Source organism: Plectropomus leopardus, chromosome 12 (genome assembly GCF_008729295.1).
Source record: "Plectropomus leopardus isolate mb chromosome 12, YSFRI_Pleo_2.0, whole genome shotgun sequence".
Classification (NCBI taxonomy): Eukaryota; Metazoa; Chordata; class Actinopteri; order Perciformes; family Serranidae; genus Plectropomus; species Plectropomus leopardus.
The window spans coordinates 3318821-3390909 of record NC_056474.1 but is presented as its reverse complement, the minus strand read 5'-3'; the positions used below and the strand labels follow the sequence as shown (position 1 = coordinate 3390909).

The following is a 72089-nucleotide window of genomic DNA, read 5'->3' as shown; positions in this document are numbered from 1 at the left end:
TTTTACAGTGTGAGAAAATTACTCATCTCTGTGGTTCACTCGGTTCAGGTGTGTTTGGTCGTGTTAAGTGTGAGTGGGTGGATGGTTGTTGCTCAAAGCTTGTCTTCTGTTTCATCTTAACCCATTGAAACCTGGCTCAACATCTCTTTTTTTGTGCTGTGTTCAGACACCTTCAGTAGTATTTAAACCTCCGAAACCTGAGAAAATTGGTTTGATTTCTTTGAAAACATGAAAGAATGCAAAATAATAAGATATTGTCACAATTTTAATTAGGGGGTGAGTAATTAAGTAATACATATATATATATATGTATATATATGTTTAAAAAAAGATAATTTATAGGGCTGTGCGTCCTCACTGATCTCACGTTTTTATTTGATTATGATTATCATGTCAATGATTTGATTCTGGTACACATAGCATCCTCAGTTTTCTATATTAATGTAAGTGACTTCTTTTTCATCAATAGTACAAGCAGTCCGATAAGTATGAATTTCCCTTTTTATTTTATTTACAAATCAAAATGAATTATTACAATTCCAAAATCAAAACGAATGCTTCTGCGTCCTTCAGAGTTGCTGCTTCTGGCAACTGTCTTCTGCTCTGACAAAGGAAACTGAAAGTCCCTGAATGAGGTAAACATCACAAATATGACCTGAGTCTAAACACAGCAGTCAACGGGAGTTTTTACAACAGTAAATACTAAAATGGCATCAACCTTTTAAGTAGTTTATATAGTGCAGTGTACAGCTTCATAAAAGAAAATATTTTAATGTTAAAATATGTGTTTAAACAATATATTAATCATTGCTACCAGGAAGTTCATTTGAACTTCATTGTCCAGCTGCAGCTGGAAAATCAACGAGCTGTGTTATGTGGCTATAATCAGTTATGTGCTGTCACTGTATCAACGCAGAATCATTCACATAGCGATGCATCTTAGAAACGATTAATTTCAACACCCCTAGTTATTAAAGATCGTCACTAATTGTGTCAACAGTCCCTGTTAAGGGTAAAACAGGGTACTGAATTAATGTCATCCAACAGAGCTGTTGTCGAAAGCCTAATTTATTTGTTTTGTCTTATACGTTTTCTCTAGTTAAAACTGTATCTCCAGAGAGCAAAGTGTGCTTATTATGAGTGTCTTCAAACTGAGTGTGTGTCTGCATGGGGCCCTGCAGGGCAGTCAAGTCCTTCTCTGTTGAAACCCTGTAAACCTCCCCAGGGGTCCTGACTCATCCTCTCATCACAGTATTAGGTCTCTGTGGGTGCACAAAGGCCCATGGGTGCTCACTTTCAGTCATGAAAGGCAGGGGAGACTCAGTGCTCCAGAGGTGTTTATCTGCCTCATGATGTTTGCACAGGAAATACAGCACATCTGCACTTAGAGGTGATGAGGCGAGCTGTCCTTTATGAAAGGAAAAATGATGACATTTAGACCTCACCTGACTATACAGTGACAGTTTTTGTTGTTTTTTTCAGGCCACATACTCCTGGGTTTGTGTTGACCAATGGATGAGGATGAAATCATGTGAGTGTGCCTCGCCGTGCCATGGACTTGTAGCTGGGCAAAATCTCACCTCAATGGACTGGGGGCCTCGTCTGCACGTGTTTGACCTTCTGTCATCAACCTGAGGAGGCTGCACTCAGACCAGGAAGGAAAAACCACGATTCTATGACTCAAATATTGCAGGTAAGAAGATTTTATCAACGCTGAGCTGTTTTCTGACTTTGCTGCAGCAGGGTGTGACTGTGTGCATGTTTTTGCCGTCGTGTACACTGTTTAAACACAGTTTGGTTTGCTGTTCTGTCTCGGTGTGTGTGAGTTATGCAGACATGAGATCATGCCAAACAGTGACTGTGCTTTCCTCAGAGTGGGGGGACAAGCTCAGTGTGTCTGAATGGGAGCTATTCACCTTTTCTGTAATGCTGAGGAGCAAATACCGAGGATGATGTCATTTTGGGGCCAGACTGTTTGTTTTTTGTGTGTTTGAGTTAAAGATATTATGGCAGGATGATGGAGAAAATAAGATGTTTTTTTTTACATCTTGCAAGGTGGATGTGGTTAACCATTTCCTGTTTCATCAGGCTTGTGTTTGTGATTCTGAGGGACGATCTGTCACGTCCCTGATCTGTTTACTTTCTATTTGTGGGACACAGTCACAGAAAAACAATTCTTAGCTAATGGTGTAGAGTAGGAGGAAGTCACACTGGCTGGCTTTTGATAGAAACCACTCTGTTGCTCAGGCACAAACAGACCCACGCACAGGATGCCGTCCAGCCAGACACTCCCAAACAGGTGTCGTCCGTGACCCTCAGTACAAAGAGAAATAATAATCGTGTTTGAGAGAATGAGGCAAAGTGAGAGGAGCAGATGATGTGAGTGTGTACAGTATGCATGCCTGTGGATGTAGGAACTGAGCCAACATGCCTTTGTGTGTGAGTGGGTGCACTCAGTGACACTTTGTATATGCTTTTGTTTGTGAAACACCACGCGAATGAGCGAATGCTGCTGCCAGCCCACTTGTTCACTTATCAGAGGCAGACCATCAGTGTTGAGGTCTGTAAATGGCTCTATAATTGGAGCAGGTGGAGTGGCAGGCCTGTTAGAGATGCTTATCTCACAGTGCTGTTAAGGTCAGGCCTCCTTCCTCTGCCAGAGGGGATACGCTACTTCACAAAGGTCTGATGTGTGACTACGACATTGCATTTGTAGTTTCACCAATAAAAGATTTGTTAGCCCTTAGGGCCCGCTTTAATATTACACACACTCTGCGCACAAAATTCACTTTTCAAAATCAAGTTTTAAAAATATACATTTATATTATTTTTTACTTTCATAGAAAATAATGTATGATTTACATTTAACCAACATCAGTCCTAATCACAACTGTCAAATATTCATTATTTTTCAGAATTTTTTTCTGTCCCGGACGTTTTTATGAATTTTTATAAGGTAGCGTGCTGCACAGGATGTGATCTATTTTTTGTTTGCATAACCTGAAATGATAACATCACTGTTATGCTTTCTTGTGTGTGGTGTGATCCACTGCAAACACCATGCAGCACATGCTTGTTTGATAGATTTAACCCAAAGTGCAAAATGCAGTTGCAAAATCTTTATGCTTTCAATCACATATTGTAGCTTTGTGTTGGCACCTTTGATTTGTTTGATTAATTCCAAACACTGTGTTTATAAACAATATGTTTTCATTCAGTGTTCGTACCTAAACCACATACCACTCATACCTACTAAAAGTAATGGACTATAATTATAATTATATAACCAACATAAGTATGAGACCAGGCTGTGATTGTGCTGCAGGCTGTCTGCTGTCATACGCCAGTAGGGCTGCAAATTTGTGAGACATCATACAAACCCTTTGCATAACTTTTCATAAAATATCTAACGTACTGTTGTATGAGAATACTTTGTGGCACATCATTAAATTTGAGTTGACATAGAATAACTTTTCGGAAATTGACAATAGGTGGTGTTTTTGCAGAGTGGAAAATTATGACGAGTTAAAGTGTGAAAATCAAGTGAATGAGTCCTGTAAGGTTTACTAATCCGCCATTCACACTGGAAGTTTTTTAAGATGCAGTTCCTGGAAATCGTAACGACTGGTAAAACAGTAAAGAGAAGTTTAGGTCTCACTGTTTATTATGTGGCCTGAAGGTTTGTGTCCCTGCATTTGTCAAAAATACTGAAAAGGGGAACTTCCATTATAGCGTGTGTGCTCCAACGGTGAATTTGAGTTACTTGTTACTCTGGATTTGAATAAAAACGTGAAAAAGGGGAAGACTGAAGTATGAGGATTGAGAGACTAAAAAGAAAGTGGAGAGGAAGCTCCCAGAATAGCAGCAGCGAGCAGTGAGTGTGCTTTTTGTGGAGAGTGTCTCTGAATGCTTGGAGGGCCTCGGGGGCCCAGACTGACAGAGGAGAAGTCGGAGGAAAGGGAGCCTCTGGGAGTTAACGTGTATGAGTGTGTGTGGGTGTGAGTGAGCGAGGACAGTGTTATTTTAACCCTGATCTTACATCCGGCTGTCACCTCCTCCACCCCCTGCTACTCCAGTCTGCCGACTCCTCAATCAGTCCACCTGCAGTTGTCGGCGGCCTCACTGTCGTTTTCACTTCCTCTCCAGCTCCTCTCACCTTCAGCTGCTGGTTTTTCTCAGTAATCCTTTCTCTTTATTGTATTCCTCCACACAGATACCCAGGTATTGCATTACCAGCCCCCCTGAGGACTGGCACGCCGTTTGTCCCTTCCTGGTGTATTGTATGTTCATCGTGTTGTTAACGCGTCAGATTTCCTGATTAACTGACCCTGTAATAGATCACCTTGCGACACTGGCAACAAACAGCCACAGGCTAGAAGACTAGCTTTTTCCAAAGTTTTAATTTCAAGCTGTGCTTTTACTTCTGAAAGATAAAGTGATGACCATTCTCACATGGGGTTAGTCTTGTTGGCACAGTCGTGTATTATTACTTTTACCTGTTGAACACGTCTAACACCTCTTACTCACAAACAGCGAGAGAGAAAACTGTGTTGGATGAAAAGTTGTGTGAAAGTTGCATGAGCAGTGTCACAGCGTCAGAAGGGGATGACATTTTTCTCACACTGCCATTGTGAATTCTCCTGCTGCAAATGACTTAAGTTATTTATTCATAATGTAATTATGAAAAAATGTAATTTTCTTAAGTTTTAATCATTTTCTGAAACTTGTGAATGAGTCTCTCTTTATCCATGTTCGACTTTTCTATTGAGCTTTTTTGAACGCTTTAAGAGGCTCGCACTTCTTGTCATATAATAATGGACAGAAATATGAGCATAACACCCAGGCTGACAAACACCAGAATTTGTCTTTTGTGCATGCATGGTACAAATGATAAATGATGAGCGGCCTTTTTACAAAAGTTCAGGGTTCACGTACAGTTTAACACAATGCTGCACAGTTGCATTTCTGGGTATACAGGCTGTGTTTGCTTGATAATGTTGAGAAACAAACCATGATGGAGACAGATGAGTCTCACTGATAGCTGCTGTGTATCAAGGTTGTTTGAGCAACGAGTTCCTGTGTGTGTCTGAGGGAAAAAAATGCTTTCAGTTCAGTTTGTTGTTGTTTTTTTCTTGATAATCTAGTATGTGCATGTTTTTTTGGGTCGTAAAAGTTTGCTTCAGTTTGTTGACAAGCTGTTGTTTCATTCCTTATCTTTTTTAGTCTCTCTTTCTCTGTTTCACACACTCATGCACACTCAGGGCCACAGGGTAAAGTGTGTATTGTTGTCACTCTTATCTGTTGTTACTCTGCTCAATCACTCACTCCTCCTGGGTTGAAGGGACCGGAAGAGCAGCTTACACATTGACCAGGCGCGCACACACACACACACACGTATGCAAACGTATGCAGACATAAAGACATACCTGTACATTGGTGTAGACAGTGATGATGCAATTCTGCAGTCTTTCTTGCAGGTCTGCGACAGAGCCTACCTGCTAAAAAACTTCTTTCTGTACATACAAAGAAAAGACAAAACTGTTTTTCAGTTCTAGGTTGATGCATTTAAAGTTTGAATGCCCCTACATTTCATGGTGACATGTTTTAGTCATGCTTTAGTTTGATTTGTATATTTTAAGTATTTGCAAAGTTTTGCGATTGGACTGGAAGTTTTAAATGTGAAAAATTACTTTGGATTTTTAATTCACCTGTGACGCAGTTGCCATTCACATGTCATGGGCCTTATGTTCTTAACATTGCCTTTCTGAGGCACTGATGAGTGTGTGGATATCAATCATTAAGCTGGCATTTCACTTTTTCTCACTGCCAAGCTGAAGGATAAACAAACCACTTCTGCATACAGATATCAGTCTGAGGGAGGGATGGCTGTTTTTTTTCCAAAAATAGCAGCGATTACATCCTTGGAAGTCAGAGACAGACATTACAGCCAATTATTAACATCGAACCTGCCATCAGTTTGAGCAGCAATCTGCAGCCTTTTCACAGCTCTGCTCAATAACTTTATTTATTTACTATCTATGCCTATTTACTTAAATATTCTAAAAATGCTAAAAGTCCAATATGTTTGTGCTTCTTTGAAACTATAGCTTAAACTTAGTGGACTAGTCCAAAAGAAAGAAAACACTTTAACAGTCAAGAACCTAATTAACCTGATTTAACCTGATTTTATCTATAAGGCTAAATAATATCTGAAATAAATATTGCATTATATTATAAGAGTCATTTGAATTTTTTAATCAAAATTTTCAATAACTAAATTGTGTTTTAAATGCGGCTGAAATGTGTGGTACTTTGTTTTGTGCATTATGAACATTGCACATTTTAGTACACAACAAGTACACAAGTCAGTCTCCTCGGACACTTTTAGGATCAGATACTGTGAAATAAGGCAAAGTCATCATTTAAAAAGTGTCCTTAAAAAAAATCAATTGATTTGGGCTTCATTTGTTGCACCTGCCCTAAAAATAAACATGAATGAAAACTGATTTTTAACTTTGTCTTCTTGCTGCCGGAGGCTGCCCCCATGTGGCCAGATGCAGAAATGATAAGAGCTAATAGTTCAGATACGTCAGAAACAGAGTTTTATCGGTTTCACTTTTCTCATTCAGCCAGAATTATTATTTTTTATCCTGTTTTGTATATTGCAGGTGGGAATTGTCAACTACGAAAGAGTTCAATGATTAGCAGCAAAATTGATTGTGACAGTTTAGCCTGTATTTTCTCCTTATGTCAAATATGGTAAAAATAATGTCATCAAGTGTAAAATAGTAAAAATTTAAAATTCCAAGGTAAAAGCCCAGAATGACAATGAAAATGAATAATATAATGCATGTTTTTATACTTTGATGGCTGTGGGGTCAAAAAGCAGTTTGAATGGTTTTAAATGGAGAATTCTTTGCACTTAACACTATGAATGTAACAGTTTTGTTTACACAATGTATTTTAGACTAATTGTAGGAGCTGAGATGGAAATTCAAAGATTAAACAAAAATACACAGTCCTGCCAAAATGTATGCTATATGCATGAACACAGCCAAAATGATAACAAAAAAAAAAAAAAAAGAATGGAAAGTGTGTAAAATGCGCCAAACAGACCCTAAAGGTTAAGCACATAATCTTGAGTTTTGGGAATCACTGAGTGACATTTTTCACCATATTGTGGCATTGTAAAGACTAAACAATCAATAAACTGTGAAAATAATCAGCAGATTAATGACAATTAAAGTTATTTTTGGTTGCAGCCCTGCATAACGTCTAAACTGATGGAGGTGCTCTGATTCTAGGACAGCAGGGTTAGCATGTGAGCTGAGGGTGTGAATGAGTCAGTATGTTCCATGTCACTTCAATGTCACCACACACACACACACACACACACACACACACACACACACACACACACACACACACACACACACACACACACACACACACACACACACAAAGCCCCTGGCATGATGCATGACCAGGCACCCAGATGGCAGTGAAACACTGAGAGCTTTAGCTTCTGATGATTTGCATATCTCATCACCTGTGACCTTGGCACCGACGAACACACACGCAGATTATGTGAGACAGCGGGACCCTCTTCCCGGCCTCCTGTCCCCTAATCCTGTGCTCGGCTTGCCTGCATGGCCCGGTGTTGCCCCGCAGGCTTTAGATCACCCTCTTAAATCCCACCTGTTTAGCCTGGAGGGACATGGGAAAGCCAACACCACACACGAGCACGTGCCCCTTTGACACTTCCTAGAAAGACAGCATGAGAGCGGAGGATTATGTAGCATGGAGGTCTATCACGCTGTCACATTCACACAAACACACACATGTATCTTCTCCGTCATCCCCCTCACACATGCCTCTGTCCACAGTGGATTTGTTCAGCGTGCCTGTGCGCCTACGATTCGGCCGAAGTGGAAATCTTTCTGGGAACAGTGATGAGAGAGGATTTGTTTAGGATAATATTTCACCTGACAACTCGGTATGAAATTTTGTGTTGTCTACAGTGAATGGAAGTCATTAGGGTGTTGGTGCCGTATCATGATTGATCTGAACTGAGCTGCTGGGAGAAAAGCCACCTTTAGTCACAGTCTTTTCCAACCCAGTGGCCAGAAAAATGTTGGCAAACCACATTCGTACATTATTATCTGATCGATACGTTCAAACTTAACAATTCAACAATGCTGTGGTTAATGTGTAGTTAGTATTAGGTAGGGGTGTTATGGCTTTTAAATAGTATCACAATATTTATAGGCTGTATCGGGATACGCGATACATATCTTGATATTTTGAAATTTGACTCCAGAAGTATATGATTACATCTTTTGACCTAGTGCCAAAAAAGTAAACACAAATCCCAATAATTTCTACTATGGAATTGCGATACATATTGAATCGATGCCCAAGTATCATGATGAAGTATCATGATGATGGACTAATAGCAAATTAATTCACATGTTATTTGCAGCTGTAATTTATAGATTCGGCTTAAAGTTTTGGGAACATGTGTTCTGAGATATTCCTAGTTATGGATTGAAGTGTCATAAATATGGACAAAACATTTTGGTATTTGACCACTGGGCGAGTTTCCATTACAAATCTGCGCAAAGCTTAAGTGATATTTTTAAAATGTTGATAAAACACAATTGCGGGATTACTGCGTTTCTACTTAGTGATGTTCTGAGAATTCTCCTCTGGTGATAACATTCAAAGAAGCATGGCGATGGATGTAAAACATTAGCAGGTTTATTTCTATTGCTGCCACCGTACTAGCCGTAATTTTTTCCAATGAAGGCGACGTGTTGTGCAAGAGATAATGAAAAGGTGAGCCCCTTAAACGTGGGTGCGGCCATGTATGAGGGATATCTGGGAGCTGATAGTCCACAATTTCAAAGACGAATTTTGGATTCAAAACTTCCAGATGATCCGCTTAACTTTTGAAGAGTTATGCGATGCAATAGCAGCTCTTGTAGCTCCTGCTGCATCTTGAGGGAGCCAGTTTCTACTGACAAACTCATCGCCATAGCAGCATGTGACCTATAAAAGCCAAAAAATAGTGTTTCTGTTGCAAATCTGTAACGTGGAGTTTTTTTTAAATAGATGTGTTTCCATTAGGTGTATTGTATAATTCCTATTTCAATTTCCACAAATTGAGGGTTAATGGAAACCCACCTACTGTTTATTTTTCTCCACTATGACAATAGAGCTTTTTGGATATACAGTTTCTTCAGCAACATCACATTTGTAATTGAAATTCTCTTGAAGGTATTCCAGCATATGGTGAGGATTTACACAGAGAAAAGAGGTTTAGTTTTGGCTGACAACACGTGGATCAACAGTCAGGTTTTAGCTCCCGTGTTGAAGATAAAGCCGAAAATATGAGCAGAACAAAAAGGCTATTCTGTCATTCCTCCGCAGTCCACACCCCGACTACAGCTTCATCAGCTCCCTCGCTGTGGGAGTGACGTTTTCACTGTGTAAACATTTTCCCAGGAGCACTGACCTCAGCACAGTAGCAGAGTCGCTGGTCAATCTTAACGTCTCTTTTCATATCGTAGAGTCGTGAATCACCCGGCAGCATGTGTGGCGTCTTTTTCTCTTAACTGAGGTGAAGTCATCGCCTAAGTCAACAAGATTTGATCTCAGACCAGGAGTTGTGGGTGGGCGTTGCTGCCATGACCTGTAAGGAGAAATATTTCATGCACATTGGTGCTTTTAAGTGTCGAGGGCCCAAACTGTTTGTCAAAAGGATTCATTTGGAGTCCCACCAGAAACAGGTCTGTTAAACATTTTAAGTTCATCTATAGCTCAAGAAACAGACTTTTTATGGATTAGAAAGTTGACTGCTGTGTAAGTCTTTTTTAAATCTATATTTTATTTTTTTCCTTTTCCAGATAGAAAAATCATTTGGCAGAATTACACAATTGTGTGTATAAAGTGGACATGAGTCAGTGTTTATGTTATGAATCAACTGCAGAATTTAAGGGGAACTCCACCAACTGAATATTTAAATATCAGAAACTGGGAGTACTGGGAGCTTGTGAAAACAGTTGTGTAATGTTTCCTGTTGCTCTAAAGGGGCTCTGTTAAATATGAGAAAGTAACTGATGATGTTGTCAGTGTTATGAATTGCAGGAAGTGCTGGTTACAGTATTTTTGGAGCTTTATCCACACTTAGTAAGCATACAATATCTACCCTCTGACACATTGACTGTGACCACTCTTTAAGGGCTGAAACCAATGATTTTTGTAGTCAGTTGATCTGCAATTTGTTTTCTAATCCATCGATTTAATTAATCAATTATTGTGCTTATAAATTGTAAGTAGAAATGTATCCGTCACAGTTTCTGGAGTTAAAGATATTTTGACATATCTTTGTGTTTTTTGTTCGACAGTCCAAAAAGGAAGGCGTTTCAGCTCACAGTGACATAAAAGAGACAGGAACCAAAGAATGACATTTTTGCTTAAGAAATTACTTACAATTATTACAATTTTATCAAAACAGTTGCGGAATAATTTTATGCTGATTGGCAATGCAACGAGGAATCGTGAATCATTGTGAATCATTTTTTTCTCTGAAATGTGTCGCTTGAGTCCCCCAATTTTCTGGAAATTAGGGAACTTTAAATAGCTTGAAATATATGTAATATATATCTAATACAGTGTATGAAACACATTAGTATAAGTGCCATTAAAATCCTAAATGACATCAAACATTTGGAAATCATTACATTTTGTATGATGATTAGGATTTTTTTTTCAAATGTCTTTGATTTCCTCATTTGAAAAATAGTATAGTATATTCCTATCCACTATCACTAAATTGATTTAAAATACAATTGAATGATGTTCAGTATTAGAGCTGGAAGGAAATCTATTAGCTATCATCTATTAAATTAAATGCAAACTAATTTGATAATCAATAAATTGGTTTGAGTAATTTTTTTAAGAAAAGATCCTGAAACGTGAATATCTTCTGGTTACTTTACTCCTCTGTGACAGTAAAAAGGATTTCTTTGAGTTCTGAACAAACAAGATATTTGTGGATGTCAACTTTGGTTTTGGGAAACACTGATAAACATTTTTAAAAATTAAAGGATATTTTCTAGAACAAAAAATCTCATCTATTACTTGAGAAAATAATAACTGACACAGTTGCTGGCAGCCCTACTGAATATAGCATAAGTACTAAAGCTGACTAATACTTGTTTTCACAATTAATGCATTGATTTTGCTAAATATCCAATCATGTAGTGGCAGACTAAATCATTAATTTGTCAATAAAAAACTTCCTCAACAGATTAAATTGCATTCATTTGTCCCTTAACAGTATAATCTTACTTAAAATACGTTTATATATGTGTAGGCCTGTCATAATAAAACAGTTATGTTGGACTATACATTGCCCCAGAAATTATTGCAATAAACAATATTATAGTCATTTTGACACCTTTTTATGTCAAATATATATAAATAATACAATAGCATAATGATGCAAGTACACACTTTAAAAGAGAAACTTTTAATTCCTGAGGATATTAAGACACTGGAAAAAATTCTTAGTAAGTAAAACATTTTTAACTTTTTTGCAAACTTCAGTAAGTTGATAATGCTGTGATGTTCATTAGAACTACTTTTTGCTGAGGTGTGACACTCACGTGTGTGAACTAGAGCCCGACAGATAATCTTGGTTGAAATATTATACTTTTGGCATCGGCCTACATTTTTTCCGATATGCGCCGGTAAGAAAATTTTATTACAGACCATAAAATGCAGAAAACGATGCTGAGGTGGTTTAGAAATGGTCACCAATTGACTGATGCTGAACAGTACTGATGTGTATTTTATTTTTATTTTCTTTACTTTAATGGTCAGCAAAGACTGATGCTGAACACATGCAGTACTGATGTTTATTTTATTTTTATTTATTCTTTATATTTGTTTGTGTGTAATGTTCAGTGGGTAAATTGTTAAATAAAAGTTGTTTTAAAAAGCAGCCTTCGTAGTACTTTTGCATAGTCATATCGGTGCAAAATCAGTGCACAATCCACATAGAAATGATGTATTTTCATTCCAGCTCAAAAGTTAGTAGTATATCAGTAATTGTTGAATTTCTCTACTATAAAATCTGTATCGGTCTCATATCGGCCGGGCCCTCACGAACACACATACCTCTGCTGCTGTATGTCCAGCTCTGACCCTGATTATATTTCCACCCTGCTCGCCCCACATCAGCAGTAGACATTGGGGGTTTCATCCAGCTCCTGGTCAAAAGCTTACTGCTGCCCCCAGAGCCTGCGGTCTGCCCACCAACAGTCGTAAAGAGACAGGAGGGACCCGGGACTCGCAGTCCTTTAAGTCTTTAAAGACTCTAAACGGTCTCCTACAGGGAGAGTTTAGACGGCCTGCGATGTTCGGGCTGGGAACACTGAACCGTTACACCCACAACATGTCTGCTCTGCTTCTCCTCGCTCTCCATCATGGGGTGAAGAAGGCGTTCACGTGTTTTAACAGACTCGGCTTTACCTTACCCCTGAGACAAGATGGCGGGCAAGTGAAGCATCTGGGGTCAAAGGTTGAGGCCACAGCGTTTGGTCATTAAATGTTTTCCAGGTCTCTGGTTGAGAGTTTTTAAAAATGTGGCAGATACTGTGGTGCGTGGTGCTTTCTGAGTAATTGATATCACAGGGAAATGTGATGCTGTATTTTAAGACCTCTAAAAAATTACCAAAATATAACATGCATGAATATAAAATGCTTGTATCTTAAAAATAAGGTCTCCAAATAAAAAATAAGCAATAATCAAATAGCTGAAAAATAATAATAATTGCACATTTTTATTCATTTTTTAGTCTTTAGCTTTCTCATTAATCAACAAAAAAATCTACTTTTAAACTAGAAGGTAATAACATAAAGATGCACATTTTTCTGTCCAAAATATGATTAATTTTGACATTTGACATTTGACACTTTAACTTCAATATTTTACACTTGGATTCAAGATTGGATTAATGCATTGATACAGAATTTATAATCCCTTTTTTGTGTGTTTTATTTAGATTTACAGAGAAAGTTCATTATAAAGCTGAATGCAGCTGTGCTCACACAAGCCTTGGCCTCTGCAACCAGCCTCCACCCCGTGGTGTGAGTGCATAAATAAATAGAATTTAAATAATAAAAAAGGAAAAGGAAAACAAAATACATGTAGAAAAAAAATCTGAATTTCTAACCAAAAAAAGTAGAGGATATTTCCACTGAAGCAAAATTTGGCCTTTAATTTGAGTTTTAATGAGTTTACTCTCATCTGTGCCTATTAGGGCTACAACAGAGATAATTGTCATGATTAATAAATCAATTTATTAGTCCATAAAATGTAAGAAATATAAAAAACAATTTCCCAGAACCCAACGTGTTCAGTTTGCTTCTTTTATTCAACCAACAGTCAAAAACCCAAATACTATTCATTCATTATCAAGGAAAAAGTAAAGCAGCCATTCAAATATTAAAAAAAAACAGCAAATGTTTGACAATTTTCGCTTAAAAAAATGATCAATAATCAAAATAGTCTGTGATTAATTTTCTTTTTATTGCCTAATTGATTGATACACATTGCAGCTGTAGTGCCTATCTAGGCAGAAATATAGCGCAGATGACTTCATGCAAAGTATGTAAGACAGTTATGCATAATAAACAGAATAAGGAAGCTCACCGGAACATGTCGACATACTTCTTGTAAATCCATAGTTGTCATATTCAGCATTTCCTCTTTCGTAATATTTCAGAAAAGAGCATCTGACTCGTACAACAACATCATTTGTGAAAATTTGTGTATGGGCACATGATTTTATACTATTTAGCATTGCCCTTTAGTCTTTCCAAACTGCCATAGAGTCTGTAATGGAGCGTGTTAAGTTCATCAGCGGGAGGCGGTGGGTAGCAGTAACCCCACATGACACCACAGTTCAGCCCTGCTCCATTTATCACAGCCTCATTTGGCCCAGAGCTCCCTTGGCTGTCTTCTTGTCTCTCCCCTACTGCTCTTCTTCTCTACTATCTGTCTCTGTGTTTCTTTGCTCCGCTGTCTTGGACAGTTACATTTAACACCACAGTTAGATTGAGTGTACAGCTGTTTGTGTGTAACTGTGTTCAGTACTGAGGTGATAGTTTGTGATGTTGCTTATTATGTTCCCCTTTGCACATTCTGCATGAAGTGACCAAACCACCTCACATTATCAAAAACTCAGGGTTGTGTTGTGCTGTCTTATATCGTACAGCTGCAGCTTTGTATTGTGTCCTCCCCTGTGCATGTGCAGCAGTTGAGGTAATGTGAAAAAGATGTGCACAGGGTTTGAAATGAGCTTTTCTTTCCAGCTGCCGCGTTGCTGGTGGATTACAAAATCTACTAGTCACTCAATAGATTACCATTGTTTTTTTTGGCGGGTGAGTGAAGCATTCACTGACATATTTTACCAGCATTTGACTTGTAGCTGGTGCTCATTTCCAACCCTGGATGCGTAGCTGCACTTTTTCTGTATTTGTATCAAATAAATGCATTGGCACTATGTGGGATGAAAGCTTTGATTGAATAAGGAACTCTCAGTTAACCTGAGACATGCGGGTGTGATGAGTTTGTTGATGTTGTTCCTTCAGTTACGACCAGAGTGAAAAGATTGATGAAAAAAGATAAAGGATGCATTTATTGAATATGCAGAAAATGTCAGAGTCGATGTGTAGTAGTAGGTAGCGATGGGCAATACATTGATTTTATTGATTGATGCAAATTTGTGGTTTAGGATGATTTTTAAAATGAAAATCTACATTTTCTCTTTTTAACTTCCTCTGCTACTCTCTTTGCCCCTCTTTGTGGGAGAAATGTGTCTCACTCTGAGATTCACAAGACTGAATCTCCCACAAACACCCGGTGAAAAACAGCCAACATTAGTGGAATCATTTTCCCAATGCGTCCCATAGGACAGGAAAAGGACCCGTTACTGAACATGTGAAAAGATTACTAGAGAGCTGGAGGGGATGTCATCTTACTACATTTTTCAGTTAGCTTTTGTTAATTCTTATTGCTAAAATCAAAGAAAAACTTGTTTTGAGTTATTTCTTTGTCATTTATTTTATGTCAAGTCAGTATATATCACCAACATTTAGTTGTACATATTTTCCAGTAAAAAAATGTGAAAGTCGGTTTGAGAATTTATTATTTGAGCAGTCAAGCAAAAGTCTTTAGTCTGTGACTTTAGTCACAGCTGTGCCAGCTAATGGTAGTGTTTATTTGAAAATCCAAAATCTCTGTTTAAAGTTACGGTTGGTGTGAGGTCTACTGTAGATTTAATCTTGGGTTTATGGCAAAGATTAGATTAATAAACAACATTTAAGGTTACTATTTTGCTAGTTTTTCCAAAAGCGATGAGATGACCGAATGTGAGACAAGAAAAATGTACATCAGGCACACATCACTGTAGGATGCAGGACATAAAACAACGTCCACAGTTAAAAAAAAGACTAAATTTTAGGGAGGCCTGTGTCGATAAAATTAGCATAATGAAGTCACATACTAGAGATCTACATAGAGATCTGATAGGCTGCTCCAGCAGCAAGACTGACCAATAAGGATCTTTAACTTGGCTTTAGTTGTGGGAAAGCTCACCCCAGAGAACAGAAACAAATAGATGTAATCAGCATTGTGTCCTGTGATAAATGCAGGCTTCTCTGTATCATGCTTGCATGCATGCACAGTGTTTCTGTGTTTCCGTTTTGTAGATATTTGTTTGTTGACGTGTGTGCATGTGCCTTTGTGTGGAGGTGCGTGCTGTTTGTGTACATATTGTGCGATATTGCGTGCCGCTCACATGTGTGACAGCCGGGCCTCAGAGGGGCAGATTCAACAACAGAGCAGAGGAGAGGAGGAGGAACGAGAGCAAAAGGCCAGTGTTGCTCAGCGGGCTGCGAATAACCGGCCTGAGGACATCAACAGGGCTGGAATGGAGTCAGAGAGAGAAAGAGAGAGGGGGGAGAGAGGAGAGGCACAAATAGGATGAGAGGAGGGAAAAGGGAAGACAGCAATTGTTTAGGATGGAAAGAGAGAAGAATAACGAGTGACATGGACTGAGAGCTGGAAAAAAAAGACGTATGAGTCAACGAGTACTGCTGTCATTTAGATGTGTTAAAGGTTTGACATCAGTGCTCGGACTGCAACGTTGTCACACTACAACTTGGGAAAGACCAGGAGGTAGTCACACACACACACACACACACACACACACACACACACACACACACACACACACACACACACACACACACACATTGTTCTTTTATTCTATTTCACCCTCCATCCAGATGTCCACTCAGCAAGGATCCAGATGGCCTGGATACCCTCCCTATAGTGGAGAGGTGCTTTTTGACGCACGCGCGCACAAACACACACACACATACACACACACACACACAAACACACAGAGCAGCATGGCCGTGTTTTTCTCTCTCTCAGAGGGAGGATTAACTCTCCTCATTAGCGCTCCCCCGCCCCTTGCCGTGGTCTCTCCTCCCCCTCCCTCCCCTGTTGGCTTGCCTCGCCGTCATTGGCTCCTTCTATCAGGACCACCGCTGACTGGATCACCGTGACTACAGGACACAGGGGAGCTGGGAGGAGGTGGGATGGGTTGATGTTGCCACGGTAATAGAGGAGGCGACCACTCACCGAATCATCGAGCTGGGGCTGAAATGGAAAAAAAAAGAAAAAAAATCAAGTGTAGGGGAAGCGGGTTAGAGGGTGAGAGAGGAGGGGAAAAACAATAACAACAACAGCGAGGGATTAGGCATCGGCCGAGCAATCAGGAAGTCCATTTAGGACAAAGCAGCGTTAAAAATCCTCCCAGACTTGATCGTCAGAGCTGAGCTGCCAGTCCGATTGGACAGCTGCTCAAAATCTGTGGAGGGGGGGGTAATAGAAGGACACAAAGGAAGGATGAAGTAAATAAAAGACAGGTGAAAAATGAAAAACAGCTCCTGTCTGTGATATTTCTCTGCTGGCGGTGAGTGCGAGGAGGTGAGCTGGCCGCTGTGATGCCGTGGGCACAGGAATAGAAACAGAGAGAGAGAGAGAGAGAGCGGGACACTGCTGGATATGAAGAGCATGCGTCAGCACTAAGGCAGGACGAACAGCAGAGATGAGCGAGGTGGAGAGCGAGGTACAGCGACAGACAGATTGAGGGTAGAGGTTATTGCCGTGGCGTGAGATGGGACGACAGAAATAGAGCCGGCTGGATTTGTCACCTCCAGTGCCACACCTTGGCTGCATCACCACCAGTGCACCATCCTGGCTGCAGCAGCTTCAACACGTGGGATTTCCTTGTCTGGGAGGACAATAACGACTATAGATCAATTTGGAACAAGCATTTTGACACCTCTGAAGATTACGCCACTGTTGTGTGAAAAGGACAAACCGCACTGTCTTTTCTGCTTTTCTTCACAAGAGGAAGAATCCCTGCCCGCCCACAACGATGCAAAAATAGGGATTTATGTTCATTCTGCATCAAGAATTACTGTCTGCAGCTTGCCAGAGGAATGAAGCTCTTTCCATAAAGATAAGCACCTGTGTTTTTACAGTCGGTGAACACAGCCCTGCTATCTCTGCGTGAACATGAGGAACTCATTGTCCGGCCATTTTCAAGGAACGCTGACTCAACCTAAATGAGGAAGACAATGAAGGTTTTGGAGGTGTTTAGCGGCAGCGTTCGAATGAAATAATGCAGAACTGTGCTGTGAGTGACACACAGAGAACTGAACTCATCTTCCTAATGACAGCACAGACCTCAAAGCACGCTGACTGACCGACTGACTGACTAAGCGCGTGGGTTGCTCACTGGCTGGAGCGGTGGCTGTTTGAGGTATTTGAGGACACGTAGCCCCGGGCAGGTACCGGCCGGGCGTCGGAGCCCCACCATGGGGGAGACGGCAGAGTACCAGAGGCTGCAGGAGACGTCAGAGTCTGACTACCAGCGGCTGCCCAGCGATGACGAAGAGGTAGACCTCCACAGTTTGATTATAGTATACATGGATAAACAATGGGCAATTTCAGCAGGTATTATGGAGCCTGTCAGAGGAAAATGAGAGGGTGTGAGAGGATGAAAGGCTTTGTTGTGGTGTTTTCAGAGGGAGGGGTATTTCTCACGCAACAGAATTTTAGGTTGAAACAACAGCAGTCAGGTTAACAGCAGATTACGGTTCTCAGCACTTATATGAAGGCTTTATTCCTGTTAAAAGTGCAAATCTTTTTTGGCAGTAACTTAAGCAACAGTGTTGCATCTTTATTGTGTGTACAGATGTGGATTTGGATGGGCAACATTTGTGTGTGTGTGTTTGTGGCATGCAGCAATCTACAGGGCTGAAAACTGAAGCGAACATGGAAGTGCCAAAAGTGACAGTTTCTCCGATGCCGCTTCAGTCATTCTCCATAGATGTCTGTGCGAAAATACCCAACTTTACAGCAGAAACAAACGTGTTTACAGCCTGGTACAAAAAACAGTTTTGGTCTTTAAAGCCAATTTCAACATTCATGACTCTATGGAGTTGAATTTTAATTTAGCTCAACTGTCAACATAATAAGTCTTAAAGTTGTGCATAATTAAGGGTGTGGCCACTTTGTGTGGCAGATGGATACCGTCTTTTGACAAGTCACTGTCGTGGTTGCAAGTTGGTTAGGTGATGTAATGCTTAGCGTAACCTCAGATTCATGGAGAATAGGTGTAGCCGTAGCAGCCATTGTTTCTGTATGTTTTCAGTTCATGAAAGTTAATTAATGTTTTGGTTGTCTAACCATGTAAACCAAGCTAGCAGCTAGCCTTAGGGTTATCTCCACTCTCTCATCGAAAAATGGTCACCTCTGCTTCCAAAAGTCCAAAATGGTCGTACCACATGGGTGAAGTCACGGTGTTTACATCCATTATCTTCTAAAGTCTGCAGGGTTTTCTCACACATTAATTTATCTGTGGCAGCCTGCCACAACGTAAACATCTGCCGCCACAACTGCATTTATGGAGCTGAACTGTTTATTGGGAATATTTGTAGTTTGGTTATTTACAGTACACTTGGGGCACATTTGACGCAGTGGAACTTAACTGTTCGTCCTGCTGGGTCCAAAAGTTTGCACTCACAAACATCTGCAAACAGCTTCTCTCATCTGTTGATGTGATTTGATCAGCTGTGAATGGATCGACAGATTAAATATCCACCCAGAGGAAAAAAAGTCACTGAGAGCTTATTGGCCTTCTGTGTGAAACACTGGCCCCATATGGGCCATGAATGTTAGTCAATATTCAAAGACAGTCATTGTAATGACATTTTAGTGTGTTTTCATTAACTCTTTGAAACCTGAAAAAAATGCAATGAGCAGCTTAACAGGAAATAACCCAAAAATGAGCAAGAAATTAGTAAAAGGTTACAATAAAATTTCAACAAAAAAACAATGGGAAAAAACAAAAATAAGGAAGTGGCCTGGAGGAAAGTAAATAAAAAAATATTAGCTTTCTGTAGCATAATTTTTAAATGGATAATAATGATTATTATAACTTATAGTTTCCCCTAGTTAAAAATCTTAATGGTTCCCTCCTCTGTCTCTTTTTTCAATTTTTTAAAAAAATGTCTTGCATTTTGGGGGACATTTTTGTCAGATTGCTGAATGCCTTTCCCCCCCATGTTTTTGAAAGAAATCAAACCAATTTGCTCACATTTCAGAAGTCTAAATGCTTGTGAAAGAAATGTGAAAGGTCTCTCAATGCAGCACAAGAAATGGTTAAGGTCAATTTGTGTATTGTTGGTGGTGAAAATTGTTTGCTCTTGACGAAGTGGCAAGCAAGGACATACAGCATTATTTTCGCTAATTTGTGTCAAGATAAGTCCTTTCACAGGAGACATTTTGACATGTGGCAGTATGAAATTTCAATAAAATTAATGTTGGCCGTATTCCACTTTGCGGCTTCAGTTTCATGGCCCTGGTACTGTGCACGCTGGCTCACTGTCACACTGTCATCACCTACCTGAGTCACGCCTGTGCTTTTCCTACTGCGACCAGAACAAAATGTGTGCTGTGAAAAAATACTTAATATATAGAATATACATCTGTTTATCTCTGTAAGCGCTCCTTTTTCTGTCGCACAGATCCAGCTCTTTTACACCCGTATGTCACCATCACTCCCCTCAGCCACCACATACTCACACTCACCACACAGCAGCACTTCTCGCCCACACACAAGGCCGGCCGCTGTGTGTGCGAGTTCTTGAATGCAGAACCATGAGGTCATTGATGAGGTGCTGCTGAATGAGCTCGGTGACAGGCAAACTATGACATTTTATAGCCTCCCACCTCTTCCGCAAACCCCCACGTCCTTTCACAAACCCTGTGATGTACAGACAGGCTTTGCTGTTCTTTTGGCTCGTTTGGGGCCAGCAGCGCCTTTTCCACTTTGCTGTCAGTGTTCTTACCTTTTTAAAATCTTTATTGGTAACAAACTGTTGGGAGGCTGATCGGAAATGTGGCAAAGAGAGAGAGAGCGAGAGAAGGGGGAGGACATACAGAAAAGTTCTCGTCTGGATTTAAAAAGTGTTTATCACTGCAGTGAATTTGCTTGTGTTGATATTGGCTTGTGGGAGAGAGGCTAAGTGTCCCCCGTGGAAAAAAATATGTACGGTAGTCAACAGCAAGAGACAAAAAAGTTTTTGATTGTCTCACTTGTGCCATAAATTACACACATGATGTATTTCAGTTTAAAAGCTAATTCTACAAGTCAAGAAAGTTGCAGTAGTTGTAGTTTCGTGTGAAAATTCTCAAATTTATTTAAATATACGTCACCAACGCTTACGTAACCAGGCAATGTTCCATCCACAAATGTAATGTGTCTTACCTGAGGTTTTTTTATGTGTGACTACTGGTGTTTTTTCTGCCACAAAGCAAAAGAACGAGCAAGATCTGTTGCTTGTGAGCACATCCTGGTTCAAAACAAAAGGGCATCATCGCTTCAGCGAGAGAAGTTATGGCAGGTGTGTTTTGAATCCTGAATTACTGAACCACTAAGGATGTCACGAGTACTGATACTTAGGGACGTAATTGATGCCAAAATTCTGAAAAAGTGACAGCACTTGTTTTTCTAGTTAACATTTTTCTGGCTTCAGTGAGAGAGAAAGTTGTGACATCCTTTGAATTTTTGACATGTAGTCTTTCTAACTGTGTATTTTCAGTATTTTCTTCAACAGTTTTATGACATACTGCAACTTTCTTGACTTGCAAGAAATCTATCTTTTAAACTGACAAAAATGTGTCATTCACAGTATATTTCAAACACAATGTGTCTCTCGCTGACTAGATCATTTTTGAAGTACCAACAAGTGGTAGTGAATTAATTTTAATTTGATTTCATTATCAGATTTCTCTGAACATTTTCTTGCAAAATGAAAGAATGAATGAATGAATGAATATTTATTTTGAACATGTAGAAAAAAAACAAAGTGAAAAAACACGCAAAAAAAGCAAACAAGCCTTACAGCCAAGTGCAATAAACAAAAACAAAAAAATAATCAGGCCATTTAAACTTTAATATCACAGGTCCAGAAATGATTATTTTTTTTATTCCTACCCCAATAATAATAGAAGAAGGAGATACTCGAATAAAAAAAAATCTGTTTTGCTGCAACCCAGTCGGCAGAATAAATGCTGGTATTGCACCTTGCTACAAATCATGAATACCTGACATATGTACGTTTTGTTGTGCATACTTTGAAACATTACATTTGTAGTTAATATGACAAAAGCAGTGATGTCTCTTTAAAAAAATAGTCACTTTTTATGGCACTACATCCCAAAAACAAAGCAATGAGTTGGTCTCAAACAGTAGTCTGCAGCTTGGTCGGCGTCTCGCTTAGGTGTCATGCCATCCACCTTTCCCTCCATCTTCAGATGACAAAATCAACTTTTATACTATGTCAGTTGGGAAAAGTTTCTTCTGGCACTTGGGCTGCCTGACAGAAAGGGGACTTTGCCTCTCTTTATCGTGCAAGTTTTTCTACCGCTACTAGTATTAAAAGATTTGAAACGACACCCAGTGTGCACTGGGATTGACTCCAGGCCTCTCCGACCTTGTGGAGGATAAGCAAGTATTAAAAAATGGATGGGTGGATGAATGTGTAGATCTGTGCAACAGTTTAAATATCATGAATGTGGACTGTGTGCGGGTGTTTAGGGTCTGTGTGCTAGTTCAGCAGAGTTAAGCCGGTGGACCCTGCAGCTGTCCTGGCTTCTGTGGGCTGAATCAGATCACTCTCTCTCTACAGCTGCAGCTTTGTGCTGAACACAGCGGTTTGCTGATTTTAACACACAAACTTTAACAGACTGCATGCACCCATCTCTGTCAGAAACCCACAGAAATGTTAGAATTAAACAGACGTACACAGAAACAAAGAGAGAGAAGAGCAGTTCAAAGGCAGACAAAAACAGATAGATGTTAGAGTCGGCTGACTCCCTTCAAATGCACATTGTTTATCACAGCAATCCTTTTTGCTTAATACAGATTCAGTCCCATGTTCTGGGGGATGAGTGGATTAGTGAGCTTCCAGCATCACTACATTGTTGAGCATCAGCTGTATTTTTTTTTTTATAAATCAAGTATCATAAATATTCTCTGCCTATCTCCAGGATTCCCACAGTCATGGAAAATCAGGGCATTTCACAAGCACATTTTTATGGCCTGGAAAAGGTATAGAATTAGCAAAAATCATTGAGAGTTTTGGAAAAGTCTCAGAATTATTAACCCTAAATTGGCTAGATTTCATTCAAAAATGAGCATTTTATAAGGCCAAAAATATCAAGAAATTAGTGAAAAGGACGAGAAAATTACCTGAAAATTGTCAAAAAAAAAAAATAGAGCAAAAGGGAACACAAAAACAATCAAGGAAATTACCTGAAAAAGTGCTTAAAAATAATAATAATGGTTAAATATATATATACTGTATAACTATATACAATTATGATTATAAATATAGTTTTTTTTTAACATTTTTCCCTTTCCATTTAAAAAATAATTGACTTCTTTCAAAAACATGGGAAAAGGCAACACGCAACAAGCAGATCACTTGTGGCGTCTGACACAATGTCATAAATTGTTGTCGATACAGGTTTTAAAGTGTTAAAAATGATTGAAAGTTTTGGAAAAGTCATGGGATTTTGTTGTTTGTAATGAGATGGTTACAGTAATCTTTCGTGAATGACATTCAACGTAACGTAACAACATTTATTTGCTGTATCTGTTTCACGTTTGTTAGTTAATTTTCTCCCTGCATTCTCTCTCTTTCTGATTTCATTATGGTACCTTTAAAAGTCACAGAGAAGTTTTGAAGTTTTATCAGTGGAAATGTGTGGGAACCCTGTATGTCACTGCAGAACATTTCGTGCTACATATGTTGTTCACACGCCGTTGAGTGTCTGCAGGAGGTCAACCATCATTGACCGACATTTTTCACAAACGCCCTCCTTTCCCCTCTTAACCAGCTTTAGGGGATCAGAGACGAGATCACTTAGGATGGGTGTTTTTTCATGGCGGAGGGGATGTTAGGAAGCATTAGTGGGGGTTGTTTTGGCATTCTGGCATTATGCATATTAGTCCAGGCTACCAAAAGGGGACACATATGTCGTGTGTTCGCCTGGAAGCAGCCTGTTTGTGTCCTAAACTTTTTTCATTCCCACAGTCTGTTCTTCTCGCCCACCACCACTCGCTGCCTCTCCTCTCCTGACTCTGTGAATGATGAGGTGGCGTGGGGTGGGGGGATTTAAGGAGAGCGTAAAAAGCCAGACTTTGACAGAGGGTTACAATCTGTGAGATCAGGAGTGACGCACCTCTGTGTCTGTGCACGCAGGCCTCCGTCAGAGGCGTCGGCTTGTGTGTAGATATTTTTCTTGCACAGTTGTAAAAAAGGATTAATGATGTTTGTTCAACTACTCCTTCACTCTGCTCTGCCGGTTTTTGGCACCAGCCACCAAACCACAGATTGATGCTTTGCCACCAAAAGGTTGCGACTTATTTTAGAAATGCACTGGCAGCGGGTCCACCCGTATCCACTAAGCCATCTTAATTCCCAACACTGTACGTCAGTGTGAATTCAGCCGATGTGAGTGCATGCCTCTGCGTGCCTGTGTCTGTGTACAGTGAGCATCATATTACAGAATCAAGCATAATGTGTGTGTGTGTGTGTGTGTGTGTGTGTGTGTGTGTGTGTGTGTTGAAGAGCTCGGACAAAATGCAGACCTCACACAGCGCTTTGTTCTTCATAATCTCATTAGCCGGTGAGCCTCTAATTTGATGTCTATTCATGATAATAAAGTCTACACGGTCAGATGTTTAACTGGGGCTTAGCATCCTTTCATATTCCAGCTGAGCAGCCGTTGAGTCATACTACTGTGTGTGTTTGTGTACACAGAAGAAAGAGATGGAGGCCAGATAGGAGCAGCCGGAGAGGCCGACAGTCGCCGCTTCTTTGTGAGTGTGAGGGAACAAACAAGTCAGTCACAACTGGAGAGTTTTATTTACTCTCATTTCAGTGTCTGTAAGAGAGAAATCACTTGACTGTGAACATATTTAACAAATTAACAAGACAAATAATGTAGTTGTTTCTAGCTTTGTACAGACTGAGGTCCACATTAGAAGGTAGATGTATGAATGAGATTTCAAATATGGTCTGAAAGAGCATTGCACTTTCCAAAGCTGATGGGCCCTCATGGCAAAAGCACGGTCACCTTTAGTTTTAAGGCTCAACTCTGAAACAGCCAGAAGGGCCCCTGAGGATCTAAGGCTGCAAACTGGCTCATAAGAGGTTATCATTTCTATTATGTAGCTTGGGGCCAGAACCAGATGAGCTTTAAAACTGATCAGTAAAATCTTAAAAATCAATTCGAAAACGAACAGGGAGGATCGGGGTGATGTGATATAATTTGTTAAAACCAGCGAGAAGCCGAGCTGCTGCATTCTGAACTAGTTGGAGGTGGGAAAGTGATTTTTGATTTATGCCAGAGAGGAGGGAGTTACAATAGTCTACAATTAGTGCATGAATTATCTTTTTCTAGGTCTGAATGGGAGAGTATCGATTTGATTCTGGAGATGGTTCTAATATGCATTAAACAGGACCGGACAACTTTATTGATATGTGGTTGGAGGGTTAGGTCAGAGTGGAATATTTCTCCTAGATTTCTGGCGGCAGGCTTAATATTATCTGATAGAGGACTGAGGGCATTTGCTATGGGGCTGATAAGTTTAGGGAAACTCGACAGTATGATTTCTAATTTTAAGTTGAAATTTTTGTGCCATCCAACAGTTAATGTCACTGAGGCAGTTTTAAGTTTGTTCCGTTTCTCAGCTGACTCGTTAAATCCTGATTCTCTTCATGTCACTATGAATACAGTGCAATATACAAAGCAATCAGCATAAAGTGACCTAATGCAAAAAAGATCCATCCACCTCACTGAATACTCCATCACAGAGTTGGTGCTACCTAGTGGTGTCACGGTGGAGCTGCAGGTCCACTTACTGACCATTAATCGTATTGGTCTAATCTGCTTAGTGAGAGAGCAGCTGACGGCACCGTGACACATTCCTTCCACTGATTTACATCAGAGTAAATTTTGGGATATGTGATGCTCTACATACACTGCTCAGTAAACACTGCAGCATCACACATTCAGTCCCCTAAATAACTAAATGTACTGTACTGTCCACTTCTTTCGCATCATGTTTATGTCAGTGTTTCTGAGAATCAGCTCTTTTTTTTATCAGACTTTTTCTCCAAAAAATCTTTATTTTTGTTGAGATTTTAAACCCAGCAGTTAGGGCTGCAAGTAGCGATAATTTTCTTATTGATTTATCTGCCCAGTAGTTTCTTGATTATTGTCAATCAAATTTTAGAAAATAGTGAAACATGCCCTGTGCGATTTCACTGAGCCCAAGGTGACATCATCAAATAGCTTGTTTTATCTGACCAGCAGTCCAGAATCCAGGTTATTATCATGTATGACTAAGAGAAGCATCAGATTCTCATATTTGGAGGCAATGAGCAATTCAGCAATACATGGCCCCAAAAATAGCAAGAAATTAGCAAAAAGTTAGAAGAAAAGTACCGGAAAATTAGCAAAAAAAATTGAAAGAAAGAAAGAAAGAAACTATTTTTAAAATATCTTTTTAAATAATGTTTGTGTGTATGTATGTATGTATATATATATATATATATACATACACACACACATATATACATATATTTTTTAAACTAAAACTAATTTTGATCCTCATTTTCTTTGTCACCTTTTACTAATTTCTCGCAATTAGTGAGACATTTCTCGCCAAGTTCATCATTGCCTGAATCCCCATGTTTCTGAAAGAAATCAAACCAATTTGCACAAGTTTCTAAGGGTTAAATAGCTTGTAAGTCATGTCTGAACGTAGCACAAGAAAACTGGTGTCGAAATAGGGTCTAAAGGTTAAAGAGGCATTCTTTCTTTCTTTCTTTCTTTAATATTTGTTAATTAATTTTCTTTTAATCTGCTAATTGACTAATAACACTATCAGCTGTGCAGAAGAGGCTGTTACAGGCTTTTTGTAAAGAGGCTAATTGTAAAGAATGCAGGCTATTTTCATCATCTGAGAATTACATAACTGTTCCTATACTAAAGCAAACATTATTTTCCTATTTGTCATCGCAGTAAAACTGACTTTACTGCGGCTGAAGCACATTCGCCAACTTACAGTTAAAAAGAGTTCTCAGCAGAAAACGTGTGGACTTCAGGGAATTTGTGTGCCATTAATGGCATAACTCACTTCAGGGAGATGTGTTTCCAGACTCTGTGTGTGTGTGTGTGTGTGGTTTGAAAGAGGAGGAGAGGGCTTTTTTTTTTCCTCCTCCTGTCCTGTCACATCCTGTGTGCTCGTTGATTTAGAGCCAGATTCTTGACGTCACCTCTGCCGCTGAGTGACTGTGTGAATGAGACAACTGATGGCTGAACGAGTCCAGGAGGAATCCACACCTAAACTCTTAAAATGATGGACAGTGGAGCCAGCTAGCCCCACTCATAAAACATTTGTGAGAGCGCATGAAAAATAAAAGGTACTCTCGAGACTGTGGACCTTTAGGAGGTTTGCAGCATCCTGTACTGTGTGTGAGGGAGAGTTGGAGCTCTGAAGCAGTATGTGTGATGAGGAGAGTGTTTTTCTGATTTTGTAGTGGAAAACTTGCAGGCTTGATTAGAAACTCGATTTGATTGTTAAATACAATACAGGGAGCAAAAATGATCAAAAATATGACTTTGTTGTGTGTAAGAACTTTGTATTTTTTATTTTTTATTTGGTTAAATACTGTCTTCATTTAAGAAAGCATCTCCGTAACTCGCCATATGTGACCAAGGGAAAACAGTGTTGATATTGAGCCCATGTGCAATGACTTGGACACAAAGTGCTTGTCCTTTTTTTCTATTGTTGCTACATTTTCTTCTCTCGCTTTCCATCATTGATGTGGTTAGTTTAGACAGTTATGAGTGAGGGCAAAAGAGAGAAATCCTGTTATTGACTTTTTCTTTCATGTTTTTAATGATATTTTGATGAAGAGTGTCAGTAAGACAAATAGATTAAATGTATTAAATGTTCTTCAATTATAGGTACGAATTGCTTACGATGTTCCAACAGATATTCAGAGAAATATTTAGCCTAAAGTCTTAATGCACACCGAAGCTCTTTTCTGAATGACCGTTCCTGCGTCAGCTTACGTCACAGCAAATCAGATAAGACAAGAAATACTGCTCGCCTTGTTGCAAATGGAGACATGTAGTCACAAACCAACATACCAAAATCATAGCACACAGCACCAGATGCCCTTCAGACATATCTGCTGTCCTGTTTTTAATTAAAGCCTGAACTTTTATGACAACATCCGTATTTTGTTGTTGTTTTGGCTTTCCCTGCTCTGTGTGACTCCACCGTCTGCTCACCTCCCTTCCTTCCTAGTAAACACAAGACATCCTAATTAAAAGCAGAGGAGAGTGGCGGTGAATGAGGAACATGGAGAGCAAAATATCCAGTCAGAGGCAAAAAGTCAAACACTGAATAGGTTTATTAAAAAGCCAAGAAGAACAAAAAGCGGGGAGAACAAAAAACCTGCGATATGACAAAAGCAATAGCTTTTATTAATCGGCTCTGGTGAGAAACGGAGCGATCGGGGGCTTTCTGCTGCGGGTCTGAAAAGCAGCTGGTAAGGGTTTGTTTATAGTCAGCAGAAGAGGAGAGAGATAACATTTTTGGAGGATTAGAGGCAGGAAATAAAAGGCAGCACCAAATAAAGAAGAAAATGCAACGGGTTGGCCAGACCCTGGGGAGGGAGGGAGGGAGGCTGAGAGAGGGGATTAATGACGGAGTGAGGGAAAGGGAGAAAAAAGGGTGAGGTTAGGACTTTTTATGCTGCAGTGGTAAAAGACAGAAAAGACGTCAGAGAGGAGGAGGAGGAGTAGGCGAGGGCAGGTCTTGTTAAGATAATTGTTTTTTTATTTTGAGCTGTAAATTTAAGTGTTAACCACAGATCGACATCTGCTGCCTCTTTGTCTTCTCTATTTGTACTATTGCAGAATGATTCAGTGTTGTAGATGTGTGATTGTTTATACGCTAGAAGTGTTTCTGCGTCATGATGCTACTGCTGTCTTTCAAACATGCTTTTTAGGTTGAAAAATGACAAGTATTTAAACCTATGAACTCTGAGCAAACGGTACAGTTTCACCCATTGCACCCAGGACTGCGACCCACTGGCGGGGGACCACTGCTTTAAGCTCACTATGCACGCTGCGATTTTGGGCTGTCTCGGACGAAAGATGACCATCGTGACAGAAACCTGGTGATATCTTTGGTTGTGGCTCTAAAATGGTGTTGCTACGCTGCAAAGAAAAAGAGGTTTAAGGATGGCTTGTGCAATTGAAGACAACCAGGGATAAAATCCTGACAGCATCAGAAATTTGGGATGTGAATTTCACTATGCGACTGCTGTTATAGGTTTTTTGACCTGTCCTTGTCCCTGGAGTTTATACCACAAGAGTGTGGCTCAAAAGTGGTGTCAGTGATAGTCAAACCAAAAACCCCAAAAGTGGAACTTCTCCACTGTGGTGAATTTTAGAACAAGCTGGGATAATGAGAAGAGATTGAGTAGTGGAGAAGGGGAAGAAGTGGTCGTGGTTTTGCGTGTGTGCGTGTGTGCGTGTGTGTATGTGTGTGAGTGTGAGTGTGTGTGTGTGTTTGGGGGGTTGCATCACAGGAAACAAGCTCTCCATCCTGCAGTTGAATGTGACCCTTTGGCCCCGGATCAAATGCTCCTCCGGGCTGAATACCATGAAGCCTCTGTCCTCTGCACCACGCACTGCTCTGCACTGCATGGACCGTCTGACTGCCTGCAGGAGGGAGAGGAGGAGGGCAAGAGGGACAGAAAGATAGGGTGAGGAGTGGAGCAGGGGTAAAGTAGTGCAGGGGGATAGGAAAAGGGCTACGGGGGGAGAAAGTGGGAGATCAAGTCATAAGAAAGATGATATAAACGCATCGCTGTTCTGTGAAAGCGACCAGACACACATCTTGTTGCACCCTAAAATGTGAAACCAGAGACAGTCACTCGGTCTCTCGCCCTGCTGGCTGCCCGACTGGCAAGTGATTGAATCGGGGAGAAGTCGCTCCTATTTTTAGCCCCACGCTCGATGGAGGGATGGAAAAGCAAACAGACAGTAGCTGCATGCGCAAAGACAGAAAGAGAGAGAGAGGGCGTCTGTGTGTGTGAGAGAGAGAGAGAGCGAGAGAGAGGAAGGGAGGAAGGAGGAGTGACTTATTTGTGAAGTTCTGCAACTTTGGATCACTGGCTCACTGCTGTTTGAGGAGCACACATGGCTAGACTGGGCACAGGGCCGAGCTGAGAGGCTTTCTCTGCGAGCTCTTAATCACTCCACAGACTTTTTTTCAACATATTAAAACACAGTTTATGTTCTCCTTTGCACGTTGAAGTGCTACATGGATGCCTCTTCGCCGTCCCCGGGGAGCTGCAGCTGAAGAAGGGGCTTACTGGACGATTACCCCGCCATGGAATGTTGTAGATTTGCGTACAGGATCTTAGGAAGTTTTTCTTCCCCCTCTCGGCTTTGGGGCTGCTGGTCTGGATCCGAGGAGCGCCTGCGCTTCTTTGAATTCCCTCAGAGACTGGTAACGTCAAACTGGGAGGACTGTGGCTCTGGTAGTGATCTAAGAGACAAACAGCCACCTCTGGCCATTTAAACGCACATTTAAAAAAATATACATATTTTTTTGCACCTACACTCATCCAGACGAAAGGAATTCAGGATGCGGCGTTTTGACAAGCTGAAAAAGTCATTCCCCTTCCTGGCACACTTTCACGTATATCGAGTAAGTCTGGTGTCTGTCTGATGTCTGCTCTCCACTGAGCGATTTTTATCATTTGGAAATATAATATGTGATATTAGTAACTACAGTCAGGATCATGTGGTCTATCCAGATGTTTGAATGTAGTGTTTATATCATGAATATGGTGGAGGTCAGTGGTCTGACTCTGTGTGTGTGTGTGTGTGTGTGTGTGCTCTCCAGCTGGACTGGGGCTGTCCTCTGGGAGGGTTGTTGTTATTGCAGCAGGATGTTAGAGCAGAACAGATCTAATACAGGACATGGCTTTGGCCAGGAGTTGTGTGTGTGTGCGTGATAGCATATGTGTGTGTGCGTGTGCATTTCTCCACCACCATGAGGAATGAGTTCAGGCCAGAGGCATTTCTCAGCAGGGACATCATGTTGTTTCTCTGCATCTGAATTCCTGCATCCCTCTCTCCGCTCTCTGTGTCATACTTTCTGTCTGGTTCTCTTTACTTTTCATTTGAAACTGAAAACCAGTTGGTCTGTGCTCCTGATGTTGTAACATTTTATGTTCCTGAAAGAAAAGAAATCTGCACATGTGGGGAAATGACACTATTTAGAGCCCTTATGCGGGACTTCTGGCCCTGGTTGGATTCCTCAGGGTCCTGCCACATGTCACACTTAATGAAGTTTGAACGTAGAGATTCTCCTGCTGACCTCACACCTCCTCAATGTGAATCTTCCTCCTCATCCTGTTATAGAAGCAGTCAAGATAAGCATTTTGAAATGACTACTTCACACCCCGAACCACCATTTACTCCCCCCATGTTAGATTAAATTAATGAGGAAAACTTTGTTTTTCTTGCGTGCCTCCACAGAGAACGAAGATGCCAAAACAGAAAAAAATTCTTAATGAATTGCAGTGTTAGGGGGTTGTGGTTAACAAAACATATGTTTACAAGCTCTGACACATCTTGTGCAGTATAGTCTCATTTTATCCAGCTGTATGCTCAGTGTAAAGCAAACAGCCCTTTCTGATGTGGAACTGAATGGTAAGTCAGACTTATCTATGCTCTCTTTAAAGCCAAACTCCCCTGACAAAAACAGCAATTTTACCTCGCTGGTCTACCACTGCCTCGATTATTAGTTTGTTTGTTATTGTGTGACTTTGGTGAATCCGAACTAAACCTTTGAAACACCAAAGTCATGCAGTTACACAAACAAACTACAGATTGAGGCAGCAAGAGACCAGCAGCGCCTGTGTTCAGTGAGGTAAAATTACAGCTTTTTTATATGGAGTCTTATTGTGCGAACTTTGGTGTTTTAAAGGGTTAGGCCAGACTAAACAAAGTCACAAAATAGGACAAACTAAGAAACTGATTGAGGCGATAGACAAGTAGCTCCTGTGTTCAATGAGCTAATACAAAGATTTTGGTCTCCAGATTTTGCTACAGAGTGGGCGCTCTTTACTTTTATGCTGCTCTTTCGTACAGGCGGATGCGGACAAGATGCATTGGCTTGGAAGAGGAGACGTTTTGCACTGCAAGGCTCCTAGATAGCATTGTCTTCTGCTTTCTGTTTAGAAGTGATGAATTTACAGCTCACAGCAACTTAATACTGGCTTTTGTTTGATATCTAGTGTCAGCCAAAATCTTCTGTTGGGCAGTATGCTTTATTATTAGATTACAACATGAATTTCTTTGTCACACAACATCTCGCTGTACCCTGTTCAAACTTAAAAACTTTACATGAGAAAAAAAGAAAATCAGAAATTAGTATTAAACAGCCAAATCTGATTGGAGTGGCATTATTCTGAGTCACGTGCAACACTTAAAAAGGATTTTCTTAGTTTTTGGGTTCTTTATTTTTTTTGTGAATGATGTGAGAAAATCAAGTTTCATTTCACTAATTCAGTGTAACACAGGGTGAGTAATTGATATGCAAATGGTCTTTTGGAGGGATGAAGTAACTCTTTTGATATTGTTTATGACAACATGACGAGAAGAAAGAACAGCTCAATCTTTGTTTCCTCCCACAACGTTATTTAAGTGTAATTTGTGACAATTTTTCTTTGTCAGACTGAAGACAACCCATCTTAACCACCTCTATAAATGAATGAATGGCAACCAATTTCTGTACAGCACCTGTCTCCAAAAAGGGTAAAACTTAATCTCTTGTTCAATGAGTTTTGTAAATTGGTTAACAAGTTGACAGAGAAATAAGACCGAAGGGCTTAAGCACCTTGATTTTGACCCCTCATGCCTTAGATGTGACACTGTCATGGAAAGAGGCCCAAGAGGAAGCTGACTTGCGTCTTTGGCTTGGCTCAGTGAAATAACACATACATGTTGACTGCCAGGGGAGATTACTCTCGGGGCTGCGCTGTGGAAAATAAGAGGTCTAATAGTTCATGGTGTATGCTCCATAGAATATGTTGAGCTTTACAGAGAAATGTTACTTTGGTGGATGCATAAGAACGTTTGTTTAAATATTGTTGTGGAAAACTTTAAAGTCTTGATTGCATGAACTGCAAACCAAATAAACATGTCACATGTTAGGAGAGCATTTGGCTCAGCTTAGCGAGGTAGTGAACCAGCCAAACAGACCGCTGTATCGTCTTTCTCAGGGTACGGGTCAGGCATGATGCAGCAAAATGCAAAATATGGAGACGGATTCAAATGACTGCAGCTGTAGTTGATCCTAAAGCCACAGGCACCGCAGGCATTCGGTGCAGCCTGCATCTCTATAAAGTGGATCTTACAGGTTAATAGCAGCCTCAAACCAGAGGATTTGTCTTCAGACATACATCAAAGAATCTCAAAGTGTGCATTTTAACAGAAAAAAAGCTACAAATACTTTGTTTTGACCTGATTAAGTGGACTTCGGAGAGCCGAAGCTGCATGTTTGGACTTCGCTAAAGAGATATCACCTGACCCACTTTTACGTACGTTGCAATGGATTTGTATCATGACATCTGGCATAACCATTGGGGATTGAGCCCTCCCAGGTCCGACCTCACATCAATAATTCATGGAAAATACAGGACCACTCACTTTCCATTTTTTTTTAGCGATTTGGCACCGGTCATCTGTCAACTTTATTTTTACGGACCAGCGTTAGGTATGTGTGAGAAAGAAAAAAATCACAGTCATTAAGGACGAGGAAGCGACCTCTAACCAAGCCCATTAAGAAGTTTAAATGACAGAAAGGAAGCTGTGACCTCTGACACTTTTCTCCGGACCTTGCAACCTCGTCGCAGCCAGCACAGGAAGTTCCTCATTCACGGAGTGTAATTACAACTCAGTGGTGCGACCCCTCCGCCCCCGAGCATCCACCCGAAAGGTCTCCCTGTCAATCTCTGCGGATTAGGGATGTTCGTCATTTTTTGAGTTGATTAGCTTGCTTCTCGTCCCCGCTGAGACTGGGATTAACACAGTGGACCAGTATGAACAGGTGGATTGGAGGAGTAGACGAGCTTTTGCAGTGTTTCATTTTCAAAGTTCTCTCTTGATTTTACTCTCTATTTAATGCTATTATCTTGATTAGTAGCCTTGTTGACGTTAGTTATTGTTGAGAAAATGTTTTTCTGTTTCTATCCTAATATTAATACAGCAAATACATACAGCTGTATACACACAGCAAAAAACTACAGGTTCTAAGCTTCATTTCGATGTATAATTTAGGGGCTTTGAAATAAGTCCAACTTAATAACCTGGCTTTTCTCTTGCTACTGGAGCGCAAAACAAGTCCTATTTCTTGATGCGAGAGAGTGACAGACAATTTTCAATAATGTGTGCTAAATTAAACTAAACTAATTAGTAAAAAAAGACCTGTATTGCAGACAGAAAGGGCATCTTTATCTCGTGGGGACTCACAGTATATGAATTGATTTGATGAAACCAACATGTCAATCATGGCGTTTTTCCCCCCAAATAATAATGAGCAACTTCTGGTAGAATAAATACGTTTTCATCACATTATTTCAGCTTATCTGAATTAACGTATTCACATTCAGGTATATCCTCAAGGGTTATGAAGAAGCTTATCTCGGATTTAAGATGACTTTGGTCTACATGTGCTAGCTTCAGCTTGTTATGTTAAGTAGACAGTGATGGATGGTGTTTTAAGCTCGGGTGTTGTGTTTTGACGTTGAAGATTGATGGTCTGACTCAGTGTCTTGAGGCGGGACGTAGTACAGTATATATGTTGTGGTTAGATTGTTTAGGGCTCTCCCGTTTGTCTTCACTTACACTTATGAACACCAGATGTGCATCATGTATCTCTGTCTGTTGCATGACTGATTTTCTGCCTAAAAATGCCACCTTCTGGTTCCAGAGTAGTTATTAACCTATTTACATGCTGTTGAATTGTTGACTAAGTAGTATATTAACACCACAATGACACAGGATCTGTGTAATCAAAGACTACTTAAAACTTTCAAAGTAAAATTAGTGTACGCTGTGCAGCGAATGCTATGTTCACCCCCTCTCGCTGCTCTCCATGTCCTTGTTTATGTGATGTAAATTTGGGCAACCCATTCTGCAGCATGTGTGTGCCCATATGTGTGTGTGTGTATGTTTCTGACTATTCGTGGACTCTGATGTAAATGTCTGAGCGCCTGAGCAGGTATTTCAGTGGGCTGTAAACGATTTCCTCTCTTTTTCTGCAGAAAAGAATGGTTTGATTGTTGCTAAATGACTTTCTTTCACGCTCTATTTTGTAGCCAAGCATTGAGAAAACCGCTGAAAGAATATTGAACTCAGTTTCCTGTATTCTTTGTGTGTGTGTGTGTGTGTGTGTGTGTGTGTGTGTGTGTGTGTGTGTGTGTTTGCAGAAACTGGGCAGTAGCATGCAGTGTGAGGAGGGCACAGAATGGCTGCTAGAGCTGCTGATGGAGGTGCAGCTGCAGCAGTACTTCCTGCGGATTCGAGATGACCTTAACGTCACGCGGCTGTCACACTTCGACTACGTCAAGAATGAAGACCTGGAGAAGATTGGCATGGGTCGACCTGGTGAGAAACTTTGTGTGTGTTTGTGGGTAATGTACTAAAAAGAGTGTTTGTTTGAGTGTTTTTTAACAATAATAGCTATTATTATCTATTTCATTCTACTAAAACACCGAGTTCTAGTTCAGTTCCGCTGAAATCCTGGAAATTGTCGTAGTTAATATGAAAAATAAGTTATTTTAAGAATCACATTAGACTGAGCAAAGTTAACGTGAGCAGGTGGCAGCTGTTGATTTCAGTGACCTGACCCATCTTAAAAACTCTCTGGTCAATCCCCGAATCTAATCGACCTCTGGGGGAGAGGGCCAATATTCGCCACTGGTGTCTCTGAATGTGCGCTGGCTCTCTTTCTCTGTCGGTGTCTCTGCTGGTGTCTCCGAATGTCTGCTCGGTCTCATTCTCCGTCGGTGTCTCCGCCAGTGTCTCTGAATGTCCGCTCCGCTCTCTTCTCTGCCAACAACAAGCAGTAGATAGAGCACGAATCCCATGTAGAGGCTTTGTCCTCGCAGTTCAATTCTCGGTGCTTTGCTGCATGTAGCCCCCTCTCTCTCTCCCCCTTTCACACTGTCCTATCAATCAAAGGCGAAAATGCCCCCAAAAAATATCTGAAAAAAAATGTTTTTCTTAATGGAAATGCAAAAATTAAATTCATCTGTACTCACCACATCACAGCCTTTCATACTCTAAGGTAATGAAAGACAAATCCCATATGGAGACACTGAGCAGAGGCGTGCATGTACAAAAGATCACTGTTGTCCAACACAGGAAAAAAGTTGCAGCAACAAGATGTGTTTTTCACATTAAAAGAAACTTGTTTCGAAAATAAAAATTTTAGCCTCAGCTTCTTGCCAGGTACAACACATTTGGTTTTAAATCAAGGGAGTCATAAAACAAAAAATCCAGGTATTTGTAAGAATATAGCAAGGGGATACCAGATATTTGAATATGATGCAGAAAACATATACACAAGCAGTTTATAGAGATTTGCTGAAAAGACCAGCACACAGAAGACGAAGTCTATTTTCGCTGGCTTCACTGAATCAGCCTGAAATATTGGCCTTTTGCTTCATCATCATCAGTCAATAGTCGCTGGGTTTTGAGATTGCATAGCCACCAGCATGCGGCTGTATACTCTTTGTCTTGTTTTTATTTATCATCTTTTTCAAGATTTGAAATAAACAGACTGACACTACAAATCTTCAGCAGTCAGTTTGGAGGATAATAAAAATATCATTTGGTGGTAAAAATCCAAATCAAATCGGAGAGTGACTTTCAGAAGCTGCCACATGCAAGTGTCCAACTGCCTGGCTCTTTTTTTCTGTTTGCTCTTCTCCTCCCTTCTTGAATAATCCACGCAGTGTTTATCTCGCCCGCGTTTTTCTCTCATTAGATGTCGTTAAGTTTATCTCGAGAGTGGCGCACTCTTTGTCCAATTTGTGTCGTTTTGACTCATTAATTATACACTACAGATGGATTAAAAGCTAATTTTTATGATAAGTGTCTTATCCAATTATCTCTGTGCTTTTGTATGACAATAATAGGCGATATTCTGCTTCTATATTTAGCCTGAAATACGACTTTTGTCTGCAGTAATGGCAGTGTGTCATTTGGCTCACCCTCAGCGTAGCTGGAGCAAATCCTCCGTCACTAACACCCTTAATATCATTTTAAAGCCACAACTGGCAATTAGGCACAATAGAAAGGGACACTTAAGTGCCAAGTCTTGTGTGTGTGTGTGTGTGTGTGTTGTGTGAGAAGAGGCAGCAGTAATGTTCTAAATCCCGTTATTGAGGCCCTCAGGGCCTCGGCTACCGAGCCGCTGAAAACTAATTACACCCGCTTCTCCTGTTCATATATTCTTTACATCTTTTTTTCTCCGCTCAGCTCACTGTTCTCTGTGTGCTCAGTCTTTTCTTCTTTCTTGTATTTGCTTAATTTCCAATCTCTTCGCACATATATTATATGTGTCCTCCTTTTTATCCTCTTTCATATCAAATCTAGGCGTTTTGTGTTGAATTTGTTTTGTTCTGCTCTCAGTTTTCTTCCCAGACTAATGAAAATTAATATAATGTAACTTCTGTAACTAAAGTCTTACCTGATCATATTGGTTGTCTTGCATCTGGAGAAGCAGGAGCTGCAGTCTTCATTGTTTTGTGTTACCACTGACCAACAGTGTATCTCTCTCTGTTTTTCTTTTATTCTTTACATAAAGGACAGAGACGACTGTGGGAGGCTGTGAAAAGGAGGAAAGCTATGTGCAAGCGCAAGTCCTGGATGAGCAAGGTGACAGACACAGTCAGACACAACACGTGCATACACACAGGACTCATTTATTATGGTACATGGTATGCTTGACATTATGTCGCCATGGTGGCGTCTGTCTGTCTGTCTGAGTGTGGACACGTTCAAACACATGAACAATACATGCTAGAAACAACACTGCAGCTCCAGTTTCCCCCTGTACAGATGATATGATCACGTTTAGCAACATCTTTACAAATTAATATTTGCATTATACATTTTTTTATGTGCGTGTAAGTGTACTAACAAAGATGGGGGAAGAAAATAATATTTGTTTGGCACTCTGGGGATTATGAAGTGCAGTGTGATGGTTGAACTTGAATTAACTGTTATGCATAATTGACAGGTTGGTTTCAGTATTTCCAAACACTCCTTACAGCAGTTAAGATCACTTTTCATTAAACTATAAGAGCATTTATAAAAAAACATTTTATTTTTTCTAAACCAAAAATTCATGCAAAGTTCATATCTTGTTTAAAGCAGGGTGGGTGACATAAAAGATAAGTTAATCCAAATAGTAATTACAACTGAAAACATAGAAATATTCTTGAATTTTCAACAAAAACAAGAATTAGAAAGCAAGAATTTTTAAAATGATGAATTATTTATGCATCAGATCTTTGATGATTATGGAGGAGTTATCAGGAATTCCCTGAATAACTTGATGGCTTCTTCATAAAAGAAAAACACGTTCCCACACAGATGCCTCCGTATCTACAGGGGGAATCCCTCCGGAGAAAAGACAGCTTGACCCTTTACACGAGGATGAGCACGTCCACATTCACACACACATAAATCAAGTCACAAGAGTCGGTGACACAGAGATTCAGAGCGTGCTGCATTCACAGAGATGTTGCCTCATGAAGCATAAAGTTTCCCCCTTAAAGAGACACAACTGCATGACTGTCGCATACTCACTTTCTTAAAGCAAATATTTAACCCACAAAATGACCTTTTGTATATTAAATACACACTCAGTGTTATGTTGAATGCAGCAAGAACACTTTCCTTCACGGTAGACAAAAAAGCCAAAAAAGGCAAACTTACTTGATGAATTTATGTCATTGGAGTCAATGTTTAACAGCAACTGTGTCAAAAACATCCATTTACAAACTATCACACAGTATAGTCCAAGTCTGATTTATCCAGCCGTATGTTCAGTACTTCCCAAACAGACTTTCTGAACTAAAGTGAAACTTAGCTTTTGTCTCCTCAAAGCCAGAAAAAAAAGCCAGAAAAAAAAGCAGTAAAATGTGTGTTATTGCATGACTGGTGTTTGAAATGGTTAGTTCAGATTCACCACAGTCAAACAATAACACAAACAAACTAACTGAGGCAGCTGTAGACCAGCAGCTCCTGTGTTCAGCGAGGTAAAATTACTGTTTTTCTCAATGGAGTCTGGCTTTGAAGAGAGCATAGATAAGTTTTATTTTGAGTTCAGTTCCCTGTTGGAAAAAGGGTTGTCTGTTTGTAGTACAGAACACACAGCTGAATAAATGAGACTTGGATTATACTGCATGATTTGTTGTTAATCACACTGTTAAACCCTCTTTGACTCAATTTCAGTAAGAATCCTTTCTTTTTCTGTATTATGCATTCACTGTGGAGTCATACGAGAAAAAACAACTTTTCTTTCTGAATTCAACTTGACACAAGGTGTGTAATGGACTTAAAAATGATCATTTTATGGGGTCAGGAATCCCATTTGATAAAGAATTAAAGATAAAGATGGAAAATTAAAAGCTGCCATATACACAAGCTCATACCATTTATGATACACCTACTCACACGCAAGGCTCTGAGGAATGACGTGTGTGAAGGAATACCGAACCAGTGATCTGTGTGTGTGTGTGTGTGTGTGTGTGTGTGTGTGTGTGTGTGTGTGTGTGTGTGTGTGTGTCTGTCTGTGTGTGTGTGTGTGTGTGTGTTGTGTGTGTGTGTATGTGTGTGTGTGTGCGTGTGCGTGTGCGTGTGCATGTGCGCGCGCGCTCTTCTCAGTGGAAGTCGCGGTGCCCAGAGGACGCTGCTTGACTTCTATAATTACACCTGTCTGTTTCCGCCTCTGGCACCATCTTCAGCTTAAGTTATCTGCTTCCTCAGCCCCCTGTGTGTGTATATGTGTGTGTTAGCATGTGTGTATGTGTGTTCCCATACTCTGAATCTTTCGAATGCTGAGCCTCCTATTTGAAACCCACTTACCACACAGCGACCGCAGAGATGTGGTGTTTTTAAAAAGGTCTGCAGCATTATGTCATGTCTGGTCCGGTGTGAATGTGAAACCACACACCGCTCGCTACTGTTTATATCTGGCCAGTCAAATATGTTTGGCACCGGGGATTCATTGACACCTCTTTTTCACTGACATGGACCGTTTCTGAGCGCTGACCTTTGTTTATCAGCCAATAAGGTGTTCGCATTGGTCTCATTCACTTTATGCAAAAAATAAAAAAGCTTAACAGCATTCAAATTTTGATTTAGAATTTGAAAGTCAACTTTATTCAGTACAGGGTAAGCTTACAGTAACCCTATCCCTTAATTAGGGATGTCCTGATCTGATCTCAACACTCAGTAGGGGGGCTGATCAAGGCATTTTTTGACTGATTGGGAATATTTAGCTTATACATCATCCGACCCTTTGTTTTATGTCAGCTGTTACTCAAATATTATTTTTACTTTCATGCAGAGCAACACGGAGCGCAGCCTTTGTCACGTCTGCTCCACTAAGCTTTCTGTCTCTCCTCTCTGTTGAACTTAAGAACAGTGTCTGAGCCCCTCCTGCCGAAACACCACACACCATAAACACACTATGATGCTATTTATTTACGTTATTTACCGCAGTTATGAGTATGTATGTCATTACTGTTCAGTCAGAGAGTCTCGTGTGTTGCCTTTTTTGCGGTGTTTCTCCGCCTACTCTAAGGAAATAAAAAAATGTGATGGGGACGTCGCTAGCCCCAATCGTTTTCCGCTGCATCTGACAGCAGCACCAGTTCCTGTGCATTCCTATTTTGGTAAACAGTCTTATTTAGGGCCTCTAAACAAAGGTTTCTCTTAATGGCTCTGCACAACACACACCTTGTACTGGTTCAGATTTAGGGAAATGGAAAACCCACACTAACACACACAAATATGCACACAGTTATATTCAGATCACCTAATCTAATAGTGCTTCCTAATGAGCACTTCCTAACAGCTAAGTCATTCCTGCTGTGTTGTCAGCGATTAAGCCAAGAGGCAGGAAATGTTTCTCTCTCTTGAATTGATAAGAGTCTGTGTGTGTGTGTGTGTGTGTGTGTGTGTGTGTGTGTGTGTTTTGTTCTCAGTTTCTTACTAACACAGTATATCAATTAGTTTTTGCTGAACACATTACACCATATGTGTTAATGTGCAGATATTATTTAACACATATACAGATATTACATTTACCTCAGTGTTCATAAAGGCCTGTGCCTGCAGTTACACTGTTGTTTTTAGTGTGTGTATGTGTGTTGAGGGTAGAGTCCTCAGGTCCAGATAAGAGCCCAGAGTTTACTGTTTGATGGCGGTGATTCCACTCGTCTGACTGCTGGATGCCGGCCATAACTTGACTCTGATTTCCGACCACTCTCTCCTGACACACAACCTCACAAGCCACATGTGAAACACATGGCCAGACGTGCATTTGCAACAGGAAATGAGGAAGAATTTAGGATGACGAGGCTCACTGTTTGATGATGAGCTGTATTCCTTTTTTGAAGTTTCAGCAGCTACAGTGGATTTAGTGCATCTGTAGGTATGCAATCCACCAAAGCCGGCTTACAATTTCATAAATATTGCAGCCACACAGGAGGGCTACATTGACACTGTATTCTGTTATTGGTCTCCTTGTGCTGCCTTAAATTTTCTCTCACCTGTATCTGGTGCCAGTAGCACTGGATGGTAGTGTAACAGGGTTTCCCACGCATTCATTTATTTGTGACAGCCCACCACAATTAAAAAATCTAACACCACATTATGATTTTATATTTTTGGATCTGGGCTGTTCATTTGGAGCGTTGGAATATATTGAAATATATATTTATACTGTTTGGTCATTGATTGCACTACACTTCCAGGGTGCAGAGCGTACTCTGGGCACAGACAGAGCAGTAGAATGCAGGGTGCAATGAAAGTGAAACGTAATTGTTATTGGGTCTAAAAGTTTGCTTTTAGCAGCAGCGGCTCATCTCATCCATTATTCTGATCAGCTCAGACCAGATAAATAGATCAGTTATCCATCCTGGGACTCAAACTGCTGCTGAGGGAAAACAAAACTTATTACAAGTTTTGCTCCGTTCACGGACCTTCAAAAACATGCACATCTAGAGAGTTTAATAAATACATACACACACACACACACACACACACACACACACACACACACACACACACAAAAAAGGTTTAACGCTTGGGCAAGGTGGGAAAATTGGTTTATTTATACAAATTATAGTCGACTAAGTGGAAGAATACCATACTTATTGATAAATGATAACGTGTTTGATAATCATAGGCAACTGCCAGCTCTTTTTGTCATCTCTGGAGGTTTTTTACTTGCTCATGTATGTGCACAGCTGCTGGCAGAACTCGTCCAAGAGCATAGAGCTGTTTAAGTAGTTAAAGGAAAGCAGTGGCGCTCTTTCCTCTCGTTGCGCCCTCTTCTCCTGCAGTGGCACCTGACTGGAGAATTAACGCCACACGCCGCTTATCTCACTGAACCACTCCCAATATTTGCCCAACAGTAGTTAATGGAAACCTGCAAAAATCTTTGAAAATTTTATGAAAACATGTTGAAAATTTGTGCTACTTTTCAATGGAAATGCAGCTATAGCTGCTTACAACACAAAGCATCCTGATCTCACAGGTCACTTTAATCTAGTGTTGCTGCAGGCTGACGGCGGAGGGTGAGTGGGTCAATCCTGTGTGTGTGTGTGTGTGTGTGTGTGTGTGTGTGTGTGTGTGTGTGTGTGTGTGAGGCGAGTAGGGGGAGGGCAGTTGAGGGAGAGAGAGGGAGATAAAGTAGGAAAAAAAATATTTCCTCAGGGCGGACAGAGATGGAAAAGAGTGGGAGATAGAGTTTATAATTGATTCTCCACCCACGGCCCAGTGTCTCCTGAGTGAGATGTGACCAGGCAGAAAGCTCAATGACTAATAAAGGTGAAGGATAAAACACAAACGTGGCCTTCATGATGACGAGACGTCTACAACTCGAGCAGCTGTAGACACTTCATACTGTGTTTTTAAAGCAGCTCCATTCATCTTTTTTTTTTTTTTAAATTATCTTAACATTTATGTACAAGGAAGCATAGAAGCATGGTCACTATTATATAATGTAGAATAACTTTATAAAAAAAAGTCAAAATAATAGATTATTAAGCAAACACACTGAATGCTTAATTATTGCTTTTATCTTCTTGAGCGTAGCCCACAACTCGTTCATGTCTGTCCTTATTATTGGACCTTTTCTCTCCTATTTTATAGTTTAAAAACACACTTTCTTTCCCAATTTTTCTTTCTCTTATTCTCTTTGTAGTTGTCAATTTTCCACTTTTGGTTTACTCACCCTAAAACCAGCTCCATTTGTTCTCTGTCTTCTCTTCGTCTGTAGGTGTTCAGCGGTAAGCGTCCAGACGGAGGAGACTTCCCCCAGCAGGGCCAGCCGGCCTCCTCCTTTCGTAAGCTGTCTCCCACACCTCCACTGGGCCTGGGGGAGGGAGTCCTGTCCACACAGCCCGGTGGTGGTGCTCCTCTCGACGGGCAGCAGCAGGCTCTGACGTGCCTCATCCCAGAGAAGGACCTGACGCTGTTTGAGAAGCTGGGGGACGGCTCCTTTGGTGTAGTGAAGAGAGGAGAGTGGCTGACGCCTGCTGGGAAGGTGGTGAGGAGACACAAATTAAATTTATGATGTGTTAAATAATGTGTGTTTTTTGCATAGAACATGCAGCTTATTTGCATTTTGCGCTGATGTAGGAATTAATCAGAGCAGGTGCATGAATCTGTGTACTCAAACTGTCTTTATGATGAGTTTCTGTGAATTTTAGTAGAAATGCTGCAGCTCAAAAAAATTGTGATAGTGCTTGAAAGAATTTGAAAGCACTCGGCATTCATTTAAAGAAAAATGCCTTTTTTAATAAACAAGAATAACAACATGGTTATCTCAAAATTCTGAGAAAAGTTTTCATGGGAGAAAAAAATGTTCTTATTTTTCTAAATAAATGAGATAATTTCATTGATTCAGAAATACAAAATTTACAAGATTATTATCTTATTAAAAAACACTTTTTTTCTTCATAAAGGCATTTGTCACAATACTGAGCATATAATCTTGTTCATTAATAAAAACAGGGCAAATATTTTTTCTTGAAAGACTTTGTCATAATACTGAGATAATGATTTTTAAAAAAATAAAAACGCTTTTAATAATCCTGAAAATATAATTTTCTTAATTTGTAAAAACGAGGCATTTTTTGTCATAATGTTGAGATAATAATCTCATCAGTTAAAAAAAAAGGGCAGTATTTTTATGAGGACTTTTCTGCGAATTCTGAGAAAACAATCTTGTCAATTCAGAAAAACAAGACGTTAAAATTTTTTTTTCTTTGATCTGATTTTGAGATAAAATTCCTGTTTATTCAGAAAAAGGACATTTTTTGTCATAATACTGAGATTATGTTCTCATTGATTCAGAAAAAATAAGCAGCATTTTTTATGAAAACGTATCCAGAATTCTGAGATAATAATGTTCCCCCCAAAAAAACTAAAACATTTTTAAATGAATTTTTTTTCAAAATTCTGAGACAATAATCTTGTTTATTCAGAAAAAAACAGGGCAAATAACTGTTTTTTTCTGAGGTAAAAGCATTATTCTCCGGTTGGAAAAAAAAAAAATCTGGATACTCGGAATACATTTTAAACCTAGTCTGTGTCCGTGTTTCCAGCTGAACGTAGCTGTGAAGTGTCTGAAGACAGATGTGCTCAGCCAGCCCGACGCTCTGGAGGACTTCATCTGTGAGGTCAACGCCATGCACTCCCTGGACCACCAGAACCTCATTCGCCTCTACGGTGTGGTGCTCACACACCCAATGAAGATGGTAGTGGACCCACAGAAAAAACGCACACACACAGGGAGGAATATACACACACATCAGTCAGCCTGTACTCTCACTTACACCCACACACACTTAACGCAGATGTCCCTCTCAGCCGGCTTCATGATGTTATAGTCTGTTGGAATCAGGTCAAGCATATTAAAGGGCAAGTTTGGTATTTTTCAGCCTGGACCCTATTTTTCCATGTGTTTGTGTCTAACTGATTTCTGAAAATGGTCCACTAGAAGCACTTGTTTTTTGCAGCTGACAGGCTCAAATTAAAATTTGAAGTGTCTAAAAACACATTCTTACAGAGATACACCTCTTTGTTAAAGAGTAAGATCCTTTTTGTTTAACCGGAAACAGCAGTGAAATCAATATCACAAAACCGACCAGACTCCTTTTAAATTAACAGTGATTTTATCACTCTTTATTCAAAGTCGACAGAAACAAAATAAAGCTCACAAAAAACATTTTGCTTCATATTTCCACTGTTCAAGCAATCATCCACTCTGATTTGGTTGAAATAAACCCGTAATTCAACCACTTCGATGTGGAAATATGCTCTATACATGCTAAAATTGCTGGTTATTTTAATGGAGTCTGGTGGGTTTGGCGATGGTGATATTTGGGCTGTTTCTGGTTACAGAAACAGGATCCTCACTCTTTAAAAGGTCTGTGTCTGTAGATATCCTTTTCATAATTGTTGTCAGATGCTTGGAATAATAATCTGAGCCTTCGGACGTACACTGACAAAGCGAACATGCCCCAAGTGGTTACATTGCAGCCTTTCTCGCTCAGTTTCAAAAAATGTTGTTCGCTTAGACACAAAAACATGAAAAAAAAGGACCAAGGTTAAAAAAATACTAATTTAAAGTAATAATAGTTACCCTTTAATGCCTTTATCATAAGTGGAGAAAAGAGGGGAGACAGGAAGGGAGAGGAGCAAGTGGACTAAAATAAGGGCTGACATTTCAATCTTGTTGTTTTCATCATGTTATTATATTCTAGTTATTTCGTCTGACGTATTTTTGATTCATTTTGCCAAATAGTTTTTGGACAAAGTTGTGATTACCAATTGCCAATGTCTTTCTCCTTACTGTCTGTCACTTTCTTCTTCATTTTTCTTTCTCCTTTTCTTACTCTCAACCTCAAATAAATCTTTCCTTTTGCTTTTTTCGCTTAAATCATTAACACAAATATTCATGACATTGACATTTCAGTTACAAAAGAAAAACAAACTCAAAGACAAAAGCTGACAATATATTTTTGCATCCTTGAAGATTAGTGTATCTATTGATTATTGTTTCAGTCCAGTCCAGTCCATTTTTCAAGTGCTTTTTTGTAGTCTCCTTATGTTTGTCCATTTTTCCATTGAAAAGATTTCTTCCACAATTGTTAACCGTTGGTCCTTTGTTGGTTTTTAATAGCTTTCTTGCTTGCTACTAGCAGTATTTTGTCCAAATATCTATCACTTGCTATAACATTTTCTTCAGAGAATTTACAAAGAAAAAGCAACAAACAGCTATCAGGGGCCTCATATCCAAGTATATGCTGTAGCTCCTTACATACCGTTTCCCAAAATACACAACAAATCAAAATTCCTTTTTCTTTTTACTTAAAAGTTCCTCTTTTCACCCACTCTGTCTCTCTTTTCCCCTCTCTGTGTCCTGAAGGTGACCGAGCTGGCTCCTCTGGGTTCTCTGCTGGAGCGTCTGCGTTGTGTTCGTCCACAGGGCCCCGTGTTGATCCACACTCTGTGTCAGTATGCCGTACAGGTGGCCTGTGGCATGGCCTATCTGGAGCAGAGGAGGTTCATCCACAGGGACCTGGCAGCCAGGTAGGGGGGGCAGACGACTTTTTAAGGTGGACTTAATACGTTTTAGCAGCTGTAAAAAGGTCAAAACATACTTTCACAGTCTCTGTAAAACCTATTTTTCTTTCTGGGATTTTTTTATTTTTTATTGGTGAATTATTTATATTGCTTCTCTTTCCCCTCCACCCAGAAATTTACAGGCCATTACAGGGAGACTTGGCCCACAAGTAAAATGAGTCAGCCGTTGGCCGGCTGCACAGGGTGGTCTAAGTTCTTGGTTTTGCCCAAATTAGTCACTTTCACTTAACTGTTGACACGACGATGATGCTTGAGAGAAGTCTAAGTAGAAGTCTGGCTGGTAGAAATGAGTCATTTTCACAGTTACAGCTGTGATAAAATGGTAATGACTTCACGCCGCTGTCACAGTACGCCAAACACTAAGAGGATTTGTCAAGCTGCGGTTTTAATTGTGTTCGTAATACATCTCAGGTTTATTTGAAGCTGTAAATTTAAAGTCTGCAGTAGGTCATGCTAAGCGAACTGTAACTGTTCTGCACATGGACTATATTTTATAAAATTGGATCACATTCTGAACGTTGCTCAGAAATTGACCATTAAATAAATCTGTTTTGCTCATCTTCCACTGAGGTTGAAACCATTCACCGAAACCATAATGGGATTTAAATTTCATGCTTTATGTCATGTTCAGTTTAATGATTCTTTCTCTCCTCAACAAATGGCCAAACAAGTCTTTATTTAAAAAAAAAAAAAAAGAAAAAAAGTCTAAAACAAGAAAACCGTCACAGATATACTCTTCTTTTTTTGCCGTATTTCCGCGGCTTTGTGAGCATCTGTGCAGTGTGTGTGTATGTTAATGGCATTAGTGGTGTGCAACCTGAGTAAAACTTTAGAGTTAAATCATATGCCACTTATTTTAAATTGTAGCCAAAAGGTTATATGATGAAAACAGCTGCACACCAAAATCCCCAAATACTTGATGAAAAAGGGAGTAGGTCACACAGTATTAAAAAAGAGGGGCGTATGATAGACAATGACTTCGGTACTTTTTTGATTTGATTTGATTTCTATTCTATTCTCTGTCAGTCTGACAGTCGGCCCTTAAGTTTAAAAGTGAACCACTAGGCGGGTTTCCATTAAGTATGCGTACTGGAAACACGTCACTTTCGGAAAAAAACAAACATTTATTGCAAAAAAAAAAAAAGATTTTATGCTGGCATGGGATGGTACTTTAGGCGATTTTAAAAAGCTATATTTCGCTAAACTGCCATGGAAACACTTTTTAGTCTTTCCTAGGTCACGTGATGCTATGGCTAATCCCTTATTCGTGGCCGCTCCCACGTATAAGGGGCTCGCCTTTCCATTATTGCTCGCATCATACGGCTACGTCGCCTTCAACTGGAAATAATGACGGCTGGTACGGTGGCTGCAATAGAAATAAACCTGCTAATTTTTTGAACATCCATCGCCAGGCTTCTAGGAGAAGTCGCATAACATCACTCAGCGGAAGCACAATCATCTTATAATTGTGTTTAATTGACATTTCGAAAATATCTCTTAAGTTTTCCACAAATCTGTAATGGAAACCCACTTTCTAGTTGGTACTTCTTGACCGTACTTAAAAGACCCTCCCTTCTCAGGAACATCCTGCTGGCCTCGGCTCACAGAGTGAAGATCGGTGACTTCGGCCTGATGAGGGCGCTGCCCAACAACCACGAGCACTACGTCATGCAGGAGCATCGAAAGGTCCCATTTGCATGGTGGGTGGACAGAGAGAGCAGCGCAGTAAGCAGCGCTGTGCTTGGATGCTCCTCAGGGATGGATATGAGTGGTTTTAGTGGTTAGGGCGTGAACGTGATTTATGTTACTGCAGAAAGTTTCCACAGAAAATTCTGACCGATCACAGCTGCATTCCTGCCGTGATGATCAATCTTACAAAACAATGCTGGCTGTTTTTCTTTTGGTCTCTGTCGAATTCTGTCACGCAAGGAGTGAACAATCCATCTTTCTTTTTATTCTTTTCATTCATATTAATTATCAGTTTTAGTTTTAAGTTTCCAGACACAGTGTAGGCTTGAAATATGCTTTTAATGTTTGTGTAGCCACCCTGAAATACTAATTAAAGTACCTTTTGGCTTGTATATATACATACATATATTGGTATACTAATAATGACATAAACAGTCTTTTCATGTACGTCGATTAATGTTGGTGATTATTGAATACCGAAGTAAATCTGATTATTTTTCACATTAATGATTTAATTCCTTTTTTTCATTCATTTTTATTTACAAAGACAACTTGCATAAATCAGAATTTCTGTAAATGCGCCAGTGTTAGCCATCTGGCTATTTTTCTACTGTAGCCTGTACTACTGTATTAGTGGTGGTAATAGTATTAGTAGTGAGATCTTTATTTTGAACATGCGAAATCAAATAGAAGAACAAATTAAAATATAAGTAAGAAAAACATCACCACATCACATATTCAGTAAACAAACTAACAACTAGGAGTAGTTGGAAGTAAAAAAAATTAGTACCACTGCTAATACTAACCCCTTTTTAAAAAATATATATACGTGCAAAAAATGTTAATTTTTAACATAAATATTCCCAATTTATGTCCCAGTATTCATCATACAAGCCTTGATCTAATCAAACAAGAGTTCAGACAAAAACAAGAACAAGAATTAATCTGAACAAAAACTCTTTTGGACCTCAGGAAGTATGCTGTAGCTAATGAGAATACTAATAAATTAAACCAAACTCAACATATATTTGATTTAATGTTTTTTTTTTTCCATCTTGCTGCAGGTGCGCTCCGGAGAGTCTGAAGACCAGAACGTTCTCTCACGCTACGGACACGTGGATGTTTGGAGTCACTCTCTGGGAGATGTTCACACATGGCCAGGAGCCGTGGCTGGGCCTCAACGGGAGCCAGGTAAACACACAGACAAAAATATACTACATGTATACGAAACCAGCTTACAGCTAAAGTAACAAAGGCAGACCCAGAAAACAAATCACATCTATTCACACGCTTATTCAGAGGCTTTTTATCTACTACACTAGAAGTTACGTGAGGCGATGCTGGCTTGTAATTCTGTATTCTTCATTTGTCCTCTTTAATTTTCTTTCCTTTGTCAAATGAAAACCCCCAGATCCTACATAAGATTGATAAAGAAGGTGAACGCCTCCCGAAGCCTGAAGACTGTCCGCAGGACATCTATAATGTGGTGCTGCAGTGCTGGGCTCAGAAACCAGACGACAGACCGACTTTTGTCGCCCTGCGAGAGTTCCTGCTGGAGGTAGGAGAGCAGACTTTGGGTCACCAAATGTTGTCTATACAAGGTGTTCAATATTGTTTAGCAGAAGACACTTGATGGTAATCAGAAAACAAGTAAAGGCGAGACATATATAAAATACACATACGAGTATTTTGATACAGTTTAAACTTGTAGTGTACTGAATATAGTAAGTGTATTGTTTTATTTGCTTTAAAAATCAATTTAAGCACACTTTCTTTCATAAACAGATAAAAAGGAACAGTTTGTGTAAAAGTTGTGCATCTGCCACCACAACTATAGAAAGACGGGACATATACATCCAGGACGCTGTCTGGAAAGCGTTTGAATTATAAAAAAAACATTCAATAATCACATTTGGTCAAGAAAAAATGATGTCGCAGTGCAAACTGCTTTCTGCATGAAAAGATACTGCGGTTCATTGAAAATGTGGAAATTAAAGAGTGGGTGGATGCAATTTAAAAAAACAACACATAATCTGCTCTAGGACAGATCATTTGTTTGCATTTCTTTTTAAAAAGCAAGTGTTTACTAAATTACCCTGAAAATGTTTTCAGTGTTCCAAGCTTAATCCAACTTGTTTAAAATATAATTTAATACATTACAAATTACGTTTAGTGCATATATTCTGAAATCTGTAGTGGAATATGTTTTAAAAATATTGAATAAATAAGAATTGTTCAGTGCTCCCTCTGCAGTGTTTCATTGCATCAATGGACTTTTAGCTCCACCTGGTGGATTTACTGCAGAGTAGACGACGAGCTACAACATGGCTCACTCTGAAATGTTTTCAGTTTTTACGTTTTACTTTGGTGTCTCGTGTGTGTTTTATCTTTTGTGTCTTTGGATGTGTGTTTTTCAGACCATGCCCACAGACATGTGCGCTCTGCAGGACTTTGACGAGCCCGACAAACTCCAAATCCAGGTCAATGATGTCATCACCATCATAGAGGGGAGGTAGGTGTGAGGAGGTGTTTTAGACCTTTAGATCTGTAACTGTAACCCAACACACCTTCCTGCAAACCTCATTACTCAAAAATACTGTGAAATAAATAAAATGCAACTCTTTTCCCTAAATAGTATTTTTTCCAGTTGCTGAGCTCATCTATGTGCACTATTGAAATACTTTTAAAGTCTATTAAACCTTAGAAACTTGGATCAACATTAGTTTTGTTGTGCTGCATTCAGATGCCGTTTACAAGCTATTTGACCCTTTAGAAAACTGAGCAAATTAGTTGAATTTCTTTTGAAAACATGGGGGATGTCCCATAACATCCCATGAATTGCAAGAAATTTTACCTTTTTTAAAAAAAAAAGGTAAAAAAAAAAAGGTCAAAAGAAAATAATCAAAAAATGTGAAACAATGTCTAAGAAACAATATTTAGAACTATAATAATTTCATATTTAAAATTCTGATACATAGAAAAATATTTTAAGCAATTCATGGGTTTAAAAAATATATATTTTTAGAACTTTTTCTAGGTAATTTTCTTATTTGATTTTAACTTCTATCTTGCTTATTTCCAGGTAATTTTCTTGTAACTTTTTAAAACTTTTTTCCCCCTATTTTTTGGGCATGTTTTAGTTTTATGTAGCTTTTTTTATAAGTAAAAACATTTTGCTTCAAGTTTCAAAGGGTTAAACTTAATCCTTAAATATCAAAATATTAAATACTGAATTGCATGTTGTGGTAATGCCCCTCAGATGACTCTCCATGTTTCATCCTCCGTATTTTTACGTCTCTTTCAGGGCAGAGAACTACTGGTGGCGAGGTCAAAACAAGCGCACCTTGAAGGTCGGCCCGTTCCCCAGAAACGTGGTGACATCAGTAGCGGGTTTGTCGGCTCATGACATCAGTCGGCCGCTCAAAAACAGCTTCATCCACACAGGACACGGAGACAGCAACCCTCATCGCTGCTGGGGCTTCCCTGACAGGATCGACGAGTGAGGAGCAGCTTCTGTTTATTAATGTCACCTGAGTTGTAATAAAAAACTCTCACCAACAGATGGCAGTAGCACAGCAATACAAACATCTAACTAAATTTATTTGCCAACACCAAAGTTTTTTGATTCAGTGTTTGATATTTACAGTTATTAAGCGTGTCCCTCTTTCTTCCAGTTTGTACCTCGGTAATCCCATGGACCCTCCTGATGTCCTGAGTGTGGACCTCAGCGGTGCTCGGCCTACACAGCTACCGGGACGAGCTAGAAGTGAGTAAAAAAAAAAAGCAAACTGTAAACACGTGAACCACGCTATAATGATGACTATTTTAACGTTAAAAACCCTCTCTGTCAGCACGCTCCATCTCTGGTTCAAAGTCTTTAGTTGGCGTCACTCATCCAGACTCGTTTGTGTTTGTAACCAGAACAAACTGGTTTGATTTTATTGAAAAAACATGGGAAAAGGGAAGAAATGTCCTACAAATTTCAAGAAATAAGTGAAAGGTGACACGAGAATGACCTCAAAATTATTTTGAAAAAATGGAGTTAGAAAAACTTTTTTTTTTTAAATAATTAAAAAATCTGAAAAAACTATACTAATTACTAAACTGTGTTTATTACTTTAATTACTATAGTATTACTAATTACTATAATTTTATTTTTAAAATTATGTTATAGAAAAAAAAATCAATATTATTGACACAAATCACACAATACTATTTATCAGATTCCACATTAAAAGGTTAGGCTGTTTATTTTTTATATATTTGTGTTTTGTTTACATTCACATGATAAATTGTGAGTTTAAATTTTAAATGTGTGCCGGTGCAGATCTTATTTTGGAAAAATTGCCACCAAATATTTTTTTTTTTTCACTTTTCTTTAACACTTGTTGATAAAACATTAATATGCAATCTGACATTTGCTTCTTTCTTTTTCCCCCTAATATTTCCTGCTGTCGTTTTTTTTTTCTGTTTCTCCTTTTGCACTGGCGGTATTTGCTTTTATTCCTCCAGAGGAGCCTCCTCCCCGCCCTCCTCAGCCAGCAGTGTTAATCAAGAGTAAGTCTGGTTTCTCTCAGCAGCTCCTCACCCATTGCTCCTGCCCTCTCTGTTCCCTCCTAGCTCCACTCCTTAAAAGGTACATCCCATATTTTTTTGTCTCTTCCTTTGCTTGTCTTTGCAGTGATTCTACCATCTACTTTTAATTTCCTTCCTAACGTCATTATTCTCCATCTTTCCACCTTTGTGTCCCTCTAACAGGTGTGCAGTGTCCTTGCTGTGCACAACAGGACTAACTTTGAACCTGGAGACTTTTTTGGAGTGTTTTGTGGTGTGATCAGTGTCATTACTCTCTAAATGTTTTTTTCAGTAAAGTAACAACTGTTGTTGTTTGTGTCTCCAGAGCCTTGCTATGATCCCGTAAACGACGACGAGGATTTGACTTCCACAGGATTAAAGAGATTATCGCTTCGGAAAACGGGTTCTGTCAAAGGCTTGAAACTGAAACCTGCTGCGTGGGTCTCTGCCTCCAAACAGAGCGCTGGCCGGACTTCAGGGTCAGGCCACAACCCCAACAGCGAAGTGTCCCTCATTGACTTTGGGGAGGAGTTCCCTCCGCCCACACCGTCCCCCTCCCTGTGGTCGAAATCCAGATTCCCTCGCTGGCAAAGCTGGCGCTGGAAGCAGAGAACATCCTGGACCGGACTCCGCCTCAGAGTCCGTCTAGATCGCTGCCCCGCCCCCTTCACCCGACACCAGTGGTGGACTGGGACGCCCGGCCGTTACCTCCGCCCCCGGCCTATGACGATGTAGCTCAAGACGAAGACGATATGGAGGTACCTGAGAATCTCACACATCAGGGGTGTAAATCACTAGTTTCTTCATGATATGAGATTATGTTTGTTGGAACTCTGTCATGTAAAGGGTCACCAGTTGTTAAAAGTATAGCTATCATACATAAATATTCATTATTTAAAATAATCATGAATTATGTTAAATATTTTTACTTAAAATCATCTTATTTTAAATAATTAAATAAAGGGTAACTTAATTTACTAAATGTCATCGTAGTTTACAAGGTAAAATAAAGGTCACCATTTGAAAAAGTAAATGGCTATAATTTACTTAAGTAATCGCTAGTTTATCAAAACATTTAAATATTAATATATTTAATTATCAAAAATGTTATATTGTTTGTTAAAAATGTTTATATGTTATATATTTTTCTTCGAGCTAGGGTCTGCTTTTTCTTAGCTAGTTTTTTTTACCTGACATTGTTTGACGGAGACACCGACAATTTTAGGGAATTTAAAATGAAGGAGTTTCTTAAAGATGATGAAATGGATCGATATCTTTACTTTGCATCGACATTATTGGATCGTTTATCAGTGAATCAATACATTGACCCAGACTGAGATCGTTGAATCTTAAGTGACACAGCACATTTTTTACTTCATTTGACTGAAAAGGTCAGTTTGTCTTCTGCTCTGATATTAACTAGATGAACAGTAAAATGTAATAAAGTTGTAAATCTTCTGTCCTCATTAAGGTGAGCTCCATCAACAGCTCGGAGCAGCAGCACGAAGAGGAGCAGAGTGATGTCCAAAACCCAGACGAGGCTCTCGTCTCTGGACAGAGGGTGGAGGGTGAGGCATTCGTTTCCAGGGGGACGGACAGATCAGGCTTTGAGGACAACCTCTTTCTCCCCAGCAAGCAGGGCCAGTCTCTGTCCACCTCCTTCTCCCAGTCAGCGGAGATCTTCCAGGAGCTCCAGCAGGAGTGCATGAGGAGGCTCAATGTACCGACTGGAAGTGCTGCACAGTCAAACTCGCCGTCTCAGAGCTCAGTGTCGTGTCCTCAGACTCCACAGACTCATGAGGCTCAGAGTGTCTTCTCCTCCACTGAGGACAGACCCCAGATCCCCCCTCGTGTCCCCATTCCCCCTCGCCCCATAAAGAGAGGCGACTACACATCTGCCCGCTGGTCAAGGGATCTCTCGCTGTCGCCGACGCCGGCTGACACCACGGAGGACATTTCAGTTCCAGGACAGGAGCGACCACCTCAAATCCCCCCCAGGGACCCTTTGTCCCAGCCAGGATCCAGGACTCCCAGCCCCATGGCGCTGGTGGTGGGCTCCCCCCAGCAGAGAGTCTACTCCGTCAGCCCCTCCGCCATGCAGGCGCCCCTCACCTCCTGCCCCGCCACACACACCTACGGCTCCTACCTCTCCACCTCTCCAGGTAAACTCATGCCGACCACACACAGCTTCGCCTCAGATCCTAAATATGCTGCACCCAAAGTCATCCAGGCGCAGGGGAAGGACGCCGCCAGCAAGGGCCCCTGTATCCTCCCCATCGTCCGCGACGGACGTAAAGTCAGTAACACCCACTATTACCTTCTGCCAGAGAGGCCCCCGTACCTCGACCGCTACGACCGCTTCTTCAGGGAGGCGGAGAGCCTTCCTGCCGGTGGCGTGGACGAGAGGCCTTTACGGCAAGCTAACACCGCCACCGTCAGACCCATGGTGGTCAGCAGCCAGACTCTCCAGGGACACACCCAGGGACAGGGTCTCGTCCAGCCTGGAGAGCTGAAGGCTAATTTCTCCTCCAACAATAACAGCAGTCTGGGTGGGCCGCGGTCAGGGATGAAGACATCAGTTAGTCTCCCTCGCGTGTGTTCAGACGGGCTGACGGCGGCGGCGGTCACTGCTTCCTGCATCAGGACAGACGGAGGAGGGAGCTCAGCTGACAGGGTCAAAATGGTAAGGTCAAAGATATTTGGATTGCTTTTTGCAACATTTGAAATACAGTTTGTATATTTTTTTTATTTAAATCACCTTCTGAAAGGTTTTATTTATCGCTGCAGTAATTAAAGTTGCTCGCTTTCTCTCATGATGGATCGCTCAGCTGCAATACTTGGATGACCTCATGTCCTCCTTAAAGGGGAAACTTCAACCTGGACCATATTTTCCTGTGTTTTTGTGTCTAAGTGACTAATGGAGACAGTTTTTTTTAAATCCAGTATGGAGAGAGAGCTCTGCAGCTTACAGCAGTAAAACAGGCTGCAATTTAACCACTCTGGGCATTCGTTATTATATCAATCTACGACCTTTAAAGTGCTTGTTTTGCCACTGACAGGCTCAGACAGAAAATTAATGTAAAAGATCCCTACAGATAAATCAAATATTTACCTAATGGCAGGGTACCTTTTTTCAGTACTTTCTGTGTAACAACAAAAATTGAATTTTTTAACAAGTTGCCAGTTGCAAGTTTGTCTTTTTTTCTTATCACACATAGAGTCTGTGTGTGATAAAAAAGAGACGAATAGAGCTAATCTTCTGTCTTTGTCCGCTTGCATGTGTGTATCTGCTCATCTAGCAGCAATTTTATGCTATTTCTAAAATAATACAGAAAAAAAGCCGACCAGAGGCCGAAACAACCACAACATATCTGCACTATAGTTTTGGCTCACTGGGAAGCCAACAGAGTGAGAACGCAGATCAGTAGTAATGAAGTTTTTGGTTAAAGCGGTGAGATCAGTACCGAATCCTATTTGTAACCAAGTGTCGCTCAAGGAGAAATTTTGTTCTGAAATCTCACATGGGGTGAATTGGGGAAAACAACAGTGAAAATCTGAGAGAAAGTGCTAGTAAAAGTGTGTCGTGCTGAGTTTATCCTAGTGATAATTAGAGGTTTCAGTTTTCTTTGACTTTATTTCTTTTTTGTAGGCATCTCTTTTCTAATGTTGTCAGACATTTACATTACACTAATAATCTGAGCCTGTCAGTGGCAAAAGAAAACACTTCAGTGGACGTACATTGACGGTGCCACATGTCCTCAGTGGTTACATTGCAGCCTGTTTTCTTCAATACTGGACCAATTTCAAAAAAGTTATCTCTATTTGGACAGAAAAACGTGGGAAATAGGATCAAAGTTTAAAAAAAGAATATGTTTCCCTTAAATGCTGCTTTGACTGTCTTTTGTAAAGCACTATTACCAGAATAAGAGAGTATGGCTACATTGTGGTGGGATAAAGCTAAGAGCGAGAATATCAGCTCAATGTTCAGATTGACTGCATATTTGATACTCTCAGCTCAAACTTGTGTTTTCTCACAGTTAATGTAGCTGGTGAATGTGAAGTTAAATATTAACACTGTGGTGTACAGGATTTTACATTTGCTCACACTCTGACCACAAGGGGGCAACAGAAGGTCATTTTTATTAGTCATCTACTCAGGCCACAGCTCGAAATTGAGTGTGTATGTGTCTGTGTGAGTTTGTGTGTTGAGTGTCTGTTAGAGACTGAGAGAGAGCAATTTCTGGTTAAATTTAACAGCTGAAATCTGTCATAATTGAACAGATTACCTCCCTTTTCAACTTCAAGTCATAATGGGAACTTAATTATGCTTGATGTGTAACAGCACAAAAACGTTTTGAAATCAAAGCTGAACTTATAAAGGCCAAAGAATCAGACTAATTAAACAAAGTTCAATTCGAATATTCTTTCAGTACAAAACTTTGCAGCATAAAAACACTTTTTTCTTCATTCCTTTCACAATGCAAAAGTGCAATACTGTTATAGATCCTCATAACTTATTTAAAAATATTCCAGTGTACTCTGGAGACAAAGGCCATATTAATATTTGCTAGGAATTGAATTTAAAGGACGTGCTACTAGAGTTTGATTGGTTTCTTTTTTTTCCGGCCAATTGATTCGGACACAGATTGAACCTGATTGAGCTGGAGTCAGAATCACTGCGAAACACCAAACACTGTGCATCGATTAGGCACTTGGCATTTGGTAGTGGATACTGAGATCTGTGGCTGCACGAGGTGCAGAGAGTAACGTGGCATCACTAATAAACTGTACTGCAAAGAGTTCAATGCAAGAAGCAGACATGTACGACTTATTCACTACCTTCATTGCTACTGAATGTGAAGAATATCAAAGTTTATGTAAGGTATTTATGGTTTGAGCTTAAAGGAATACCTCGCCACTCAAAGTGATCATCTGTAATCAAGTACTCAGCCAGTTCTTCATGAACTGAAGTCAGGGGGGGGCCGCATTTAACAACAGCAAAACTTTATCAAAACATCTGTTGACAAACACTTACACAACTCATGCAGTATAATCCAAGTCTCGTTTATCCAGTCGTATGTTCAGTATTATCCAAACAGACAGTCCTTTCCAACGGGAAACTAAACTCAAAGTGAAACTTATCAGTGCTCTTTTCAAAGCCAGACTCCACTGACAAAAACAGTAATTTTACCTCACTGAACACAGGAGCTGCTGGTCTAAGGCTGCCTCGAAAAGTTAGTTTGTTTATGTCACTGTGTGACTTTGGTAAATCTGAACTAACCCTTAAAAACCCCAACGTCACTCAATAACATAAAGAAACTCACTGACTGAGGCAGCAGTAGACCAAGAACCCCTGAGTTCAGTCAGGTAAAATTACTGTTTTTGTCAGCGGAGTCTGGCTTTGAAAAGTTCATTAATACGTTTTTTTTTTTAGTTCAGCTTGAAATACTAAGGTCTTAGCAAAAATATATTGTGTTGTGTTTGGATTGTACAGAACATACAACTGGATAAATTGTTGGAGAGTTCGTAAACTGATGTTTTGATATAGTTTTTGCTGTTGTTAAATGTGGAACCCCTTTACTTCAGTTTATCAGAAATTATGTCAGTTTTTCGATTCCTCGTTCGTTGGGAGGCACGCGAGTTTAGTTAAGTTTACTGAACGGATTCAACATTACACCGGGTGAGTAACTGATATACAAATGGTCATTTGAGGGTGAAGTATCTAGTCAAGTCTAGTCTAGTATGAAGTATTTGGGGTTATGCATTTGCATACATATAATAAGTACAACATGATTTAGTTTGTGAAGAGATGTTCAAAATTCAAACACAGCGATGCTTAAATCTCTGCGTCGGATTCTATTCAACTTTTATCAGGTGAAGCTAAAAGTAAACAACATAGCTTGGATAAGTGCCAAATAAAAGTAAAAAAAAAAAAAAAACACGTGCGCAGGTGCTCCTGATGTAAATGTTGGAGACGATGCTGAGGAATCGGAGCCAGGGGAGTATGAGTGGTGTTGGATGTTGCGGGTACTTACACCGTCGATGTTGTGTGATTGTTTCAGGTGCAGGAGGCAGTTCACGGTGTCACAATAGAGGAGTGCCAGGCCGCCCTTCAGAACCACAACTGGAATGTCCAGAAAGCTGTTTATTATCTGAAGGTGAGAACATTTACTGTATTAGTATGCAAAAAAAAAAACCTTCCTGCACTGCAGCCAGTCACTGAAGAAGCAGGTTCCCTGTATCTGTCACTTGCACTGTGATCCATAGTGATCACAATATTGAACATTTTTAGAAAGGATTTGTATGGAGCCCAAAAAACTGTCAAAGTGTAGTAAAAAGCCATCGGACAAGACAAAAATGCAACTGAAGGTGAGGCGTAAAAAGAAATAGAAAACTCTTTTCATAAAGCTTCGATCAGTTTGTAAAAAAACAGAAAAACTTTGTTGAAAATTAGTTAATTACATCAAATTCTTATCTTATTTAGGGATATGATATGAAAAATTACCTACAAAGTCAGAAGCAAATAAAAAACAATATTAGTCTCACACTGTTGAAAAAAGTAAGCCATCACAGGAGACTTTATACCAAGTAAGGGCCACAAACATTTAATAATTCTTGTCCATCAAAATAAAGACTTTCTGAAGTGGACGTTTATGTCGCAGCTTTGTTATTACTAAAAGAGAAGCAGCGTCCTCAGAGATCCACATCGCTGCGTCTCAGTTCAGACCTTCAGTCCTCTCCTGTAATTACAGGTGGTCATTTAAAGTTGCTGAATGTTTTTTTTATTGGTTCGCATCATGAAATGATGAGAGCAACTTTGTTGAACCTTAAGGGAGAATCAGGTCATTACTGGTGCGATGAGCCGGCTGTAAATAAATAAATAAATAGATAAAAACTTTTAGATTCACTGATGTGTCTCCTGCAGTTTTCAGCACCCTGTTAGCCGCCTGCGTTTGGGACCACTGTGGCAGCAGGGAAGATGTGTTTGGATGGCAGTGGGCACAAGGGAACGCTTGAATGCTCCTTAATAGCAGCAGCAAAGTTTAGACGATACAGAAGTGTGTTTTAACAAGACGCTGAGCTCATATTAGGACTGAGATTATTTTACAATGTGCTTACTGGCGCTCACATGAAGGAAAAAAAAAAAAAGATGCAGTTCTTTTCTGTAACGGTACCTGACAGTGTGACCCTGCTTTACTGTCCCATCTCATCCCTCCCTCCTGCTGGCTTCTTTGAACGCTTGTTTTTCATCTTTGTTTGTTGTCCGTCTCTCTGCAGGTGGAGCAGTTGTTCTGTTTGGGTCTGAGGAGCAGGTCAGAGTGTCTAAAGCTGCTGGAGATGTGTGACTGGAACCTGGAGGTGGCCAGCACTCAGATGTTAGACAACTATGGATCCACAACAAGACAGAGGTACTCCACTGCACAGCTTTGAATCATGACTTCCCAAAAAGTATTTATAACTTTAAACTAATGCACTACAACAGACAGAGTACTGACAACGGACGCTCAAAATGCACGAGTGTCATGTGACTCACGTAGCCTTCAGAGAGACAAACCTCAGATTTCTGGGTAATTACTGGTCAATCAATGCATTGATTTAAAATATTTATGTAGCACAACGTATGTATTTACATTAATAATATGATTATTTTATGTAAGAAAAATTATTAAGTATTTGAGGGGCTTTACTTTAATACACCTGTTAATTGGATACAGATGTGCTTATAATATATATATATTTATATATATAATATATATATATATATATATTTATATATATATATATATATATATATATATATATATATATATATATATATATATATATATAAAGAAAAAAGGTTCAAGAAAAAAAAATACAGAAATGGAAAATTAAAATAATTTTGTAACATAATTTTAAATATGTTATAATCATCATTTTAAATATAGTTTTTCCCAGCTTTTCCCATTTTCCCCTTAATATTTAACATAGCTTTTTAAAAAAATATTAGAATTTATATTTATATTTAGGTTTAAAAACTTCTGCAAAGCATCACATAAAAGTGATGTTGCTCCAGGTTTCAAAGGGCTGATGACCGAACCCTCTTGTTCCTGGCAAGCAATGATTATCTATCCATCCAACTTATTAAATACTGTCACTTCACATAGCACCAAAAGATAACTCCCTAAAAAACTCTTTGATTATCACTTACTCATCAATTGTTTTGTTGAATTACTGAAGAAAACTTTGTTTTTCTGACGTGCTGCCACAAAGAATCAAACAACAGACAATTCGCAATAAATTAAAGTCCACATTTAAGAGCAGAAAAACAAAATAACAAAGCATCAGTTTCAGACTCTTAACACAGCTTGTGCAGTATAATCCAAGTCTCATATATCCTCATATGCTCAGTACCTCCCAAACAGACGGGGGACTGAATGGAAAGTGAAACTTGTCTTTGTTCTCTCCAAAGCCAAACTCAACAGAGCTGCTGGTCTGCTTCGTTTGGTTAATTAGTTTGAGTTATTGTGGGACATTGGTGTTAGAAGTGTTAGTTCAGATTAAACAAAGTCAAACAATAACACAAACAAATGGACGGACGGACGGAGTGAGTGAAATGCAAACGGTCATTTGGGGGTTGAAGTATTTCTTTAAGACTTGGTCCGGATATTTAATCTGTGACATTTTGTCTTTCATAACAAGTTTGGACGTTGTCTCCGGAAATTGAGTCTCTTGTAGTTTTTTCTACACATAAGGGCACAAGGTCAACGCTGTCACATCCGTCTTAGGACAACACATCATTAAAATATCTTCTTCCCAGTTTAGCCTAACTGCTGCAGATTTTCCGTCCTCCAAATATGAATTACTGCAAGTTGACTGAAAAAAGTAAACAGCAGAGAGACAGGCGGCAGTATGATGCATGATGGTGAGCTACGTTAATGATGTTAAGACTTATATTTGGCTGCTAGCCTGAGAAAGTTTTCTGCTTTTTGATCTTTTCTATAGAATTATATTTATAAAAATCCTTTTTCTTTAATCTATCAGATTGTTTCAGTGTGATTTGTTGAATGGTGGAGATATCGGCCGTAGAGACGTCTGCCATCCCTCCAACACACTGGAATCATGGCACTCGGCTTAATAACAATTGTAGATATTAATAGCTGCTTTTCCGCCCAAGTTACAATTCCAAGCCAATATATATCTAAAATGTAATTTTGACAAGTAGCAGTTCAAATCAAATATATTTACATTTCATTTCTCACTTGTCAAAATGTTAATTCTTGATATCAACAAATACTTTTCTACTAGATGAAAAGTTAATTTTATTTAAAGATATCTGTAAAATGTAATATAGAATGTAATTTAGACATCTTAAAACTAATAAAAAGTCATATTTTGGCACTAAAGATAAGAGAAAAAAATATGTATTTTGGGTTAACTGTCCCTTTATGCAAATATAACTAAGCATTCATCTCATGATTTTCTCTAATCTTCGTTATATTTGCAGACGGTGACAGAAGTCTGAAGCTGCTGAGCTCTTCGTGGAACTTCATACTCAGTAAAACGTCATCAGAGGAGGTGAATCTGCTCCCGACCTTTCACACACACGCCTCAAACACGCCTCCAATCAAAAGACTGTTATTTAACCATAGAAGAACCAAGCACATTTTAACTGAACCGGCACAAAATCCCAAACTTTATCATAAACCCCACTCATAATTAACACGGTCCTGTCAGCAAAAAATATTTTGACTGTAAGTTGTTTTTGCACGCATTAAGACATAGCAGACTGTCATATAACACCTTTTCTAAGTTGTTCAGAGACCAAAAAAAAGACACAATGCCTGAAATGTGTCACTTTAGCAGGTTCTCTACAGAGCCACAGGGTCTGGGTGCTACCATACTGTCTCCGATGGATTAACTTATATCCTCACTGCCACAATTACACTGTTTACCAACTGCAGAGAGAATCTTTAACCTGAACCTTTGTTAACGTTATTTAAAAAAGCCAGTTTCAAAGTGAGTCTGAAGAGGCAAAAATAAGTTAAATAGCACAGTATAAACAATACGTTTATACTTTACCACGAGGGTCAACGTATTTTGTTAGTTTATGCCAACAACGTAAATACTGTAGCACGCACAGATTTCACATCTACCACATAAAAGCACAACAAAACACAAAAGTAGGATGCACCGATTGTGAAAATCTGAGCCAATACCGATGTTTTTGTTGTTATTTATTCTTCCATTTGTGCCAAGGAAACATCTACGCTCCAAAAAAACTATTTAAGACGCACTCAGCTACTCATTACACTTTTTGAACAAGCTCGAATTTATTTTTACAGATTTATTACACAACCTTTGATATAACCTTTCCTGTGAATTTTTTTTAATAATTTAAAGTCTTTACTATATATAATATAATATAAATCAATCTCTAATGTCTATTTTATATTGTTAACAGATTCTTCCTCCAAACAGCTGTATTTATTCAGGTTTCTCGCCCTAGAAAACGAACATTCACAAGCTTACGTTTGTACACATCGTGAAAACATAATATACCTTCGCCCAAAACTTATTTTTACTGAATGAAGCTTGAACGCATCACAGTGTAACTCAGTGTAACCCTAACAGCTGTTAATTTCAGCTACCGGGTGTTTACAGCTAATGTTAACTAGCTCTCCTGCCGATTTCATATGTTTTTCATATTGTAGCATTATCAGGAAATGAATAAGATTTCATAGTCTTACTGCGCCCTTTTTCGTCCTGACATTGTCCCGGAAAAGATCTCTTTGTTTTAAACATGTTTGCTATTGTTATTATTAAAAAACACCGGCCACTGTCGTTAGGTAAATGCAATCTTCTCGGCAGACAGTCCAATGTTTGAACGTCCGTATCAGCCTGGATTCGCTTTGTTGACCAACAGTAAATTGGTGCATCCCTACACAAAGCTAATACCTAATTGGCTGTCCAGGCCGTTTTGCACAGGAGACAATTTGGCCCTTTAACAGTCATAAAGACAAATGTGGATATGATGATGAAAATTGTTTGCTGCTGAAAAACTGTGGAGTCGAGGAAAAGCATGCAAAAAATAATGTTGCAAAAGAAACACTTCTCTACAAGAAAAAAAAACAATCATATTCTCCATTTATGTAATACGGTTTTTATAGTTTGGTGAGGGACGAGAGTGCTGCACTCTGCTAATTAAAGGTGACACCCAATGTTGACCTGACACGAGAAAATTAATTGAAACAGATGATCTGGGAAGCAGAAGTTCTTTTAAAAACCCACAAAACTGTCTAATATATATTCAAAGGGTATAAACATACAGTTTATAAAAATGTTTAAGAAATACTATTATTATAATATATTAGAGTCACAATGAGACAAAGAGACAAATGAAGACTGTTATGGCCATTACTGGGCAAGAAGCAAAAAGCGTTAAACGCTGATCTGTGACTGTCGCCACATGTAGCTCCAGAACAAAAAGGGCCTCGCAGTGGAAACTTCCTGCAGCCCAGATACAGTCTTTCCTCATTCCTTCCCTCTAAGCACTTTGCCCAAACATAACTCCTGCGCATCAGCTGAAAACTCCTGCCAGCTGGGTATTTTCTGCAGACTACGTTGGCAGCTAATAACAGCAACGTAGTAAAATTCACCCCAAGGCACAGATCCTGTCCCATAATCATCACTTAAAACCACAACTGTGATGTTTCGGTCAGCAGCTTTGGGGGCGATAATTTAAAATTGGGAGGACGTGTCAGCTCTGCGTGGACTCACTGCCGGACGTGACAGTACACTTTCTGACTCGGTATTGTCACAGCAGAGCCCTCGCCAGTGAACACGGAAAACTTTTGGGCCTTTTATTCTCCCCGTTTTATATCAGGGGCAGAGTTGCATAAACTTTTGTTGATTTCGGACTTAAACTGTGTGTACTCACAAAGACATGCGCGTACGCACGGATTCTCTTCGTTAGATTTAGTCGCATGTTTCTCATTTATAAATCTCGATGATTGTGGAAGATGACTTAAGCTGGATTTCCAATCCCTCAGTTGGCGATAAATGGTTGCAGAAATGACCTAAAACAATCGTTTCGATATCAATACTCCGTCACTCATTAGACCTGTCAATGACAAATATGTGCAAAACTGCAATTAACTCTGGTTTCTATGGAGACCCTAAATGGACATTGATGAAAAACAGATAGGTGAAATTTTCCTCCCCAATTTTTTTTTTTTTGCATTTTCTCACAAAACGTTTTGCGTTCCCCTGAGAAATATTTTGAGTTTTCATGCCTACTTCCTGTAGCAGTGCAACATGCATTTTTGCCGCCCATCTATTTTTTTCCCCTAAATCTATGTTTTTTGTTTTTTTTACCCATTTATTATATTTTCTCCCCAATCTATTTTTCTTACCTTTCTATAATTTTTTCTTCCCTTTGTCCCCTCAGGGGCTCCGTAGTTCCTGGACAGTGTAAAAACAGCTGTTGCTACATACGGTTATGGATATTTGTAGCGTATTAATATTAATAATTCATCATGTTTGTAAACAATCGTTGCTGTTAAATCTCAATCATTGTGATTATCAAACATCCAAATCATGATCGATTGTTAACTCATGGAGCACTCGTGATGAAGCCGACTTTACAAAGTGCTTCACGATTCAGGATCAAATTATCATTAATATGACGCAAATGTAAATGATCAAAAAGATTAATCATAAACAATTTAAAAACGAACTTCATAAATGTGCCTTTGACATTTTATAGCCGTGCAGCCGCAAAAATAATCACACAATCAGAGACATTGGCGAGCAACCTTAAAACGCACTCAGTCTCCTTCTGATCATGTCAACCACAGCTAAAACTGCATGTAAATATGGTCTGAAGTACGTGTAAAGCACATTCCTCCTTTAAAAATAGGAGTTTGTGTGCGGTAAAAGAAAATACACAATAGAAAGCCACAAAATATTATATTCTTACACCTATTTTTCCTAAATACAGAAATATAAATTTACATCTTTTAAATTCAACTTTCTCTCAGACAAGGAAGACAGATGAGGCTTAATTCAAACTCGACAGAAACGAAATAAAACTCATCCAAACTGTCTTGGTTACTCTTTTTAGTAATCTAGTTAGTAAGTCCACTGTTCTGACAATCACCAAATAAATCCTTAATTCGCCAAAGTGAGATGTAAAAAAAGAAAAGAAAGAGGAGCGCCTGTATTTATGCCGTTATTAAAAAACATACTAAAATATAAAAAAGTTAATATCCTGGTATAGCGTGATACCTCCCGAGCCTAGTGCGCACTTCCTTTATGAATATTGTGTGTGATAAAGGGCATACACGTGTTTTCGTGCGTATGCATCGTTTATGTACATTTGGCCCCTGATGAAGTATGTCGACTCTAAAAGAAGGAGAAATAACTTTGACTTCTAAAATTCACTTTTCTGTGGTGAACCAAATGTCAGAAAAAGAAAACTTTACAGTTATGTTGAACACTTAAACTTAAATCACAAATCAGATTGTCCATTTTCACACACTGGCTTTGCTCTCACCAGCCCCTCTGTGTCTTTGAAAAGCCTAATATGCGACAGGTCTGAGCTCAGTCTGCTTGTGCAAAAACTTCAAACGGCCTCTGCGAAAGCTAATATGAAAGCTATCTGGCTGTGTAAAAAAGTCTTTGAGGAGAAAAAAAAAGCATGTTTGGAATATATTTCTAAAAGATGTACAGGACTGATTTTGGATGACAACCTTCGGCAAACTCTTTCTCCTGTGTGCAATAAGGCTGCTGTAGAACTAATAACCTCCCAGTCTGTCCATCACCAGCTTTCATCGCTGTCATTATATATCCCAGTAAGTGAATGCAAAGGATTCACTGTTTTCAGTGTAAGTGTTTGGTGACTCCACAGTAGGATGAAGTTATCCTTTAACACTGATCCAGAGTCAGTTTTTCCCCTCTTATCTGTGTTGTGGTGGAGCTGATTGTTAACCAGTGCAAAAGGCGGACTCGATGTGAGGGCTGCCTCCACGGTCTGTTCATGTGTTGTTTGTTTTTATACCAAGCTGCTGTAGATGTATCGAAAGACTGAAGTGAACCTCGTGGTGTTGTTATGTTCAACCCGAAACAACGTTCTCCTGTTGTGGTGTGTTGAAACTCTGATGTTAGAGATCTCTGTTCAGTTCTGTTTGTATGTATTTGCTTCCCAGAATGTGTTTTATTTTCAATGCCCACTGTACAGTTGGTTTTCATTGTTTCTCTCCTCCTGGGTTGATGGAACTGTTTGAGAAAAGTTCATGCTGCCGAATTTATAGATGTATTTTTTATTAAAGAATTAATTATTTTTTTATCTCTCTTTTTCCTCTTGTTCATTGTATCTTTCTTTCTGTCTCCTTAGGTATCTTTGTTAACATGTTCCAACAACCCTAAGAGGAATAAGAGCTAACTATTCGGATGAAACAAATGCTGAGGTGTTTTTGTCCCTTCACTGTTAATTGACAAAAAACACAGCAAGCCTCCAGAACAGAAATCGTGTTTACACGATGCTCATCAGGTTTTAACATCAAATGCTATAGTATGAATTTTTTGGTGCGATTTTGGATAACAAAGTATACTCAGTGACATTTTTGGTGCGAGTTTGGGTGAGCGGGTCGTCCTCTAATGGGAAGGTCAGCGGTTCGTTCCTCGGCTCCTTCGAGCAACATGTTGAAGTATCCTTGGGCAAGATACTAAACCCCAAATTGCTTCTGATGCCACACATTATTTTTGGACATTTTTTTCCCAAAAACAGTTATTAAGTTGCAAAAAAATGCATAAAACACTAAAATTTTGCATGTTGAAAAAATGACTCAAACAGCAAGGCTATAGTATGGCGAAAATGTCCAAAAATGACATGTCTCAAAAACAGTTAGAAACAGCTGAAAACTGCATAAACTAGTGTGTTGAGACACACCATAGCAAAAACTGTTGCAAAAATAACGAAAAACACCATAATTTGTCATGTTGAAAAAATGACGAAAAAAGCAAGGCTATAGTATGGCGAAAATGTCCAAAAATGACATGTCTCAAAAACAGTTGGAAACAGCTGAAAACTGCATAAAACAGTGTACGGAGACACACCATGGCATAGAAAGTTGCAAAAAATGCATAAAACACAACAATTTCACATGTTGGAAAAATGACGCAAAAAGCAAGGCTATAGTATGGTAAAAATGTTTAAAAAAAATGGCATGCCCCAAAAACTGCACAAAATAGTGTGCAGAGACATGTCATGGCATAAAATGTTGGAAACATCTTGAAAAAACATCCACAAACACCATAATATGGCATGTCGAAAAAAAAGACACAAAACAAGCCAAAAGGAAAACTGTCAAATTTTAACATGTCCTTAAAATGGCTGCAAATGACATTTTATATGTTCTAGAGACTTGTTATAATATACAAAGTGGGGGAAAAAGGCCAAAAAAGGCCTAAAATGTCATAACATAGCATATTGAAAAATGTGGCCAACAATCGCTATGGTCAAAAAATGTCAAATTCTGACCTGTCATCTGTCATCACCTGATTTGATCTGTTGACCTCTCCTGGACCAACAACACCACATCACTGGCTAAGAAAGCCCAACAGCATCTTACTTCCTCCAGAAACTGAGAAGAGCCAGAGCCCTGGCCCACATCATGTGCACCTTCTACAGAGCCACCATCGAGAGCATCCTGGCCAGCTTCATCACAGTGTGGTACGGTGCCTGCACCGGGTCCTGCTGCAAGACCCTCCAGCGCATCGTGAGAACAGCTGAGAAGATTGTCAGTGCCTCTCTCCCCTCCCTTCAAGACATTTACAGCACCCGCCTCACCCACAAAGCCCTCTGTACTGCCTCTTCTTCAGTCTACTGCCATCGGGGAGGAGACTGCAGAGTCTTTGGGCCAGGACCAACATACTCAACGACAGCTTCTTCCACCAGGCTGTAAGGAAGCTGAACTCTCTCCCTGCTCTGCCCCCCTCTCCTCCTTCTGCCCCCTGGACACATAAACTCTGGACCTTGACCCCCCAGCTGCCCCTTCAACAAATGAACTCTGTCATCCCAAGAAACTGTTCCACTGAACTCAGGGGCTGCACCAGTCACTTTATGCAGCATTGGACTACTCCCCCTTTCACTGAAGAACACCTGAACACTTGATCACTTGTTGACTGTTTCCTTCTTTGAATTTTTTTCTTTTTTTATTTCGCATGCCCTTTCTGCCTTTTTTTTTTTTTTTTACACTTGTTTGATGTTTGTATTTCACTGGCTGCTCTGTTGGTCTTTGAGAAATGCAATTTCAATTGTCTGTATGTGCTGCACAAATGGAAGAAATAACAATAAAGCATACTTTGACTTGACTTCGACTTTTGACTGTGGCATGTCCAAAAAAAGGCCAACAATCGCATACTATAGTAGAGACGCGTCACAGTATACAAAGTAGAAACAAAGGCCAAAAAAGACCAAAAATGTCATAATTAAAAATGTTGAAAAAATGGACAAAAATTGCATACTATACTATGGCGAAAAATGTCAAATTTTTAACCCCTCCCAAAAATGGCTTAAAATGAAATATTATAGCTTTAAGGGCCGCATCATGGTATACAAAGTGGAAACAAAGACCAAAAAAGTGCAAAAACGTGATAATTTACAATGTTGAAAAATTGGCCAAAACCGCATAGCTACTATAATATGGTGGAAAATGTCAAATTTTGACATAACCCAAAATGGCTGAATATGACTTATTATAGCTTGTAGAGACGGGTCATAGAATACAAAGTGGAAACAAAGGCCACAAAAGGCCAAAAATGTTATAATTTAGCACGTTGAAAAAATGACCAAAAATCGCATTCTATACTATGGCGAAAAATGTCAAATTTTGACCCGTCCAAAAAATGACTGAAAATGACTTATAATAGCTTGTAGAGATGCATTTTTGTGTACAAAGTGGAAACAAAGGCCAAAAAAGGCCAAAAACGTCATGAATTTAGCATGTTGAAAAAGTCGCCAAAAATCGCATACTATAGCATGGCAAAAAATGTCAAATTTTGACCCGTCCCTAAAATGGCTGAAAATGGCATATTATAGCTTGTAGAGATGCGTCATAGTATACAAAGTGGAAACAAAGGCCAAAAAAGACCAAAAACGTCATAATTAAAAATGTTGAAAAAATGGCCAAAAACAGCATACTATACTATGACGAAAAATGTCAAATTTTGATGTCATGTCCCAAAAATGGCTGAAATTGACATATTATAGCTTGTAGAGAAACAAAGGTCAACAAGGCCAACGTCATAATTTAGCATGTTGAAAAATGGCCAAAAACTGCATTGTGTAGTACGGCAAAAAATCTTAAATTTTGACACATTCAAAAAATGACTGAAAACCGCTTATTATAGCTCGCAGAGATGCACCATCGTATAGCATGTCCAAAAAAGGCCCAAAAAGGCCAAAAATGTCACAATATAGCATGTCAAACATATGGCCAAAACCGCAAAGTATAGTATTGTGAAAAATCCCAAATTCTGACATGTCCAAAAAATGGCTGAAACCCACTTTTCATAGCTTGTAGAGATGTACTATAGTATAGCATGTTAAGAAAAATGTCCAAAAAAGGCCAAAAATGTCATAATATAGCATGCAAAAAAAAAAAAAACGTCCAAAAACTGCATAGTATAATATGCCGAAAAATCTCAAATTTTGACATGTCCAAAGAATGGCTGAAAAATGCTTATTATAGCTCAGAGAGACATGCCATACTATAGCATGTCGAAAAAAAGGGCCAAAAACGTCATCATATGGCATATTGAAAAAATGGCATGTTGAAAAAACGCATAGTACAGTATGTCAAAAAATCTAAAATTTTTTACATATCCAAAAAATGGCTGAAAACTGCTTATTAAAGCTCATAGAGATGTGCCATAGTATAGCATGTCGGAAAAAAAGGGCCAGTATAAAAAGTAAAAAAACAAAACAAAAACGTCATCATAAAGCAAGTCAAAAACATGGTTCAAAGTATAGAATGTTGAAAAAAAGACATTTTGACATGTTGCAACACCTTATATCGACATACTGTAGCTTGTTGAGACGTGTCATAGCATAAGGAAGCCGAAAAAACAGCCGCAAATGACGATATAGCATGTCGAAAAAATGCCCCAAAATGTCATAGTATAGTATGTCGAAAAATGTCATATTTCTACATGAGAAAAAAATGGCTGATAACGACATACAGTATTATAGTTTTTAGCTGCGTCATAGTATAAAATGTCAGTTTGAAAAAGTTTGAGTCTGCTCTGTCCGAGGCCGAGACAAGACAGAGGCAAAATGCTTTCGACTGTGCTGAGCTCTGCAGCGGATTGTGTTGCACAGTGAGTAACTTCATAAGTAAGTAGCTGTCCTTTCCTTCCAGCAGCCGTCATGGCCTTTGAGTGTGTGTGTGTGTGTGTGTGTGTGACAGATCGATCTGAATCAATTAGGCTGTTTGTGTTTGTGATCATCAACGTTCAGACATTGTGAGGCCTTGATCCCCACGAGAAAATAGAGCTCAGACCTTGCATGTGTTGACCGCATTGATCCTCGCAGCACACACATATCAATTGATCCCCATATTGTATATCCATATCAACACAATGCCCAGAGCTTTATGGTTCATAGTTCAGAAATTATTCCTGACCTAAACGAGCCCATCGCAGACTAATTTGTTCGTTGATGATGAAGCTGGAATCCTAATGATGCAAAATGTCTATAAAACACGAAACTTTATTTCACAATAAAATAGGAAACTTGGCTTCATGGGAAAAAGGTTTTTGGAAATTTAACGACAGCAACAACAAAGAACCATTCAGTCACACAAACACACGCTATCTTTGATTTTTTTCCAATCTCTCCCCTTTTCTCCATCTTTCTTTCCCTTAGACGCACGTTGTCTTTTACCGTCGGACCCGCGGAGCCTCTGCGTACTAATGAGAGACCCAGTAAGCCCTCAATTCATCTTGGTGGTGTGCCTGTGTGTACAGTATCATTACTCCGTCCCTGGGCAAATTATTAATGTCTGTTCTTCCAGTTGTTTTGGGCATTAGAGCAGAGGGCTCAGAGAAATCC

General features: G+C 39.5%; 1 protein-coding gene across 1 annotated transcript; it reads left to right on the top strand.

Annotated features, from left to right (window-relative positions):
* Positions 1 to 29951: 29951 nt before the first annotated feature.
* LOC121951221 (activated CDC42 kinase 1-like) lies at positions 29952 to 64131 on the top strand. Its single transcript, XM_042497472.1, is given in 18 exon segments — positions 29952 to 30467; positions 35260 to 35437; positions 37644 to 37714; positions 43356 to 43625; positions 44686 to 44838; positions 46512 to 46675; positions 48310 to 48429; positions 49483 to 49609; positions 49830 to 49976; positions 50836 to 50930; positions 51723 to 51917; positions 52093 to 52184; positions 53319 to 53546; positions 53549 to 53751; positions 54465 to 55676; positions 59056 to 59151; positions 60272 to 60402; positions 62481 to 64131. Coding segments are annotated over 18 exon segments (3552 nt in total). The 5' UTR covers positions 29952 to 30404; the 3' UTR covers positions 62488 to 64131.
* The last annotated feature ends 7958 nt before the right edge of the window (positions 64132 to 72089 follow it).